Genomic DNA, 72,089 nt, shown 5'->3' on the forward strand with positions numbered 1-72,089 from the left:
TAATACTTTTGTACATGATGAGCAGACCCGGTTGTATTTTACCAACTTAGTCACTTTGTTTCAGGGAGACAGAAGGAATTTTAGTGACAAAAAGATAAAAAAGAAACCCTCACAAGGCAATTCTAAGAAACAAATGAAACAGAAGGTACTTTATATGAAATATATATATATATATATATATATATATATATATATGATATTCTACAAATGTATTTATAAGAATAATTTTCAGGGCGCCTGGGTGGCTCAGTGGGTTAAAGCCTCTGCCTTCGGCTCAGGTCATAATCCCAGAGTCCTGAAATTGAGTCTCACATTGGGCTCTCTGCTCAGTGGGAAGCTTGCTTCCCTTCCTCTCTCTCTGCCTGACTCTCTGCCTACTTGTGATCTCTGTCTGTCAAATAGATAAATAAAAAATATTTTAAAAAAATCTATTTCGACCAACTCTGTGTTGGAATATTTTAAAAAAAAGAATAATTTTCTATTACATTTTTTCTCAAAAATTAATTTGAATTTTACATACATATAAATTTACATATATATCATTTAAGAGAAATACAATTTTGGAGCCAGAAAAAAAAGATGAATACAATTTTGTGACTCTACAAAAGATGACAGATTATTTTTATTTATGGCCAAATGCAGATAATTATAAACTTTTTTTCAGGTGTATACAACTACGGGTGCCCCCAAATGTACAAATTAACAAAAACAAAAATTCCTAAATAGTAAAGCTAATTAAGAACATTATTTTAGGAGGATAGGTGACTTTTTGGAAATAAATGACTTGGGGGGTTGAATGCAGTGATGTTGTTCCAGGTTCTGTGTTGTATTTAATCCAGTTTTCTATATTGACTTCAATTATTCTATTATTATTCTATTACGAAAATTTATATAAATTTATATAACTGTATCATAGAATAAGGAATTGCAAACAGCTTCATATTTAACCAAATCATAAGAGACAGTTATTGGTACTTTTAAGATGTGCCACTTAATGACTTTAAAGCCATCAGTTCACTTAAATATAAACTGGAGCTGAAATTTCAAGGAAATCTTATTTAAATCGGTATCTACTTCAGTTGTTTTTACAAAACAACAGCATTCATTGGATGTTCACTACAGTGTCATAGTCCATATTTGCAACTGGTACATAAAATACGTGAGCAAAGAGCAGCAACAGTCTCCTAGATTTTCCTCAGGATGCACACCCTTTTTTTATTTGGCTCCCTCTACTACAGCATGCTCTGTGATACAGTGATTTCAACTCCATGTTATTTAAAGTACTGACAAGCTTTGTCCACTGTCAAAGATGAATACTAGTTAACGTAGTCAGGGCAGACACCAATCCATAATAACCAGTGCAGCAGAGAAAATGGACCTGCAGGAATCCAACTAAACTCTGATTCCTGAGCAGGTAACTGGCATTTTACAGCAAGAATGATGGAATGGGAGGTGAGAACAGAGCTCTGCAGAGTCAGGGAAGTGAACAGTTACACAAAGCAGGAGGAGAAGAGGATGGTCCCCGTGGAACACATGGGGAGGTTGGGAGATGGACCCTCTCTTTAGGTATTGGTTGAAACACAAAGCAGATAAATGTTATCTTTGGTCTATATCTTTATTTTATCTTGTCTAAGTAAAATTCCAGCAATTTATAACCCATATCTTTAAGGGAGCATCCATGTACTAGTGCTGACATCTTTCAGGTTAAAAGATGAGGGATTATACTCTTTCAGCTCCAAGGCTGACATTTGATTCAGAAAAATAGAATATATAGATTAGAAAGGTTTTCAAAGCTCAACTGAACTATGCATTACACTTAGAGAGTGTTTACTATGTCCCATGAACTGTTTTATGCACTTTATAAAAATGATCTTCTTAGTCATGAGAACCCTATAACACAGATGCTAGAATTATTCCTTATATTACAAATGAAGAAATTGAATCACAGAACACTGCGACTGCCCAATACTAGGTATATGGTTACTGAAGAATATGGGATTCTTCCCTCCTTTGTCCCCCATTGCCCAGTGAGTGCTCTGGAAGAACCACCCTTGGCTGGCTGGAATCTTGGCCCCTCCCCAGTTTCTGGTCCTATTTCATACCACGAAGGAAGAAAGAATGGGGGAAAGGTCAAGTATCAAAGATGAATGAAGAATTATCTAAAAATAACTTGCTATTTCATTTACTGAATATTTATAAGTGCTTCTTAAATGCTAAAAAAGCACATATTTTATCAAGATGTGCCAAAGGGGAAATCATGTAGAGCTCTGGTTCCCACATCTTCATTCTCTCTTTACCACAACTCCTCAACACCATCCCCCTTTTTGAATCCTATTCCCAAACTCACAGATTTGGGCCATTCAGAAATTTTGAGAGGAAGTTACAGTTTTCTATAAAAACATTACATTAAAATGGATTTCAGTTTATGGATGTATCTTGACAACTAATCTGGTAAAATACTTTAGAGAGTCTTCAGTGTATAATGCTTTTATAAACTAATATACAGTCTCTAACTCAAGTCAGTGGATATTTGAAAATCTCAGAGGAGACAACACCCATGGAGAATAGGCAGACACAATTAATCTCTCAAAGTTAGGGGAAAATGATGCTTTCAGATTTCTCACTCACTGCAAGTAATGATCACACATTATAGCCCTCTTATGTATGTCACAGTCTACATAAGAAGTATTACTTGAAAGTGAAAGTTCACAAGAAAAACAAAGACATACAATTGTATTTGCTTTCCCTCTAAAATCCTGACAATAATGACAAGTCATCTCCAAATTAATTTAACATACATATAGGAAGAGGTGTGCATAAGACAGATGGAAATTGTCTAGGCTGGACATGTTAATGAACATGATGATCAATTTTAGAGAATTTGATACATTTGAGTTTCTGCTATTAATTTATTCATTTGGAGTTCCCATCTAGATGAAACAAGTGAGGGCCACCCCTGCCCCCACACACATACATACACACACACTTTCCCTTCGCTACTTCCCAGTACCTTAGGAAGACATTCTTTATTTAATGAAATATTGCTGCAGGCAGTGGTCATATGAGGGCTTTTGAAAATGTGAAACAAAAAACAAGTGTGCAAAACTGTGGTTTTAGAGACTTCAACATCAACTAATTTTCTCTGCTTTTTGGAGGTATTGATATATAATTTCATTGTTAATCTGTATTTAATGTGAAAATTATTTAAAAACATGTAATGATAACAAAAGAATGTATATTTAAATCAATTGTTAACATTTTGACTCCTTACTCTTACTCTTATCTTAAAAGGCCCAAAGACTTATACTTTTGGCATTTAAGATGAAAGCTTTAGGTACTCATGTGCGGACTAAGAGAGAACTTGTGTAAATCCCTTTCTCTATTTACAGGGGTATTTAGCCTTGGCTTCCCCTGCATTAAAAACTGAGGAGCTCAAAAAGCTGGGTGTTTAAATCATCAGTGTAGTCTACTTCTTACCAAGTCCTCTGAAGTAGGTCTAACACCATTCATTATAATGTGCAGACAATTACTACCTATTACCCCATCTTTGGATATCAGACAGGACCCACTTTTTCCTGGGCGGTTTATAGTCAGGCATTTAAATACATGTTTTGTTTTGTTTTTTTAAAGATTTTATTTTATTTATTTGACAGAATCACAAGTAGGGGGAGAGGCAGGCAGAGAGAAAGGGGGAAGCAGGCTCCCTGCTGAGCAGAGAGCCCAACGTGGGGCTCAATCCCAGGACCCTGAGATCATGACCTGAGCCAAAGGCAGAGGCTTAACCCACTGAGCCACCCAGATGCTCCTAAATACTTGGGGTTAAAACCAAAGGCGTTCAGCTTTATCACTTCAACTTCCTTGGTGATTCTACAGCCTAATGGAGTCTTCTTTTTCTTATAAACTTCATATGAACTTTTCCCATAAATCTCCAGGTCCATAATCACACTTCATTTTGTGAACCAGCCTTCACTGTGTCTGCCGTTTCCCATTTGTTTCTTTTCTCTGGAAGAAGGCTCTCCTTTTCATGGATACACAATGCAACCAGAATGCATTATTTATGAGCTTGGATTCCAGGGCTCATAGCCATAATACACCTGTTACAATCTCTGAAATATGAAGATTTTTTTTTAAAGTTGACTTTACTCTTTAAATAGGTACACAGACTAGCTTTGAATGTGCAGCCTTAGAGTTTCATGACCCCGTGAAGGAGAACTCGATCACTCAAGGAAGGACTCTCCAGTGACAGTCTGTCCCTGGGCATCATCCATATGATGTAGCTTTGATAATATACTGCCAAGTGTTGCACATCAGCAAGCACTGGGGCGAGGAGAAAAGTCACTTTAATCAATTATTAGTGTTATGTATCATCACAGTGTCACCAGCTGGCACTCAAGAACACAAACCTGTAGAGAAGAGGTTATATCACCGCTATTTTCATTAGTCGTACCTTTGAATCCAAGGTGAATAAAAGAAAGATTGTTAAGGGATTCCTCAAAAAATGCGGTGATCTCAATGTTTATGCAATGCTGTCAACGTTGTCAGGTAACAAATAGAAATGTTCAATTTTCTCTTTAGAGTTTTAAGCTATTTGAAAATTCTACTCACAAGTTCTATGTGACATTGCTTCCTTCAGAGTACCTTGATTGTGGATCCTGACTACTTTAAAGATTATTTTATAAAACACGTACATACATACACACAGACACACATCTACATAAACACATACACCTATACAAAGACATACACACACACACAAACACAGATGCACACACACCCTTATATAAACACATATACACAAACACACCTACACAAACATACACACATCTATATAAACACATACACACACCTACACATACATGCACACATACACACATACCAACACAAACACACAAACATACCTAAAAACATCCACACACATACATGCACACACACCTAATATACATATGCCTACACATAAACACGCCTAACACAAATATATGCACACACACATACACACACATAACAAACCTACATGCACACACATATACACACACCTAATGTAAACACATGCACACACACATACACACACAAACAGATACACATACGCATACTCACCTACACAAACATATGAACACACATACACACACCTAACACAAACATATGCACACACACAAGCATACATCTACACAAACCTATGTATACACACAGGTACACACACCTAACAAACACATGCACACACACAAACATACACACAACTACACAAATATACACACATATAAATACCTACATACATACACAGTAACACATGCATGAACAAACCCACACACACATATATATGCAGAAGCACTAAAAAAGAGAACTGCCAACTTCTTTCTCTTTCTTTATAAACTTCTATTTATCTACCTTTAACATTTTTTTCAAAAATAACTACAAAATACAAACTCATAAAGCTATATGCCTGTTTCCTCCTTCCTTTCATATTTTTAAAATTTCAATTTAATTCTAGTGAAAAACATCTTGTCTTCTTTTCTTGCAAAACACATCTGTATTCTAGTTATTATAAAATTTTAAGTTTGAAAAGAAGTACTACCAAACAATTGCTTTAAGCTAGCAGTGCTTAAAAAAATATATATTGCTTACAATTAGATGAAGAGGAAGTTGTGGGTTAGAACCACAGGACCAGGCACAGTCAGCCTGTCTCTCTCCTCGTGGGTCTGGTCAGAGGAATTTCTGGCTGTCAACAGTGGCCAAGTCTAACCAAACTTGAACAGGCCCCAATAGGGAATTTCCCTGTTGTTTCAGAGTTCTATGGGAGATCCAAAAATTATAACAGATGATATTTCCCCATAAACTCTAAAGAACAGTGCTAGTTATGCTTCTAGAGTAAACATATGAAACTATCTGAAATCACTTCTTCCTACCACTCTCCAATGTGTGTAGGCATTTCCTGCCTGTCCTTCAAAACCTATCCAAAAGCCACTCCTGAAAGCACAGTTCAAATGTCTGTTTATTTATTTATTTATTTTTGAGGGAGAAAGAGAGAGAGAGGGATGAAAGAGAGAGAGGTGAGCAGGGAAGAGAGGGCAGGGGAGGAGCAGAGGGAGAGGGAGAGAGAATCTTAAGCAGCTCCACATCCAGCCCTATGGCAGCACTCTGGGTGGGACTCTACCTTACCACCCTGAGTTGGTGACCTGAACTGAAATCAAGAGACTGAGCCACCCAGGTGCCCTCAAATGTCTTTTAAACTCCTTAAGTATAGCTAGGGTCTCTCCTAGCATCATGTCTGTAACACTTTGTTGCTATCACTGTTTTATTAAACCACAAAATTCCTTATAATATGACTCTTTTGGTGAATGGTAAGGCCTCAATTCCAAGAACTGCATCCTTCTTATTATGCTCCCATCTCCTACAGTCTAAACAAGGGAAAACCTTCTCTGTTGAATTAAATGGAGCTCACCTTTGATTTGTGTATTAAAAATAGACTTGGAATGTATAGTCAGCCTCCCTAGGATACTTCCAACACATAAGAATATAAACTGACATATGTAATCAAGAGTATTCATAGTTTCATCTACTCATATTTGGCTAAAGACTGACGTTTTCAGCTGCTATCCAGAGGCCATGAATCTGACCTTTGGAGAGGATTTTCCGAGTCTCAGATTCATTCTTAAATCTAGAACTATAGTTCTACTGATTGACATTTCCATTGCATCTAAATGATCCCAAGGCTCATCCTAGAACATTGCTATCTGCCTTAACTTTCCTAAAATGTTGTCAAAAGTATCAGAAATTAAAAAAAAAAAAAAAAAACGTATGAACAAACAGGACTGGAAATATAGAGGAATAGTTTGTAGGTCTAATTTTGTTACTATTAGTGTGATTTTGATTAAGTTAAATTCACTATTCAGGATTCACAGGCACCAAAAAACTAAACTATTTACTGATATCTAAAGCTTATTGTTTGAGGCTCCTGGGTGGCTCAGTCCTTAAGTGTCTGCCTTCAGCTCAGGTCATGATCCCAGAGTCCCAAGATTGAGACCTGCATTGGGCTCTTAGCAGGGAGTCTGCTTCTCCCTCTGCCCCTCCCCTATATTGGGCTCTTTCTGTCTCTCTTTCCCATTCTCTGTCAAATAAATGAATAAAATCTTTTAAAAGTTATTATTTGTTTGTTTGTTATTGCTTAAGCCTCAGTTTTTCCTTCTTCCCTATGAAAACTCAAATAGTTCATCTGAATGTTTTTCAATTTTTTTTCCATGAGACTAAAAATTAATTTGTGAATTCTACCTTAGTTTATTTATTTAACAGACATGCCATAAACTTCCAAGACACGTCCTATTCTAGGCACTATATAGATTTTAACAAAGTATGTTAAAATTTGCTTTAAGTCTTTACTGCTCCATTTTACCAAGTAGAAATTATTTTATTGATAACTACAGATCTTTTACATATCACTCATGATCTCTTTTCAAAATTATAACTATAGTTAGCAATTTTTTAAATTAAATATAACATATAGTGTACCTGGGTGGCTCAGTGGGTTAAAGCCTCCACCTTTGGCTAAGGCCATGATCTCAGGGTGCTGGGATTGAGTCCTGCATCAGGTTCTCAGCTCAGCAGAGAACCTGCTTCCCCCTCTCTCTCTCTGTCTGCCTCTCTGCCTACCTGTGATCTCTGTCAAATAAACAAATAAAATCTTAAAAAAATATATAATATATAATATAAAATAATTTTATATAACATGTAACATAAACCATGTAATAAATATTTTATATATAATATATGAAAATATGGTGGGAATATTAGACATTATAATGAACAAAAGTAGTGAAAAAACAAAATCTATAATCTTATAACCTAGAGGTATATGATATATATAGGATTTTGCATGTTATATTTATATATTATATATATTATACAAAGTATATATATTACACAAATGAAACTGAATCCACTTCTTATTTTAGAGCCTATTTTTTTTAATATTTCATTTATTTATTTGAGAGAGAGTGCACAGAAGCAGCGGTCGGGGCGGGGGAGAAACAGACTCCCTGCTGAGCAGGGAACCTGATGAGAGACTAAATTCTGGGACCCCAGGATCATGACCTGAGCTGAAGGCAGACACTTAAAGACTGAGACACCCAGGTTCCCTATAGCCTATTTTTTTTGATGAAATATTGTGAGATTATTTGTAAATCAATAAATAATCATCTAAAACAATAGATCTGTCCAGCAATAAAAGAAATCCATGTACTTCTTGTAAACATGAAGCAGCATTTATTTTTTTTCATATTTAGATGAGGAGATGTAATGGTTACAGGAAAGTGAAGTAACAGTGGTTTTAGGGACTGTTAGGAGTCACGAAGTGGGAATTTAATCTTGTTTGATGATGGAGCTGTTAGTCCGTGATTATAGACAGTGAGGAACTTGTTCTTGGCAGAGCTCTGCTCTCCTGTCTCATATCCTCCTCCTGCCCGGGTCTCGACACAGGCATGTCCCCTGCGCTACCACGGTTCTGTTCTGGGCCCAGCAGCCACTGAATGTGCAGGGTATAGCTTTGATCTACTGAAAAGCTCGGGCTCTCCCTGGGGATTAGGCTGTCAGTCAGAGTAGAGACAGTATACCACTTGTCAGAAACTCTGCTCTAGTAACACACAAAAAAGATTAAAAATAATAAGACTCAGTACATCTTCACACTGAACCTGTCTCTATTTTTTAGTGTCACTTCTTGTCACTTACTGTTTGTAACAACTCTCATTCCTAGCAAGTCAAAGCTGTATATTTGAGCAACTATTTGATTGTTCTGCCAGAAGTGGCCTGGTCAGTCTATTAAAGAATTAGTGGCTGAGTGTCACCTTGATTGGTATAACAGAGAGCAGAGAAATTGACTAGCCATCACACATGCTTAAATTATGTGCCTATACAATGCAACTGATAGTATAAAACTGATATTTCCTACTAAAATTTAATGTCTTTTGAACTACTTGTCACTTTGCCATCATTAAAATTAAAACATCTGATTTTGGTTTCTAGATTCAGATTATCCCCAGCTGTGTAAATTTATAAATCTAGAGTCATTGCACTATCCTTTTACACTAAAATGCTTACAGAAAATAAAATTTAATGGATATAATGGCTTTGATTTTAATCTCAGTTCTTTGCTTTTGACTCTTTATATGTTAACATGTTAATTACTCTAATTTTAGTTCTCCAGACATTTTTTTTCAAAAATTTTTATTTTATGTCTGTTTTATATCGGACACTATTGCAGAAGCTGATGAAAATCACAATGAACAAAAAGGGAAGTCCCTTGTCTTCACTTGAGTTTTTATTCCAGTAAGCAGAGATACAGTAAATAGCAAACCAAAAAATGAAAAACATCATTACATGTTATTATCATGCTATGATGGAAATCAAGAAAAAATAAGAGAGTCCCATAAGAAACTGAGAGCATAGTCAAATTAAATAGACTCCACAATAGAATAATCCAAACAAAATCATGTGTTTGTTTCCTTGCTCATTTGTTTTATTTCTAAGAAAAGGCGATTTAGAGATATTTGAGCTTAGCAGAAAGACAGGAAAGGTAAGAACTAAGAAGAGCTGAGTTATAACCAACCCTAGACCAGAGAAGACAGGAGGTGGGAAGAGAGACTGGAGACCACAGGGTACCAGGCTGTGTCATAAGCATACATCCAGCCCAAGAAAATGTCACAGGGATGGAAGTGAGGTGATGGCTTCCCTGGATCAGCTCTCACCTTTCATTCTGACCTCCTGCCAGAGCTCTTCACTTATTGAAGCCAACCAGAACCTAGGAAAATGGAGGCCTGTTGACATATTCTGTACATGTGAATCTCCCTGACAAGAAGGCAAAGTGGACGACAGTAAGATCTGCAGGGGTGAAGGGAAGAAATTCAGAAAGCAAAGAAATCCAAAAAGACACAGCAATGTGTCCACATTGCTGTTTGTTCTCCAGGTCTCCAGGAAAGAGTAGAGATCAGGGCTAAATGAGAAAGTGTTGATGGAGGGATGCTATTTAAAAATCATGATGGAATCCTGTACCCAAGGAAAGAGTGCAGGATGAGAAAACCTCCCCACTTGGTGACTGCCAAAACTGTAAATGGAAAGACACGAACCTCATGAGACCAGACTGACAATTAGCAGAGAAACCTCACATATTCTCCCATCTATCTTATAAGCATCATTCTCCAACTTCTTCACGTTTCAGTTCCCAAAAGGAATATGGGAGACACTGTATGTGCACAATTTTTAGCACACTGAATCAGCTTTCAAATCATTGTATAAAAGCTTTCAAATCAAATCACTGTACAACATTAAGTGAAGGCACTATTTAACAAACTTAAGTACAGAGATTATTTTCTATAATAAAAAATATGAATACAGAAAAACTATGGGCACTATCTGGTGAGGTGATACACTGTTAGGATTTATAGATATGCTCCTGAAGTCCCAAGTATGGGAGTTACATTTCGGGATTTGGAGTGCAGTAGAAGATATAACCCAAAGGAAGAAACTTGTGACATGCCCCTTTCCCTTCACTGGGTATCATCAGAGTCTCATGATAAGTGAATTCACAGGGTACAGTAGAAACTCAGAAAATAATGTTTTTTTGAAATGGGGAGTGGGCTAGAACATTTCACTTTGATTTAATGGGTAGTGAGAAGTTTGGAATATTTTGGACAAAGAATTAAAACGATCATTTGTGTATATAATGTGATTATGTGTTGGAAAGATAAATCTGTTTATAGTATCCATGAGAACTGGAGAGTCCTGAAGATGAAGGCAGATAGGCAAACTAAAAATTATGAAAACAGCCTGTGATATAAGTAATGGAACTTGGTTATAACAAACTGCAAATCCTTAATGAATCTTACTATTCTGGCCTCATTGCAGATCTTGATCTGAATTTCTAAGATTTTAAATACCATCTTTATATATCAAATTCACTTACACCATCCACCTTCTGCTAGTAACAAACTTGGAAATGAACCTATTTCTTTTTAATTTCCTCTTAGCTATCTTTTAAGAATTTCTAATTTATCCAAATGAGAATATTAATGCCTATTATCCCTCTAGCCCCACTCCAGTCTTATCCAAACTCCTCAAAATGGACATGCAATTCCATTTGTTCATTTTGTCTTTTCACTTGTTCATCTGGAAAATATTTTTGAGATGTACCTTAAATCTCACTTCCTCCATAAGCGTGCCCTAAACTTCTCTGGCATCAAAAAAAGACTTCTTCTTTATACTCTCATACACATTTATACATAACTTAATTGCTATGCTTCTGCTTTTTAAAATTGTTTTCCCTATCCCATTTTCCCTGCTATTCTGAGAGCTCTATTATGAAAACAAGTCTATTTAATGTGTATATAGCTTCTATCACATTTCCTGGGCACATACCATGTGCCTAACAAATGCTTGTTAAAATATATCTTTAAGTAGTGCTCAGACTTATGTTTTATTGTTTATTTTTAATATTTGTCTTTCTATAGATTTATCTTTTTATTAGAAAATGCATCAAGCTAAAATTAGAATCATTTTTGTCATCGAATAGCGGTAACAGTGACACTAAGCATTTGTGGTATGAAGACATAAACTGCATCTATTTGTGGTAAATTTCCCAAATTGTGTGCATAGTATCTCAAAGAAAATAATACTCCTCCTGGAGTCATAGCCTGACCAGCCCCATAAAGCTTAAAAAAATGTTATACTTATCCATGACTAATATGCAACTTAATATTAGATTGCAGCCCATATGTGATTTGCATTTTCCCCTTTGGAAAATTGAGGTTCTTTGTATGGATTGTGTGTGACATGTTTTGAATGAAAACTATATAACATTCTTAGTTTATCTCCATATCTGTAACCAAAATAGATTATTTGTTAAAATGGCATTGGAACTGATGGTATATGTTTCCCTAATCAGTAAAAAAATTAGAAAAATGTGACAGGAGGAATGTGTTTTAGAATTTATTAACAAGCCATCACTTTCTCTGAAGTCCTATTAAAATTTTTCCTTTTCACATGGCACTTGGGTGGCTCAGTGTGTTAAGCCTCTGCCTTTGGTTCAGGTCATGATCTCAGGGTCCTCAGATCGAGCCCCACATTGGGCTCTCTTCTCAGCAAGGATCCTACTTCCCCCACTCTCTGCCTGCCTCTTTGCCTACTTGTGATTTCTGTCAAATAAATAAATAAAATCTTTAATTTTTTTTTCCTTTTCACATTAAACATATGGGTTTTGTGATAGTTGATGTTATTAAGTCCTTGAATAGTATGAGGCAAACTGAAAAAAAAAAAATGGTCTGATCATACTCTGAGAGCAATAAAATGAACATAAGTTTAAGAAGGCATTCTTCATCAAACTAGAAAAAATTGCCTGTTTGTCAGGATAATATTCTTTTAACTGAATATTTAAACTGCATTATATTTTTCATTAATTTTGCCTGAAAAAATTACATATAGATTTATATCTAATTTGCTTAAAAGAATTTATTTATCCATCCATGCTAATCTCCTGGACACTGGAAATCTCAGATTTTTGGATATTATATATAAAAATAAATTTTTAAATCAAAAAGTAGCAAGGACTACTAAGGAACAAATTTAGCTAGACAGTTTTTCTTCAAAATTCTTGATTCAAAGGCACTTAGGGGCACAGTCAGTTTTGGTTTTAGGTCAGGTGATCTCAGGAACTTGAGATCAAGCCCCGAGTCTGGCCCCACATGCAGCAGGGAGTCTGCTTGAGATTCTCTCTCCTTCTCCCTCTACCTCTCCTGCTTGTGCTGTGTTTCAAAAAAATAAACACTTAAAAAGATTATTGACTCAACCTCATATGTTCTCAAGTGAGGTGTCTGATTACATTCTGGCTATGCCAGAAAACCTTACTGATTATAAATATTCTTGTTGCAGGACATGAAGAAGAAAGAAGTCAACATGAAATATTACTTATAATTAGAATTATAGGTTGAAAACCTGGAACCAACCATGACCTATCTTATTCTATAACGCCCATAACTATGATTGCTCCTGTTAATCGGAACCATACAGATTGTATCACTATTTTATGACTTAATGCCTTGCATGCTTTCTTGACACTGTTTTACTCAGTTTGAGCCCTTTGAAAGATAACTCTCACATGGATGGCTTTCAGTATCCATGCTCTCCACCCATTTTCTAAAAATTATAGTATGAATTGAAATAATTGTATTTATATTAGTTAGCTATCATATTAAGTTCATATCAAAGACTTCATCAATGCAATATTGGAGAAAGTTTTTCTTCAAGTAAGAAATGATAAAATATTAAATATAAGACCATTATAGTTACACAGATAGTTACGTTATTTAGTAGACATAACTATTTTATTTATACTTTGCCTAAGAGATAGTATCAAATATAGATTACATTGCAGAGAACTTTCTTTGCTAAGTATTTCTTGTTGTGAACTCATATTTACTTCTCAAATTGCCTTGTACTCCATGGATATATGCTCTTCAAAGTGATAATATATACTTAAAATGATAAATTTTTCTGTATGACTGAACTTATTAATTATTATATTTCAAAAAAGATGCAACCTGACTTCCATTATGTTGCAAATGAGATAAATATTGTTGGACCAACTAATGGCTGTATAAAATAATTTGTATTAACATGTGGTGCATTTAAAACAAAACCACAATAGAATCTTAAACAACTACAACATCCACAGCAAAATCACAGTTCTTTAGATGAAATAAATAATAAAGATCATTCTAACATTTCAGAGACTCTAAACTGAAATAAAACAAAATAAACAGGGGCACCTGGGTGGTTCAGTTGGTTGAGCATCTGACTCTTACCTTCAGTTCACAGGGTCATGAAATTGAACCCCACATCTGGCTCTCTGGTCAGAGGGGAGTCTGCTTTAAGATTTTCTTTCCCTCCGGGCGCCTGGGTGGCTCAGAGGATTAAAGCCTCTGCCTTTGGCTCAGGTCATGACCTCAGGGTGCTGGGATCAAGCCCCGCATGGGGCTCTCTGCTCAGCAGGGAGCCTGCTTCTTCCCCTCCTATCTCTACCTGTCTCTCTGCCTACTTGTGATCTCTATCTGTCAAATAAATAAATAAAATCTTAAAAAAAAAAAAAAGATTTTCTTTCCCTCTCCCCTAACCCCTCACCTTGCATATATGTTCTTTCTCAAATAAATAAATAAATAAATAAAATATAATGAATATCTTAATAAACATATTATAAATAAATAAATAATAAATAAATCTTCAAACAAACAAAAGAGCACTAAATCTTATATGAAATGCAGAGTATATGACTCTGTTGAAAATAACTGTAATTTCAAGAGTACATGTAATGGTTCTATCATTGGAAAATCATTACAAAAAATATCTTTTCTGTAATGAACAAAATTGAGATGATCCCTCTACAAATCCCCATTTAGCCTCTGAACTCAGAGATAAAAGAGAAACAAAGACTATCAAACATTCAGAACAAAGGCAATTAGTGCTCTATGTGGTATTAATTCAATTAATATTTGTTAAACTATTAGGCATGACATATGTGTTACTGGGCTTGACAATATAACCAAGACAAACATGATCCCTGCTCTCATAAGATTTAACTTTTTGGCAAGGATGATTAAGAAATTACAAATAATGGGTGCCTGGGTGGCTCAGTGTGTTAAGCCTCTGCCTTCGGCTCAGGTCATGATCTCAGGGTCCCAGGATGGAGTCCCGCATCAGGCTCTCTGCTCGGCAGGGAGCCTGCTTCCTCCTCTTTCTCTTTCTGCCTGCCTCTCTGCCTACTTGTGATCTCTCTTTGTCAAATAAATAAATAAAATCCTTTAAAAAAAGAAATTACAAATAACGACACAATTAACAAATTATCTATGTAAAAATAAAGAAATGTCATGTACTATAAAAATTGTCAACATTTTTTATAAAAGTTCAACAAGTCATAAATCCTTATAAAATGTCAATAAGATTCATCTTTATTAAATATGAGATGACAAAGATGACAAAGAAACTGTCTCTAAGATCCTTTTCATCTTCTAATGCCACACATCCCACTGTACGCTGTTTTCTATATTATGTGAGGTCTCTGACAATATTTTATAAACAAATACACACACACATTTTGCCCATCATCAATGAATAGGAATGTGATCACTGTATCCTAACTGTTCCACTTCATCTTCTCTATAATGAGAATCCACATGGGTTCTAAATTTAAGAATTGTATTCAGTGTGACAGTATAACTATTACTTGCTTAATCACAGAACCAAAGAAAAGCAATAATTCTATAAAACTACTTTGAACTTAATCCATTATTGTTGCTTTATTGAGTTTTAAGAAACTGAACTTCCACAGAAATATTTATAGTTCCTAGACAAAGAAAAGCCCAGTTAAAACAGGTTTGAATTTGTCAGGTTTAATATAAGATCATGTTTTTCATAACTTTCTAGCTATAAAAAGCAGCTTGAAAGCAAAAGGAAATCTTAGCTTTGCCAGAGAATGGAATAAATTAAATACTGGAAGGGTTAGCATAGAATTGTTGATGGGAACTTTCATAAATTCCAAAGGAATACCAAAAGGACAGCTTTGTTTGCATATAATATTAGAAATGGAAGGAGCAGTAGGGAGCATTAAATCCAGTTGCATTGCTTTGGATAAAAGGAGAGGTAACTTAACTTATTTAGGCTTACTGCCTGGGATTAAAAAGATTTCTTGTGATTTCAATTGAGTATCAGCAGCGCTAAATGACCACCTTCCACTAGGGCATACATTTTCCCCTTAATATAGACTCTTTTATTAAAATGATATTTTGGTTTCCAGTAAGAATTAAAAAATACGTTAAAAAGCAGCAATTTGTATTTAATTACCATTTGCAAGATAATTAAATTATCAGGTAACAGTGCACTAGGGTTTGTAATTACATGAATTTCTACAGTATATTATATATGTAAATCAATATAGAGGAGATAATGTCTAGGAGACTATGAAAAGTCTTAGATCATAGAAAGAACTGAAGAATGTAATTAACAAATCCAGTGGAAGAGCAAGCCAGTCATAAAGGGGATTGGTTTGCTGATAGAATATGAAAAATAAATGCCATTTGGAATATTTTTATTCATACACACATCCATACTAACTGAATACTAACTTTGCACCTATGACTACACTAACTGCAGAGGACACACATGATGCATAAAATGGAGTCTCTGCTGTCAAGAACATAGAAAGATGGAAATACTAAAGAAAAATAATTATGCAAATCTTTAAATGAACCTATAAATATGCAGTGACAGAAATGTACACAAAGCATTAGGGTAGGCTGAAGATTGGATGGAATTATGGAAATCTTTCTCAAGAACTGATACAAATGCTGAATTTTAGACAGCAGAGTTTTGCGGAAGTGTGTAAGAAGAGGAATTCACAGTCCGGAGGAGCAAAACTAGTAAAGCAATAAGAGGTGGCACAGTGTTTTAGTAAACCTTTCTTCATCAGCTTCAAAATTTCTCAGAGAGGCTGGGTAGAAGTTACTTGTGTCCTTGGATTTTAGAAGGTGGTACGTCCCTCACTTCAGTGACAAGTCAGGACCATTGGCAGTGGTGCAGTTATGACCAGTTTCAGTTAGCAAACAGATCATAATTTACTCAGAAGCAACTCATTACAATGGTGATGACTGAAAAGCAAACTAAAGTTCACCTTAGTATCAAAGTAGTAAGTGAGCATGGCAAAATAAGTCATTCTATATTAGAAACATACTGAAATATAATTAAAAACACTATGTGGGAGCACCTGGTCAGCTCAGACAGAATCGTGTGTCTCTTGATCTCGGATTATGAATACAAGCCCCATGTGGGGTTCAGACTTCACTTAAAAATAAAATCTTAAAAAAAAAAAAAAAAAGGAAAAGAAAAAGAAAAAGAAAAAAAAAACACTATGTAAACATAATCATACAAATTTTTCATACAATTCACTCATTTATTTTTAAAAAGAATGAGTCTACAACTATTATTTAAATATTATATATTCCACACCTTTTTTCAATAACAATTCAAAATAGCAATTTTGCTGAATTGCTTCATTTAAAAGTTCTTTTCCTACCACATAAAACTTCACACATACAAGGAAACACAAGCATGAACAACTAAAGTTGGTCCCACTGAGTGAATAGTCTGCTGTTCTACTTTTCTTCACAGCATTTTTTTTAAATGCCTCCTTAGTTCTTATTATTAAATTTCAAGATGTTTTAAAATTTACAAAAATTCTTCAATTAACATATGTGTTTATGTCATGTTAAATAATTGTTTTGCACAATTACAAATTATTTAGTTCAAACAGAAAGTGGAATTTTGTGAACCACTAACTCATCGTGGAAATTTAGTCATAAAATTGCTGGTGGGTTTCCAGGAACAAGGTAGAACGAACACTGTTTTATTTACACAGTTTGCTCCATCATTAGACTTTGTTGATGAGGGAGTGGTATTGGGACAGGAAATAAAGATTACAAATACCAAGAGAAGATAGCATAGTTCATACTGGATTACAAAGATGCATTTTTGGTACAAAGATACCATTTATTCCTTTCTAAGTTTCCAACTATTTCTTTCTGTGTGGAAATAGGATCATCAATCAATGTAAGCAGGTTATGCTGTGTATTTCTCCCTTTTTTCTAATATTTACAGGTCTTAGAAAAACTCCTATCTTCATGAAATTTATAAATTGCTAATGGCATGTTCTTTCTAAGAGGTTAACATATAACTGTGTTCATTAAACTATATGAAACTTATATATATTATATATATATTAAACTATATGAAAACTTAAGATTAGGAGTGATTCCATATATAAGGGAATTAATATCTAGGAATATACACACACAAATACACATACACAAACACACACATATGCACATTTAACTTTCACATAAACATCCAATCAATTATTTAACTCTTGCTCTTTGCTAAACTATATAAGTAAGCTAGAATCCACAACTCTGGAATGTGTCTCAAGCAAAAAGAATTCAGAACTGAACATCTCATTAAGATACTAGAGCATCTTGTCAATAGATGAGAGTTTCTTTTCAATAGAATAATGTAATGGTCTCCTATTTTGTTTCATGATCTCTAGAACTTTGCCTACCATGATGGTTAGATTATTTAAGAAATGTCTCACCAGGGATGTGAGCTAATTAAATGACCAACTCTTGGTTTTAACTCAGGTCATGATCCAGGGTCATGATCTCATAGTCATGGGATCAAGCCCTTTTTGGGCTCCACACTTAGTGGGGAGTCTACTTGAGATTCCTTCTCCCTCAGCCCCTCCCCCTGCTTGCAAGCTCTCTCAAATAAATAAATCTTTGGAGAAAAAAAAAAAAGTAATGTCTTATCAGAGAGATGCTCATTTTTTTTAAAAGGATATCTTTTCTGGCTAAAATGGCACTGTAAAAAATTCATATCAGATATAGGCTTTAGCAGGCGGATCCATGTTTCCTGGGAGGAAAGAACTTGGGATCCAATACTATTCAAGTCCAACTTCTCAATGATATGCAGTTTTCTTCGTGCATTTATTAAAAGTTAGTCAGAGAGTCAACTGTTGAGACCAAGATAAATAAAGATGTTTGTATTAAAGATGTTTGTCCTTTAATAACAACTACAAATCTAATCATAGTGGCATGTTGGTTAAAAATTTTGGAAGTTTTTCCTAGAATGAAATAGCTAATTATTTCTATTTTAGCAATTATTTTATATTTTAGCAATTATTTCTATTTCTATTTATGTTATTATGTTAATTGTTATTATAATTATGTTATTATAATATTGTGTTATTATGTTATTATATTCCACATAATCTATCCAGCCCTCTTATTATAGAATTGTGTGTACCTGTAAAGGCATTTCAAATAGTCCAAAAACAACAAAAATTCCGATAATATTGCACTTTGTACTGTGGAATAATGTTTACACATTGCTTATCACAGAATACAGAAAATGTTTTCCTATAATTACATTATGAAGGACATACTGGCAGTGAGTGCTCTGTAATGAGAGTGTCTGCTCTATATTTAGAAATTCATCCTTGATAGAAAAGATATTGTTCTCTGAGGAAATCTGAAACAAATGTTCCAGTTTTTAAGCTCACTAAATATTCTCAAGTGATGTCAACTCTGTTTTCCATGAGTCTTGCCAAATCCCTCCCAGCACAGTTAGAGAGAAAGATATCTGTCTCTCTGGGATGACAATCACATAATATTGCTACCTAGGAATAAGACAATGAGATTTATATGTTTAGAGGAACTGTAGCACAAGTAAAGACTTGACAGGAATTTAAAGTAAAATGCACGGTTATATTTCTGTCCTGATCTCAGCTACGGTTCTACAGAACAAAACAGTACTTTGTGGAAATACTTATATGATTCTATTTGTCCTTGAGAATTTTCCACAGTGGGTCTTCCCCTTTTAATTATGTTTTAGGAGAAATATTATATACATCATATAAAATTACAGTTCTCATAAATAAATGCAAGATTTTGAATGTATATAGATTGCCTTAAATTTTTTTTTCATAAAAAATGTTAAGAAAATTCCTCTAAGTGAAGCTATCATGTAATAAATAAAAGCTGGTCAGAGGAAAGATAAAAGCTTATCAAACAAACAAGTACATGTTCCATGGCCCCACCACTAAAAATAATACAGAGTCTGTATGAAATATGTAACTATCACACTGCATAAAGAAGACCCCTCCCAGCATTTCAGAATGCTTTATGATCATCTGTCACTGTTTCCATACAGAATTCTCAGCCATCCACTAAAAATGGGAATTTTAACTGACTCACATTCAAACTTGAAACTAATTCCTTTACTAGTAGATATTTCAACTGAAAAGTAATGTTTTATTTGTGTAGTTCAATGACTGTATAACACACTTCACAAAAAATATCTGCTCTGTAAAATGAAGAAATGAATGTGCCAGGCAATGCTTATAGTCTCGGTTCTGGACACCTGTCAATCATCTCCTACTTTGAAGATGGTAAATTAAGGAACTTGGATTCCCCTGACACTAAGAAAAGTGGGCTTTTCATTTATGAAACAAAGTTAGTTAATTTTCATAAGCAGTAAAATTTGATGAGCTATGAAAATAAAACAATGCAAATTATGTTCTTAATTCTTTCAGGATCAAGAATAACTTCTGGTTTAATTATAATCACCTTACATAAGGGTTTTTGGGTCCCTTATGTCCTGTTTGTAAATTGGGGGAGAAGATACATGTCAAATTATCCTTAAATTTCTCAATATTTCCCAAATCTTTAATTATATGACTTGTTTTATCATGTTGAACATATTAAAGTGTGAATCTATAATACTCACATTTCTTGATTAATACTATACATCTTACCTTCTGTATACTTATCATTATTATTATTATTATTTTAAAGATTTTATTTATTTATTTGACAGAGAGAGAGATCACAAGTAGGCAGAGAGTCAGGCAGAGAGAAAAGGGGAAGCAGGCTCCCTGCTGAGCAGAGAGCCCAATGCAGGGCTCAATCCCAGGACACTGAGATCATGACCTGAGCTGAAGGCAGTGGCTTAATCCACTGAGCAACCCAGGCGCCCCTGTATACTTATTATTTATCAAACATTCTCATATTCCAATTACTGAGCCAGCTGCTTTACATGTATAAATTCATTCATTCATTGTATACATTTGCTGTTATCCCTAATCTATATTCCTACAAAGTACAATTCTGAGAAAGCTTCAAGACAATCTCTGTTTTCAAGAGATACAAGTATAGTTTACTACTTGAAAATTAACAGTAGAATTTTGAATCAAGCCAAGTCAGGTTTATTCTAGAAAAACAGTCTCTTAGCATATATATATAAAATATGAATATATATTAATATAAAAATATTAATATATTATATATTACTATACCAAAATATAATCAGCATATAATATACCTTCATACATAAACACTCTCTTATATATATTTATATAAGATGTGTATATAGATACTAGATTCCCATAACATATATAATATATAATTTATAATATATAAGCTGAGAGTATTTATATATATATATATGTACTAGCTTTCTATACATAATTTTGATGTATTTATTAATGTAGATCTTCGTCCTCCAAGTATTATGTGATATGTATATTATACAATGGGTGGTCCATCTCATATGAAAATAATGTTACTAGCTCAGCATTATAGTATCATATTTTGAGCTTTTTTTTTTTAAGATTTTTATTTATTTATTTGACATACAGGGATCACAAGTAGGCAGAGAGGCAGGGAGAGAGAAAGGGGAAAGCAGGCTCCCCGCTGGGCAGAGAGCCTGATGCGGGGCTCGATTCCAGGACTCTGTGATCATGACCTGAGCCGAAGTCAGAGGCTTAACCCACTGAGCCACCCAGGTGCCCCATTGAGCTTGTTTTTTAATACAGGCAATAAAGTTGGACTACACTATTCACAACCTCTACCATGTTCATCTCCCAGGTGTATTTTCACTATGAGAACTTTATATTCTTTTATAATATCCTGAGTTTCTCAATCTCATTTATGGATACTTAGTAAGAGAAAATAGGTAGGACTCTATCAAATGAGGTGAGAGACAAGATCTTTGAATAGCTTTTTTATATTTCACTGAAACCTAGTACATAATGAATTTCAACAAGTTCTTTTAAGATTTTATTTATTTATTTGACAGAGAGAGACACAGCAAGAGAGGAAATACAAGCAGGGGGAGTGGGAAAGGGAGAAACAAGCTTCCTACTGAGCAGGGAGACCAATGCCGACTCAATCCCAGGATTGAGGATTGGGATCATGACCTGAGCCAAAGGCAGATGCTTAGCAACTAAGCCACCCAGATGCCCCAAACCAGTTCTTTTCTTAAATGAATCAAATTAGGGTAGGACATATCATCTGCAATTATTCTCGAGGCATGTAACTTTCACATTAAAATCGAAATTCTTCATTTCTCATTCCAAGTCTTGGACTACCCCTTCCCTCCCATGACTGATCCATTGTTCCAGGTCTTATTTCCTTAGAACGGAATCTTTCCACTCTGACCTACAGTATCTATTCTCTAGGCAATGGTCTTCCCTTATTCCTTCTCTATCCAATAAAAAAAGAATAATAAAAAGTGTGGGCATTTTCATTCTACAGCACAATTAAAAAGAGTTATATAAACATGAACATTGGCATCAGAAAAAAAAAGAGAAATGATTCATGCAGTATGGATGAAATAGAACTTTTAGCTTAATGTCTAGTTGAGTAAAGGCTATTAACAGAATGCTATCTGAAAATATTTTTACAGGATATATCCCCAATTAATCACCTCTGATATTTCATTGCACTTTACACAGTTTGGAGATTATTTTGAAACACTCTTTGGATTACTGCCTAAAAGCTGACCATAACTCGCATTTTATCTGTGACAATGTGGCATTAAGAAATTTCAGGAAATCACCACTTATCATCACCAATTTTCTTGAAAGATCAGTGCTGTGGGACACAGTGAAGTGCGAACACCTTACAATTACTTTCAGGTAACTCCAACACGTGCTGTGGAATGGTCTTTTTCCATGAGCACAGAGAGATTCAGTAATAAGTAAGATGTAACCTCTGCTATAAAAAAAACAGAGTCTAATGGTAGAGACTGAAATATGCACAATTATCTTTAACAGAAGACAAAGTGTGTGACTGTGCAAGGGAGAGGAGGTCACCAGACTCTCCAAGAGTCAGAGTAATGATGGAAGTGACACAGGTGGGCTCCACAATTGATGAGTATTTCAGCAGGTAAACAAGAAGAGATTCCATAATTAAAGACATAATAAATAAGATTAAGTTACTGTGTAAGTGCAATATGTTGCAGGAGATAAGAAGGTAAGAAAAAACTGTGTGAGAATGGAGTGTGTTGTGTGTGGCAGTCAGGTTAACTTGAGTCCAAATCTGGGAAGTCCTGTATGTCACACAGAGGAATTTGAAGAGTTACCAATATCATCACTGAGCAGGGCTATAGACATGGTACACTTTTATTTAACTTTTCTCAGAGGAGAACACAATATACTTGTCCACAAAGTTTTGCTGTTCATAATACAAAAGCTTAATTGAAACTCATAGAAAAAATATGCACACTAACAACTTAGATTTGTTAGTGTTTATAAGAATTCTTATCCACTTTACAATGATATTTCATTGTTCACATATCTAGTATTTTAAAACATGTCACAAAGAACCTTATCTAGTCTGCACATCTCTTAATTCACAAATGCAAATTTTAGCTTAGATATTAAAATATTTAATAAATGCAAATCATAGATTTTAATCAATTATATCTAATTTTTAACAATTAAATATTTATCTTTCTTTTTAAAATTTTATTTTAAATGTATTTATAGGGGCACCTGGGTGGCTCAGTGGGTTGAAGCCTCTACCTTCAGCTCAGGTCATGATCCCAGGATCCTGGGATCAAGCCCCAAATTGGGATCTCTGCTCAGTGGGGAGCCTGCCTCCTCCTCTCTCTCTGCCTGCCTCTCTTCCTACTTGTGATCTCTGTCTGTCAAATAATAAATAAATAAATAAATAAATAAATAAATCTTTGAATGGATTTATATTAGCCTGTCACACAGAATATTACTTTTTTGGCGGGTACCTTTGTTTTTTCTCCTCTGATTAACTCCTTTGTCTTTTTAAATTGCTCAGCTGCAATTAAATACTTTTAAAAACCTAGTATTTATCCTTTCATACTTTTCTCCATGCATATATAACACAGAAACACGTGTATTTATGCATATCCACTTTTACATACACCTGGCCTTGTCTCATGAATGTGTATGATATTAAACACAATTTTAGGACAAAGCCTTAAAAGGTAGAGTAGTAGGAAGATTCTGCGCTCACCTTGTTCCACAGACCACACTGAGGCACCAGCAACACTGATGCAGTTAACCCTGAACATGACCTGAAGGAAGACTTCGCAGAGCAGATCTTCCACAGCTAGTCAAAGAAAGAAGCCCACATCGAAAAGGGTCTGAGAGGTGGAGGGATGGTTGGGAACCAACTCCCAGTACAACTAACCACAAATGGGACAGACTTCACAAGGCAGAGAAGCGAGAGAATCAAACCCTCATGGAGCACTGGAGGAGCATCTTAGAACAGTGCTGAAAAGACAACGTCTTATAACGTGTGACTTTGAAAACCAATGGGCCTTAACTCTGTGTACTTCAAAAATCAGCAGGTGTGATTCAGCAAAAGCTAGAGGGCAAAAGGAAACCAATTCCCTGCCCTTGAAGAGTCAGAAAAGTAAGTATGCCTGAGACACAGTATAGAAGCAGCAGTATACGAAGAGCACAAGGCATACATGAAGATTTACTGACTCATCTTCCATCATCTTCCAGAAGAGCAAGGATCTCTATGAGATTTCTTCTGGAAGGAGACCACTGAGATGTGCCATTTTTCTGCCCCTCACCCAGCATAGATAGCTGGGCACTTGTTGGAACCAGCAGTAAGGCTCTCCATTGACCTTGCTAGCACCACGTGCATTGCCCCGCCAGCCCTCTGCAGAGGAGCCCCACCCAACATGCCCAACTTGGCAGCTGTCTAAAACAGTTTCTGCACCACCACTCTTGGCAGGCAGCCCCCGCCAGGACTGGCACCACTCCAAAGTGACTCCTGCTCTGAACAAAGGGGGAGCTAAGCCCACCCACTAGCACACCCACAGTTCCTGGAGTTGGGCTTCTTGTTGGCTGTGCAGGGAGCAAGCTCTGCCCTTTGGGGTACCTGCACCTGTGGCAGAGATGTGAATTAGAGATAACGAGGGTGGGTACCAGCTCCGCCCACCAACAAGCCAATAGGAGCTGCAGCCGGACCTCTCGAGAGCATGGAGTGCAAACCCTGCCCAATGCAAGGAAGTAGGCAAAACCACAACAATCAGAAAAGAAAGAGAAATAAAAAGCATCAAATTGGTAAGGAAGAAGTAAAACTGTCACTGTTTGCAGGTGATGTGATATTATACATAGAAAACCTCAAAGACTCCATCAAAAACTATTGGAACCAATACATTAACTCAGTGAAGCTGAAGGATACAAAATTAATATACAGATCTCTGTTGTGTTTCCATATATTCATAATGAATTAGCAGAAAGAGAAATTAAGAAACAATCTCATTTATGATAAATATACCTAACCAAATAAACAGTAATAAATAAATTAATAATAATACCTAACCAAATAAATGAATATACCTAACCAAATAACCTTACCTATAAGTAAACCTAACCAAAGAGATGAAAGACTTGTACTCTGAAAATATAAAACACTGAGGAAAGAAATTAAAAATGACAAATGGAAAGATATTTCATGCTCATGCAAAGCAATCTACACATTTAATGCAAACCTTATCAAAATACCACAGGATTTTTTCACAGAACTAGAACAAATAATCCTAATATTTGTATAATATTTATATAAAACCACAGAAAGCCCCAAACAGCCAAAGCAATCTTGTAAAAGAAGAAAACTAGAGGTATCACAATCCCAGATCTCAAGATGTACTTCAAAGCTGTAATAATCAAAACAGTATGGTACTGGCACAAAATCAGACACACGGACCAATGGAACAGAACAGAGAGCCCAGAAATAAACCCATGCTTTGCTTTTATGGTCAATTAATCTATGATAAAGATGGCAAGAATACACAATGACTAAGACAGTGTCTTCAATAAATGGTGCTGGGAAAATTGGACAGCTACATGCAAAAGAATGAAACTAGAGCACTTTCTTTGACCATAAACAAAAATAAAACCAAAATGGATTAAAGAGCCAAATGTGAGACTTGAAACCATAAAACTTATAAAAGAAAACATAGGCAGTGATCTCTTGGACATCAGCCTCAACTACATATTTATGACTATGCTTCCTCAGGTAAGGGCAACAAAAGCAAATATTAACTGGGACTACATCAAAATAAAAAAAAAAAGAAAAAAACTTTTGTGCAGCAAAGAAAACAACAACAAAATAAAAAGGCAACCTATTAAGTGGGAGAGGATATCTGTAGATTGTATATTTGATATTAGTTTACTATCCAAAATATACAAATGTTTCTGTAACTCAACACCAAAAAATCCAAACAATCTGATTAAAATGGGCAGAGGACACGAATAGTTTCTCAAAGAAGACTAACAGATGGCTAACAGACATACAAAAAGATGTCCAACATTACTAATCATCAGGAAAATATAAATCAAAACCATAATAGATATCAGTTCACATTAGTCAGAATGGAGAGCATCAAAAAGACATGAAATAGGGGTGCCTGGGTGGCTCAGTTGGTTAAGTGTCTGCCTTTGGATCAGGTCATGATCTCAGGGTCCTGGGATGGAGCCCCACATCAGGCTCCCTGCTCCGTGGGGAGCCTGCTTCTCCCACTCCCTCTGCCTGCAGCTCTGCCCGCTTGTATTCTCTCCTTCTCTGTCAAATAAATAAATAAAATCTTAAAAAAAAAGACATGAAATAACAAGTATGGGTGAGGATGCAGAGAACCCTTGCACTCTGTTCATGGGAATGTAAACTGATGCATTTAGAATGGAAAGCATTATAAAATATATTAAAAAATTAAAAATAACAATACCATATAATTCAGCAATTCCACTAATGGGTATTTGCCTAAATAAAATGAAACCACTAATTTGAAAACATACATGCACCCTTATGTTCATTGTAGCATTATTACCATATCCTAGGTACAGTAACAATGTAAGTGTCCATTGATAGATAAATGATAAATTATGATATATATCTAGATAGATGATAGATGACAGATAGATAATGGACTATTACTCAGTCATAAAAAATGTTTGCCATTTGCAACAATGTGTATACAACTAAACGGTATAGTATTTAATATCAAGTGAAATAAGTCAGATTTAAAGAGACAAATACCAGGGTGGTTGGGTTACGGACATTGGGGAGGGCATGTGCTATAGTGAGTGCTGTGAAGTGTGTAAGCCTGATGATTCACAGACCTGTACCCCTGGGGTTAATAATATATTATATGTTAATAAAGAAAGAGACAAATACCATATGATTTCACTTATATGTGTAATCCAAACAAACAAACAAAATCAAGTATATTCATAAATACAGAGAACAAACTACACATTAGCAAAGGAGAGGTGGATGGTGGGATGGGCAAAATGGGTAAAGAGGATTAAGGGGGACAGATTTCTAGTTATAAAATAAGTAAGTTACAGCGATGAAGAGTAGGCATAGAGGATATAGTCAATAATATTGTAATAATGTATGGTAATATAACTACACTTACTGTGGTGAGCATAGCATAATGTATAGAATTATTGAATCACTATTGTCATACAACTGAAATTAATGAAACAATTGGTGTCAACACTTCAATACTAAAAACTTTAAAATAAATTAAACAACCAATAAAAAAATCCTTGTAACATCAATTTTCAAAAAAGACCAAAAGAGAAAGAAATGTCAATAGTTGCCAAGAATTTATCCAAGCATCATTTCTCCTTCCTTCCCATGATCCATGCATAGATCATCACGTAGTCCTCCCTTGTTGCTTTTTGGTGTCACAGAAAGTAACAACTCAAGTTCTTCTTAAAATTAAATGAAGTATTTTCATTAAGTGAAATTATTTTTAAGAATATATATAGGGGTGACTGGGTGGCTAACACTCACTCAGTTAATATCTGACTCTTCATTTTGGCTCAGGTCATGTTCTCAGGGTAGTGAGATGGAGCTCCACATGGGGCTCCACGCTGAGAACAGAGTCTGCTCAAGATTTTCTCTCTACTTCTCCCTCTGCTCTCCCCACCTTCCTCTCTCTTTCTAAAAAAAAAAAAAAAAAAAAAAAAAATTATATATATATATAAAGATATGTATTATATATATAAGCATTTAAGAGAATTATATAATCAATGATCACAAGAATCATTCTACAGTCTTCTCCCTGCTTATCTATAGATTAACACTCAAACAGTGAGAAATCTGGCTCTCCCCATCTACCACCCATTATTTAATTGTTCAGTCCTCGTATGCATGTATAGCAGTATGGGAATTGTTGACCTGTACTCCATGGGACAATAATTCACTAATTCATTATATTAAAAATGTTTATTAACATAGATTTAGTTAATTAAATACCATGTATATGAGAATGAGATAATAAGATAATGAATAATACATAATGATTTATAAGAATGGCCCTATCTCATAGAATACTATGAACTATGGACAAAATATAAAATACAAAAACATCCACCTAAGAGATCTGAAGACTGAAGACTAATTGGCAGATTTTGGAAGACAGTTTTGAAGTCAAAACTGAAAGTTTCTGATTTTTTGTCGTTTTGCCTTATAGTGGGCAGCAGTTTTGTCATAAAGCAGGGCAACTAAAGGTAAAAACAACAACAATAACAACAAACCCCAAAAAACCTCATGTTTTTTCCAGTCTAAGGAACTAGAGACAGAGCCCGGGGAAAACACTGGTATTAATCTGGAGGGCAATGGGACAGAAATTTAGTAACTAGTGTACATTGCCTGAATATGGCTTTTTGCCTTTAGTTTTATAGATGTCAGTCATATCCAAAACCACTTAGGTCAGTAACTTTTCCCCCAAACCCCTCGTTAATGTTGCTTCACTATTTGTAATATATTTAGTTTTGTCACGTTCTTCATTCATTTAAGCCTAGGATTGCCTCTACCTTCAAAATTTTATTTTGATTGCATACATTAATTGTGACTCTCTATGCATAAATTTCAGTTGGTTTTTCATAAATGCATAGTGTCATGTATCAAAAATTACAGAATCATATAGAATAAACCAGCCTAAAAATTCCATGTGCTTCACTTAATTAATCTCTCCTCTCTTCCTTAATAAACTACTGGAAACCACTGCTCACTCTTCTGTCTCCATAGCTTTGTCTTTTCCATATTGTCATATAATTGCTATCATACAGTATGTATCCTTCTCAGATAGGCTGTTTTCACTTAGAAATAGTGTGAAATTAAGATTCATCCATTTCATTTTGATCCCCAATAGCTCATTTATTTTTATCACAGAACAATGTTCCATTGTATGAATGTCCTACACCTTGTTTATTCATTCTCCTACTGAAGACAATCTTGATTGCTTTCAGGTTTTGGTGATTATAAACAAAACTATTATAAACATCTGCATGCAGGTTTTTGTATGAACATAACATGTATGAACATACCTAGAATATCTTTAATGATAATCATATGGAAGAATGTTCTTCAGCTTTGGCAGAAACTGCCAAAATGTAATACAAAGAGGTTTTTTCAGTTTTCATTCCTACCAGCAACAAGTGAGAATTCTTGTGGCTACACAGACTTACCAGCAATTTGTATTATCAGATTTTTTCTTCCATTTCAGCCATTCTAATAGATGTCCAATGGTACTTCATTGTCTTAACTTTTCAATTTTCTAGTGACAAATGATGTTGAGGATCTTTTCATATGCTTATTTGCCATCTGCATATCATTTTTAGTTAATTAGACGTCTTTTCCTATCTTTTGCCCATTTTTAAACTGAGTTAATCTGTTTTCTTATTGTTTCATTTTACAAGTTTTTTGTATACTTTGGATATAAATTCTTTACCAGATATATGTTTGAAAATATTATCTCCTAGTCTTTTGCTTTTCTTTTCACCCTCTTAACAGTATGTTACACAAAATAAATTTCTAAAAATTCTAATAAAGTACAACTTTGTTTCTTTTTCACCGACTATGCTTCTGTTGTTATGTATTATTTTAGCCCACCTTCGTTCTCTCTTTTTTTAAAAGGTTTTATTTATTTATTCGACAGAGACCACAAGTAGGCAGAGAGGCAGGCAGAGAGAGAGGAGGAAGCAGGCTCCCTGCTGAGCAGAGTCTGATGTGGGGCTCAATCCCAGGACCCTGGGATCATGACCTGAGCCAAAGGCAGAGGCTTTAACCCACTTTAACCCAGGCACCCTCCCAACTTATTTCTAAATTACTCAAACTTCTTCGTCATTTTTTAAAAATCAGAACTTCCATGGAGACATATATTTGTCACAAATTTCATTGCCACTGTTGATTTTCACTTGTTTCTTATTTCTTTCTTCAGGAAGACTTCTCTACAAGTTTATTGAGCAAGATTCAGGAAGTAGTAAAGTTTCTCTGTCTTTTTCTTTCTGTTTGTTTTTTCAAAATGCCTTTATTTTATCCTTATAAAGGAACGGTGGCTTATATCAGTACAGGTTTCCAGGTGAGCTGCTACTCTTCTTGGCATTATTCTAATGTCTTTGTTTTCTAACAATTCATAATTGTGTCTTCCAAGTAGGTTTTTTTTTTTTTTTTCCTGACTTTGGCTAAGATAATACTTTGTCTCTGATAATCTGCAGATTGTGTATTGGTGGAATATTATTTTTTTTAATTATCAGAAGAATGTCAGAATTTTCTCTTCTATTGAATTTAAGGATTTATTTCTTTCAATTTCATTTATTTCTTTCAATTTGTGAAAATTCTCAAACTTCACCTATTTGAATATTACCTTTTCTTCATTTTTTTAAATTTGTCCTTCTATAATTTTTATCACAGGCATACTGAACATTCTCTTCAAAATTTTCTATCTCTTTAGCATTTAAACTGTATTCCTATTTCTTACATCAAATATACTTCACAGTTTAGTAATTTCCTTTTATGTTATATTATCTGATGTTTGACTATCCATTAAAATTTCCATTTAAATTACCATATTAGTTGTTTTTTTTTAAGATATATTTATTTGACCAGAGAGAGAGAGAGGGAGCGAGCACACAAACAGGGGGAATGGCAGACAGAGGGAGAGGGAGAAGCAGGCTTCCTGCTGAGCGGGAGCCTGATGAGGGACTCAGATCTAGGACCCTGAGATTATGATCTGAGTCGAAGGCAGACGCTTAACTTACTGGCCACCCAGGTGCCCCAAATGACCATCTTAGTATATGTATATGTATAATCAGTTTGGAACACTGTTATATTACTTTGTAAATACAAAGATGCACGTACCCTAAAATAAGCAATTCTAAAAATGCAGATAAAACCGCACTGAGCTTATTTTTGTGAGAAAAGTAACAGAGAAATCTATCCATTAACACTACATTATAAAAATAACAGAATGAAAAATAAACTAGAACAACATGCAACAAAAATGTTGAATGACAAATATATAACCTTGAGCAAAAAAGAAATTGAGTCACACAGAAATAAACTATGTTTCTATTAATATAAAAATAAAAAGGAGAGGTATGTAGGGATAAATTCTGATGTACCAAAACATTTAATGTGTAAATTATTAATAGAAACTTTGTAAGGGTGGTTAGGCTCTGGAAGGAAAGAAATGAAAACCTGTGGAGGCATATTCAGGAGAGTTCAGTGATACTGGTAATGTTCTGCTTTTTACTCTTGCTTGGGGGTTGGTTGTCAGTATTTCTTAATGGGTATCAGTTTGTGCATGTGTGTTATATATGTAATATGTGTATGTGTCCATATATTTATCTTTAGGTGAGGGAGGGCAGATGGGTGAGGACACATGTAACTTTATCTTAGGAGGTGTGTATCATTTGAAATATGAATTATCAGCTAGAACTATGTAAGTGATAAGCTCAGCAGCTGTTGAAACGTAGAGCATGCTCTTTACAGATATTGCTTCACTGCCTTCTGCTCAGTTTTAATGTCACTTATTAATATTTCAACTTTAATTGACTGTAGTACCCCTGTTAGTTAAAAAAATGGAAGAGGGCCAAGTTTATTAAATCAGTACGCTTAATTTAATGGTCAATTTAAAACCACTTTTTAACTTTACAATGGCTCTACATATTTCTTTGGAGCTAGATGCATATCTTGATGAGATTTTTATTTAAATATAACTCCATAACTTGCTACATTAAAAAAAATCTATTCTGAGTAGCTGAGGATGTTCTGCAGTAACCCAGGCTTTTACTATATATATACCAGAAGTAATAAATCCAGCTCACCTTAAATGGTACACTCTGAATTTTCCTTCTGAGGGGAAATGACAACCACACATTAAAATAATGAGTGAAGCCCACCTGCTGCATCCCATCTACAAAGCTGCCCTTTGGGCCTGGTCAGAGAGAGACCCAGGGCCACAGAGCTCCACTCAAGAGCACCCATGCTTATGTAGACATGTGTGAGGAACATGCACACTGATGACTAAACAACTAATGAAAATATTACTGTGAGCACTGAGCTAGAGACATTCATGACCACAAATAAGCTTTGTCTTCTGAGCAGTGTTTGTAAAAAAAAAAAAAAAAAAAAAAAAATCAGTTTTATTCGTTTAAATAAAATTCACTTTATTCATTTAAATTTTCCCTTTCCTATTCTAACTTGAGATAGAAAAGTTCTTCTTTGCATATTTTTGTAGGACAATTAGTTTTAAGAAGACCTGAAGGAATAATACAGACAACACTTGTTTTCCCTGTGACCACTCAGTAATGAAAACAGTTTCAGAAGATGTATTCCCTTTACAAGAATGAAAAATTGTTTTTATTTCTCCAAATTATCATTTACTGCTAACAAACACACTAATTTGTGAAATTCCCTTTTGGAAAATATCTGTTTTAAAGTTTTCAGAAAGTTTAAGGTTCAATCCACTGAGAAGGAAAACTTCACTTTAGAAGTGAAGACCCAAATTTTAGATAGGTTATTTTTCACTATCGTTGGTAAATTATCTCATAATTACATCATGATCTGTTTCTCTACTTTAGTAAGGCAGAAATTATTTTAATTCAGCAAATCACACAAAGTCATAAGAAATGCATAATTCACTATAAATATTGAGTCAGATCATGGTGTACACTATTTGATTAATACCTCTGAGCTTTGGATGCTATGTAAAGCCCTCTCTGATTTCTTTTGTTTAAGCTCTCACATAGCTCACAAACCTGGGATCCTTTGCCAAAGTCCTGGCCTAGTGCAAAGACACACTGCCTACTTGATTACTTGTGGATGACCACAATGATAAAGTTTTCTGTTAAGTCTCTACTATGTTTATTATTATTACTCTTGTATTTTATTACAATGACTTTTCCTCTCAGTATTTCAGCATATAAAGCCCAGGCTTGGAGATTCCTATATATAAAGAGATTTCTGTTATAGATTCTAATATCAAAGTATACTTGCAGAAGTCCAAATCTGAATAACTGTGACTAATTATCAGCCCTGTAAAAATCCAATGCTTTCCAGTATCCTTGCAACCAACTTTTTGACATATGAACTATTAATATCATAGATGTTAGTAATAATAAATAAAAGTAGTAGATCTCCTGGTAAATCTTTTATACTATATATAAACTAGTAATAGATCTTTTTTCTATATAGGTCTTAATTTTTTCTACATAAATATATCAAATAATAGTCTTTTCAGAGTTAAAAGATAATTTATGCCTTTAAATCCAGTAGAATTTACTTAATTTTTAATACAGAAGTGAGTCCAGTTCAAGCCCAAACTAATAAAAGCATAATATTTTAAAATACAAAGTTATCTACTGAAATGGTCCATTAGCACTGACCAAGATATTATTATTACCTATCTCTTTTAGTGGGGATTGTTAGTTGCTTTTGTTGAGCTGTGATTTAAATACAGAGAAATACACAGACAATTTAATGAGTTTTAACAAATGTAAACAAAATCAAGATGCAGAACAGGAAGTTCACACATGAGAAATCAATAATTTGTGAGGAGTCACTTTGAAATTATGTAAATCTGTATCCTTATCAAATTTTCATACACTCCTTTTAGAACTCATTGATAATTTCCTAATCCCACCATTCATTTATATTTATTGTTTATAATTTTACTGTAGGTAGAGATTTCCCTTTGCCCGATGGTTTACTTAGGCATTTAGTCATTTACACCAAGTTGAACTAATGAATTCCTGATTCATTTAATGGTTTATAATTCATTACTGCGATTATTTATGTAATTAATGTAATTTTGGGTATAGCTCTATTTAAATCTATTATCTTCTCTCTTTATTTTTTTAGAGATTTTATTTATTTATGTGACAGAGAGAGAGACAGTGAGAGCAGGATCACAAGTGGGGGTGGTGGGAGAGGGAGAAGTAGACTCCCCACTGAGCAGGGAGCCCAACGTGGGGCTTGATCCCAGGACTCCAGGATCATGACTGGAGCTGAAGGTAGATGCTTAATGACAGAGACACCAAGGAGCCCCTCTTTCTTATTTTTTTTTAAATGCTTCTCATTTACGTGGTATTTTCCCTCCTTTTATTAATTGTGTAAATTTAATACTACATTTTAATTCTTCTATTAACTTTCCAATAAAATTCTGAATATGTTTAGTGATCACACTAGGATCACCTTAACATATCACTCAATCTACCTGGAATGTATCTTGTACCATTTCATTTATAATGTGAGACATTTACAAGAATCTAATTCCAAGGATGCCAGCATGGCTCAGACAGTTATGTGTCTGCTTTTGGCTCAGGTTATGATCTCAGGGTCCTGGGTTCGATTTCTGCATCAGGCTCTCTGCTTAGCCAGAAGCCTGCTTCTCCCTCTATCTGCTCTGCCTCCTGCTCCCTCTGCTTGTACTCTCTCTCTCTGGCAAATAAATAAAATCTTGAAAAAAAATCTAATCCAATTTCTGCCTCACATCCTCTGTCTTAAGGGTGACATACACGTTAATTTTACATATGTTATTATGTTTAAAACACAATATTGTTTTTACTTATCATAGCAGAATTTTTGGTGACATTTGTATTCATTTTGCCCATGGTTTGCTGAGCTTCCTGATTCTACAGCATGACTATTTCACCCAATTTAGAAAATACATGTGTGTGATGTCCTTATTCCTCTTACTTTTTCTCACATTCTTCTGAAAATCCAGTTACACAGATATTTATACTGTTTCATATTGTTAACTGCTCACTCATTAAGATTCTGTTCATTGCTTCCTGGTTAAGATGGTGGAGAAGTAGCCTGCCGGCTGAGATGACATCAGGTAGCAGGAGACCAGCTAGACAGCTTATCAAACCATTCCGAACACCTACAAATCCAACAGTAGATCAAAGAGAAGAAGAGCAGCAATTCTAGAAACAGAAAATTGACCACTTCCTGAAAGGTAGGACTGGTGGAGAAGTGAATCCAAAGTGATGGGAAGGAAGATAGACTGTGGGGGGAGGGGCCAGATCCTGGAAAGCGACAGAGCAATGGAGCACAAAATCAGAACTTTTAAAAGTCTGCTCCACTGAGGGACGTCACTCCAGAAGCTAAACTGGGGCGAAGCCCATGAGGGGACAGCGTGGCCCCAGGTCCCGTGGGGTCACAGAAGGATTGGGGGTGTCTGAGTGTCACAGAGCTCGCAGGTATTAGAGCAGGGAAGCTGACTACAGAGACATAGCCGAGGAGTGAGCTCTCAACTTGGGTTACCTTGAACTGTAATCCTTGGCACAGGCCACTGCTCTGTGAGTGGGGTCCCCACAAGATCTGGGGAGACCCCCTTAGAAGAGCTCAGAGATGTGTGGGGTTCTGAGACTCCAGGTAGAGCTGTGTGCCAGAGACAGAGAGATGCTTGGTCACAGGCTGGGTGAGCTTGGAGCACAGTCGGAGGCCAGGGAGATGGGAGTGATTGAGCACTTTTTTCTGAGGGTACATTGAGGAGTGAGGCCACAAGGTCTTTGCTCCTCCAGGCCGGAGATAGGGATGAGCCATTTTCATTCCTGTCCTCTGGAACTCTACGAAAAGCCTTCAGGGAAGAAAAACTCCTGAAAGTGAACCCCAGCGGATTACTGAGCCTGGCCCTTGGTAAGGGCCATGCAATTCCGTCTCGGGCAAAGACACTTGAGAATCACTACAGCAGGCCCCTCCCCCAGAAGATCAACAAGAAATCCAGCAAAGACCAAATTCACTTACCAAGGAGAACAGCGGAATTCTAGAGGAGTAGAAAGTGAAGCATGGAATTCATGGCTTTCTTCCCATGATTCTTTAGTCTTGCAAAGTTAATTAATTATTTTTAATTTTATTTTTTTTCTTCTGCTATTTTTTTAACTTTCACCCTTTCCTCTTTTAACGTTTTTTAACTAGTTTATCTTAACAATACCTTTTATTAAAAAAATCTTTTTTGAAACTTCAATTTTATAGTCATATTTTATCCTTCTTTGTATCTAAATTTATTTTTTGTATACACATAGGGCTTTTTCTTCTAAAAAATTTCAGGTATCACTTCCTCTAATAGATCAAAATATCCCCTAAATCTAGCACCATGCTTGTTCTAGTTTTCAGCCAGAGCAAATTCTCTCCACTTTCTTTTTCTTTATTCTCCCAACCAACTTACCTTACCAACTCCTATTTTAGAAATTTAAAAATATTTTTTTCATCTTTATAGTCATATTCCATACCTTCACTGTGTTTACCCTTATATATGTTTTCCATTCTTTAAAACGTTGGGAAGTAGTTTCTTCTAGAGACCAAAATACTTCCAAAATTAAGTGGGTGACCCTGTTCTAGTCACCAGTCTAATATATATATATATTTTTTTTCTTTTTTATATTTTTTCTTTATTGGTTTTCTTTTTTAAATTTTTTTTTTCTGAACTTTGCTTTAACCCCTTTCTTTCTCCCCTCCCCCATGATTTGGGGTCTCTTTTGATTTGGTTAAAGCACGTTTTCCTGGGGTCTTTCCACCCTTTTAGTATTTTATTTGCTCCTTCCTATATTCTTACCTGGACAAAATGACAAGGGAGAAAAACTCACCACAAAAAAAAGGAACAAGAGGCAGTACCAAAGGCTAGGGACCTCATCATACGGACAATGGTAATATGTCAGATCTAGAGTTCAGAATGATGATTCTCAAGGTTCTAGCCAGGCTCAAAAAAGGCACAGAAGATATTAGAGAAATATAGTCTGCAGAAAAAAAAGCCTTTTCTGGAGAAATAGAAGAACTAATCTAACCAAGTTGAAATTTTATAAAAAAGCTATTAATGAGGTGCAATAAAAAATGGAGGCTCTTACTGCTCAGATAAATGAGGCAGCAAAAGATGGACCATGAGGGGAGAATTTGAGAGATAAGTGATACCATAAGATGAAACAACATTAGAATAAATGGGATTCCAGAAGAAGAAGAAAGAGAGAGGGGAGCAGAAGGTATATTGGAAAGAATTATTGTAGAGAATTTCCCTAATATGGCAAAAGAAACAAGCACCAAAATCCAGGAGGTGGAGAGATTCCCCCTCAAAATCAGTAAGAATAAATCCACATCCCCTCATCTAATAGTAAAATCTACAAATCTTAGCGATAAAGAGAAAATCCTGAAAGCAGCCTGGAACAAGAAGTCTATAACATACAATGGTTAAAATATTAGATTGGCAGTGGACTTATGCACAGAGACCTGGTAGGCCAGAAAGAACTGGCATGATATATTCAGAGCACTAAACAAGAAAAACATGCAGCCAAGAATACTATATATTCAGCTAGGCTATCATTGAAATTAGAAGGAGAGATCAAAAGTTTCAAGGACAAACAAAAACTGAAAGAATTTGCAAACACCAAACCAGCACTACAGGAAATATTGAAAGGGGTCCTCTAAGCAAGAGAGACCTTAAAAGTAGTAGATAAAAAAGGAACCGAGACAATATACAGTAACAGTCATCTTACAGGCAATACAATGGCACTAAATTCATATCTCTCAATAGTTACCCTGAATGTAAGTGGGATAAATGCCCCAATCAAAAGACAAAGGGTACCAGAATGGATAAAAAACCAAAACCCATCTATATGTTGCCTACAAGAAACTCATTTTAAACCTGAAGACACCTCCAGATTTAAAGTGAGGGGGTGGAAAACAACGATGTTAATTTACGACGCTAATTACAATGCTAATGGACATCAAAAGAAATCTGGGGTGGCAATCCTTATATCAGATCAATTAGATTTTAAGCCAAAGACTATAATAAGAGATGAGGAAGGACACTATATGATACTCAAAGGATCTGTCCAACAGGAAGATCTAACAATTTTAAATATCTATGCCTCTAACATGGGGCAGCCAACTATATAAACCAATTAATAACAATATCAAAGAAACATTGACAATAATACAATAATAGTAGGGGACTTTAACACTCCCTCACTGAAATGGACAGATACTCAAGCAAAAGATCAACAAGGAAATAAAGGCCTTAAATGACACACTGGACCAGATGGATATCACAGATATATTCAGAACATTCCATCCCAAAGCAACAGAATACACATTATTCTCTAGAGCACATGGAACATTCTCCAGAATAGATCACATCCTGGGTCATAAATCAGGTCTCAACTGGTATCAAAAGACTGGGATCATTTCCTGCATATTCTCAGACCACAATGCTCTGAAGCTAGAACTCAATCACAAGAGGAAATTTGGAAAGAACCCAAATACATGGAGACTAAAATTCATTCTAAAGAAAGAATGGGTCAACCAGGAAATTAAAGAAGAATTGAAAAAAAAAATCACAGAAACAAATGCTAATGAAAGCACAGTGGTTCAAAATCTGTTGGACACAGTAAAGGCAGTCCTGAGAGGAAAATATATAGTGACACAAGCCTTTCTCAAGAAACAAGTAAGCTCTCAAATATACAACCTAACCCTACACCTAAAGGAGCTGGAGGAAGAAAAACAAAGAAAGCCTAAACCCAGCAGGAGAAGAGAAATAATAAAGATCAGAGCAGAAATCAATGAAATAGAAAGGAAAAAAAAAACCACAATAGAACAAATTAACGAAACTAGGAGGTGGTTCTTTGAAAGAATTAATAAGATTTATAAACCTCTGGCCAGAGTTATCAAAAAGAAAAGAGAAAGGACCCAAATAAATAAAATCATGAATGAAAGAGGAGACATTACAACCAACACCAAAGAAATACAAACAATTATAAGAACATACTATAAGCAACACTATGCCAACAAATTTGACAACCTGGAAGAAATGGATGCATTCCTAGAGACATATAAACTACCACAACTGAAGCAGGAAGAAACAGAAGACCTGAACAGACTCATAACCAGTAAGGAGATTGAAACAGTCATCAAAAATCTCCAAATGAACAAAAGCCCACAGCCAGATGGCTTCCAAGGGGAATTCTACCAAACATTTAAAGAAGAATTAATTCCTATTCTCCTGAAACTGTTTAAAAAATATAAATGGAAGGAAAACTTCCAGACTCATTTTATGAGGCCAGCATCACCTTGAACTCAAATACAGACAAGGATCCCATCAAAAAAGAGAATTACAGTCCAATATCCTTGCTGAACACAGATGCGAAAATTCTCACCAAAATACTAGCCAATAGGATCCAACAGTACATTAAAAGGATTATTCACCACGACCAAGTGGCATTTATTCCAGAGCTTCCAGATTGGTTCAACACCCAGAAATCAATCAATGTGATACAATACACTAATAGAGAACAAGAACTATGTGATACTCTCAATAGATGCTGGAAAAGCATTAGACAACGTACAGCATCTCTTCCTGATCAAAACTCTTCAAAGTGTAGGGATAGAGAGCACATACCTCAATATTATCAAAGGCATCTATGAAAAACCCACCACAAATATCATTCTCAATGGAGAAAAACTGAGAGCTTTTCTGCGAGGGTCAGGAACATGGCAGGGATGTCCATCATCACCATTGCTATTCAACATAGTACTTGAAGTCCTAGCCTCAACAATCAGACAAAAAAAAAAAAAAAGAAACTAAAGGCATCCAAATCAGCAAAGAAGAAGTCAAACTATCACTCTTCGCAGATGATATGATACTGTATGTGGAAAACCCAAAAGACTCCACTCCACATCTGCTAGAACTTGTACAGGAATTCAGTGAAGTGTCAGGATATAAAATCAATGCACAGAAATCAGTTTCATTTCTTAACACCAACAACAAGACAGAAATAAGAGAAATTATGGAGTTAATCACATTTACAATTGCACCCCAAACCACAAGATACCTAGGAATAAACTTAACCAAAGAGGCAAAGAATCTATACTCAGAAAACTATGAAGTACTCATGAAAGAAATTGAGGAAGACACAAAGAAATGGAAAAATGTTCCATGCTCATGGATTGGAACAACAAATATTGTGAAAATGTCTATGCTACCTAAAGCAATATACATTTAATGCAATACCTATTAAAATCCCATCCATTTTTTTTCAAAGAAATGGAACAAATAATCCTAAAATTTATATGGAACCAGAAAAGACCTCGAATAGCCAAAGGAATATTGAAACAGAAAGCCAAAGTTGGTGGCATCACAGTTCCAGACTTCAAGATCCATTACAAAGCTGTCATCATCAAGACTGTATGGTACTAGCTCAAAAACATACACATAGATCAATGGAACAGAATAGAGGGACCAGAAATAGACCCTCAGCTCTATAGTTAACTAATCTTTGACAAAGCAGGAAATAAATGTCCAATGTTAAAAAGACAGTCTCTTCAACAAATGGTGTTTTGGGACTTCATCAAAATCAAAAGCTTCTGCAAAGCAAAGGAAACAGTCAACAAAACAGAGAGGCAGCCCATGGAATGGGAGAAGATATTTGCAAATGACAGTACAGACAAAAGGTTGATATCCAGGATCTATAAAGAACTCCTCAAACTCAACACACACAAAACAGACAATCATATAAAAAAAAAATGGGCAGAAGATATGAACAGACACTTCTCCAGTGAAGACATACAAATGGTTATCAGACACATGAAAAAATGTTCATCACCATTAGCCATCAGGAAGATTCAAATTAAAACCACATTGAGATACCACCTTACACCAGTTAGAATGTCCAAAATTAGCAAGACAGGAAACAACATATGTTGGAGACGATGTGGAGAAAGGGGAGCCCTCTTACACTGTTGGTGAGAATGCAAGTTGGTGCAGCCACTTTGTAGAACAGTGTGGAGATTTCTCAAGAAATTAAAAATAAAGCTTCCCTATGACCCTGCAATTACACTACTTGCTATTTACCCCAAGGGCCATCTGTACCCCAATGTGAAAAGAAGGGCCATCTGTACCCCAATGTTTACAGCAGCAATGGCCACGGTCACCAAACTGTGGAAAGAACTAAGATGCCCTTCAACAGACAAATGGATAAGGAAGATGTGGTCCATATACACTATGGAGTATGATGCCTCCATCAGAAAGGATGAATACCCAACTTTTGTAGCAACATGGATGGGACTGGAAGAGATTATGCTGAGTGAAATAAGTCAAGCAGAAACCATATCATATGGTTTCACTCATTTGTGGAGCATAACAGATAGCATGGAGGACAAGGGGAGATGGAGAGGAGAAGAGAGTTGAGGGAAACTGGAAAGGGAGGCGAACCATGAGAGACTATGCACTCTGAAAAACAACCTCAGGGTCTTGAAGGGGTGGGGGGTGGGAGGTTGGGGGAACAAGGTGGTGGCTATTAGGAAGGTCACAGATTGCATGGAGCACTGGGTGTGGTGCAAAAACAATGAATACTGTTATGCTGAAAAGAAATAAAAAAAAAATAAAGGGCAGAGGACATGAACAAACATTTCTGCAAAGAAGACATCCAGATGGCCAGCGGACACATGAAAAAGTGCTCAACATCACTCAGCATCAGAGAAGTACAAATCAAAACCTCAATGAGATACTACCTCACAACAATCAGGATGGCTAAAATTAAGAAGTCAGGAAATGACAGATGCTGGCGAGGATGTGTAGAAAGGGGAACACTCATACACTGTTGGTGGGAATGCAAGCTGGTGCAACCACTCCGGAAAACAGTATGGAGAATCCTTAAAAAGTTGAAAATAGAGGTACTCTGTCACCCAGCAATTGCCCTACTGGATATTTACCCTAAAGATACAAACGTAGTGATCTGAGGGGGCATGTGCACCTGAATGTTTATGGCAGCAATGTCCACAACAGGCAAACTATGGAAAGAGCTTAGATGTCCATCAACAGATGAATGGAGATATATATACACCTTTGTGTGTGTATATATACATACACACAATGGAATACTATGCAGCCTACAAAAGAAATGAAATCTTGCCATTTGGGACAATGTGGATAGAACTAGAGGGTATTATGCTTAGCAAAATAAGTCAATTGGAGAAAGACAAGTATCATATGATCTCCCTGATATGAGAATGTGGAGATGCAACATGGGGGCGTTGGGGGGTAGGAAAAGAATAAATGAAAGAAGATGGGATTGGTAGGGAAACAAACCATTAGAGACTTTTAATGTCACAAAACAAACTAAGGGTGGCCAGGGGAGGGTGGTAGAGAGAGGATCATGGGGTTATGGACATTGGGGAGGGTATGTGCTATAGTGAGTGCTATGAAGTGTGTAAACCTGGAGATTCACAGACCCGTACCCCTGGGGCTAATAATACATTATATGTTTGTAAAAAAATTTAAAAAAGAAGGTTTTGTTCACTTTTTCCTTCTGTTCTTTAGATGGGTTAATTTCTAAGACTATATTTAGAGGCCCCTTCTTCTATGATGTACCCAGATATAACCCATGAGTCTTCACATTTCAGGTAATATAAGTTTAGTCCTAATGTTTCCATTTTTTAATGGTTTCTCTTTTCCTGCTGAAATTCTCTATCCATTCACTCATTATTTAAGCTTTTTCTTAAATCCTTAAGCATATTGATAATAGTTGCTTTAACATCTTTGCTAATTTCCACATTCAGGAAATCTCAAAATTTGCTTTATTGACTGTTGACTTTTCTTTAAATATTGATCATATCTTTATGGTTCTTCACAGCAATTTTTAGTTTGTGTTTGTTATTGTGGATGATAAATTGGGACATGTCTGTCCTATCCTCATTTAAAGATGTTCAATCTTGTTCCAGCAGGCACTTCCATTTTTCACAAGTTTATGTTTTGTTAGAGAAGGTCTATTTTGTTTTTATTCCTGTTTTTCAAGTTATGGTTTTCAATTCTAAGACATGGCTTTTCTGCAATGCTCAGAATGTTGAATGCCCAGAATACCCCTACCTGTTGGTTGGCTAGAACCCCAGCATCTGCTTCTATAAAACCTCTCACATAGCTGTTCATCTGTCAGCCCTGCACCAGTCACTTTCTGCTACAACACAGAATTTCCATGGATTATTTATAGCCCCATCCTTTCACAAGCCCCAGAAGGGAAAAAGGCATATACATTTTTGTGTCCCATCTGTGAGTACCTTTCTTATTTCTAGGGCAATGGCATAAGTATTTCTGGGAACTAAGAATGTGACACACATGTAAGTCTATTGGAGAGCTGTGTGCAAGCAAAGATGTGAGAAGGCTGTATGTGTTCACCTCTGGATGAACTTGAGGCTCTGGACTCTTGGAAAGGGAAGGATAAGATGAAGATGTGGACTAGCACTAGAAATTAATGGTTTGTAAAAATATAGGAATAATTTATTCAAGAAAAATGGTTAAGCCAAGGCAAGAGCAAACAGAATACTCAGCTTGGATGGATGTTGCAAACACATCCCACCACGTACACATACTAGTTGGCAGACATTGGGAGACCTGCTGGATGCAGATATTAATGAAATCCCTGTCCATTCATTGCTGACCACTAAGCTAATGGTGGGAAGAATTCAGCAAATCTGTGTGACAAGGGATACAGATTTAACAGAATTAGTTCAGGGAAGACATTAAACAAAACAGATCAACAACTACAACAACAAATGAAACTGCAACAACAAAATATAAGGATGGGGAGAATCTGTTTTCTAGAACTGCCACATTATATTGTATGAGATGTCATGTCCTCAGTAAAAAAAAAAAAAAAAAAAAAAAAAAAAAGTGAGAAAAGAAACAAGAAAGTATGGTGCACACAGAAAATAAAACATTAAACAAATGGTCCCTAAGGAAACACAGCTATTGGTCTAATGAGGCAAAAATTGTTAAATTGGCAATTTTCAATATTTTCAAAGATACAGTAAACAATTTATAAAGAACTAAAGGAAAGTAAAAGATGCTGTCTCACTAAAGAGAGAATAATTGATAAAGAGATAGAAATTATAGAAAAAAAACAAAAATTATGAAGTTGAAAAGTATAACAGTCACTGTAAAAAGTTCACAGAATATCTGAGCTGGCAGAAGAATGCTTCTGCTTGTCTGAAAGGGAAAATTGTGATTTTCCAGTGTGAGAAACAGAAATAAAAGGGAGGAAAGAATAGTCTCCCCAGCAAACGGTGCTGAGACATCTTGTCATCCACATTGAAAAGAATGAAGTTGGATCGTTATCTGATAGCATATACAAAATTAACTAGCATTGAATCAATTACCTAAATGTAAGAGCTCAATCTTAAAACTATTAAAACTTATAAATCTTCATGACCTTGGATCAGGTAATGATTCTTAGACATGGCACCTTTAGGCCCGGCAGTAAAAGAAAAACAAGTGAAACTGGACTTCACCAGAATAAAAACTTTTGTACTTCAAGTGGCACTATAAAATATATGAAAAGATAACCCACAAAATGGGGGAAATATTCATAAATCATAAACCTGATAAGAATCTATTTATTATTTAGAAAATAGAACTCTCAGGGGCGCCTGGGTGGCTCAGTTGGTTGAGCGACTGCCTTCGGCTCAGGTCACGATCCTGGAGTCCTGGGATCAAGTCCCACATCAGACTCCCTGCTTAGCAGGGAGTCTGCTTCTCCTGCTGATCTCTCTCCTCTCATGCTTGCTCTCTCTCTCTCTCTCAAATAAATAAATAAAATCATAAAAAAAAGAAAATAGAACTCTCAAAATTCATACATAAATGACAACCCAATTAAAAAATAAAGAATGGGAATATGAGCAAAGGTTTTAAATAAACACTTCTTCAGAGAAAATACACAAACTGCCAGTAAGCCCAAGAAAAAGTGGTTTACATCATCAGTCATAAAAAAACATAATTCAAAACCACAGTGAGATCCATTAGGATGGCTACAATAAAAAGGACAGACAATAACAAATATTAGAAGGATATAGAGAACTTGGAACCCTCAGACACTGCTGATGCAAATGTAAAATGATGTAGCTGCTTTGAAAAACAGGTCACCAGTTTCTCATTGAGTTAATGTTTGGCCCAGTGATCCTTCTTCTAGATGCATATTGAAGAGAATTGAAAACACAGGTGGACACAAAACTTGTACATGGTATTCACAGCGGCATTGGTCCAAAATCCAAAGTGTGGAAATAACCTAAACATCCATCAACTGTGTTGATAAGACTTGGTATTATCCATACAGTGGAAAACACAATAAGAAAATGAAACACTGATCCAGGGTACGACATGGATAAACTCTAGACACATTGTGACAGGTGTAAGAATCCAGAAACTAGATGTCATATAATGTATGATTCAAATTATATAAAAGATTCAGAATAGGTAAATCCACAGAAACAGAAAGAAGGTTGGTAGTCGACAAGGATGGGAGGTGGGGGATACTGTGAGCCACTAACAGGTCCCGCGTTTCTTTTCGGAGTGGTGAATATGTTCTGTAATTAGAGAGCAGTGATGATTGTATACCTTATAAATAACTAAAAACCACTGAATTTTCTGCTTTAAAAGGGTAAATTTTATAATACGTAAAGAATATTTTAATAATAAATAAAACTTTAAAAAAGGATAATAGTCAGTAATCCCCTTTAAACTTGATTTCATTTCTCTAGCAACTAGTATACTCTAACACCTGATTCTAGCCCTACAGGAACGCAGCATAAAAATAAAACTGCTTTAAGAGACTTATGTAGAAGGAGTAATAAGAAGAGAAGTGCCCTGAGCCTACTTTCATGTGGATTTAGGAAAAACAACATGCCCTTACGTAGAAGAAGAAAAATTCCTCCTCTATCCCTCAAGATCTTCTAGATGGACTAAGAATTAAATTTAAATAAAACAAATTCACAGGATGAGAAAAAGCAAAGTTTTATTATTGGAGGTCCAATAATAAAATTGAGACCCAAAGAAATACTTTTTATAAAAGGAGACAATAAATTTGTTGAGGAATTGACAGGACAAAGAAAACAATGTTTGGGAGATTTAATTATAAAGAATTCTAAATGGAATTTAAACCGAGTTAGTAGATTAGTAAAAAAGGAACTAGGTTTGTTTCCACAGCATTCATGGCTTTATAGATTTAAGGATACCTTTTTTCTTCTTAGTATAGGGAGTGTACCTTTCACATGGAAGATTTATTTCCTGCTTTCAGGGGACAAAAGAGGGTCTGTAATAGTTTCAGTTCAAAATAATCAATATGCCACTGTGGTACGTTTTGGAAAGCCTGCCCTTGGCTCCTATGCTTACCATATAAAAGAAAAAGAGAATGTTAAACATATTTTAAGTCCTGATGGTGTCAGAATTCTAATCCCCAAATGTTCCTTCCTAAGTGTTTTACAGGGAAAGAAATAGAAATTCAAAGAAAACTTCAGGAAGTGAAAACACTAGACTCTAAGTGAATGATCATTAGGATTTCTATAGAATCCTTTCTGAATGGAATTAATAGACTGATAGACAAATTCACATCTAATTTTAGTACTTTTCTAAATCATCACATTCACTTTAAAAAATCTGAAACCAGGGTAGAAGGCAAGTAAGGACATTGCATACATTTTTTAAAAGGTCAAAATATAAAGTGTTTCTTAGGTTTTCGGAAACTGCATATTGTAGGAAAAAAAAACCCATGTGGTAAACTAGTGTACAGAGACCATTACATCCTTAACATGCAACAGCTTATGGAGTTGTCAGCTTTTAAGTCAGGTTGTGACAACTATTTCTTCTGAGTAAGAGGTCAATCCAAGAATGCAGTTTGCAGACCCATTTAACTTTAAACTGTATTTTGTTTAGATTTTAAGGAATATTGTGGTGAGAATAGCCAAAAAACTACTCTTTTTTCCTCTCCAAGATATTTTGCTGAAAAGACTTTAAAATCTTTAACAATAATAGATGAAGAGAAAAATGACAGTACACTGTGGATGTGCACGTGTGTGCATGCAGGTGCACATGCACATACACACATGAAAATGCATACCTACGTGTACACACAATATACATTAAGCATGTAGATAGGCAGAGTACAAAACTAATCACCCTGAAGAAATAAATTTAAAGCAATCAATACTACTTCAAAATAAAAGGAACTTATGTTACTTTGTAAAACACCATTAAGCAACTAACTGTATGTCAAACACTTAAACCTTACTAATTCTGTCTTAATACGAATAATATTTTTGAGTACTCAGCTGGATTTTTCATAACATTGTTATCAGAATAGAGCAGATGTTGAGTGCCAAGGATCATGAATGACTCAAATTACTAGCATTTGTAATTTGTGAAAGCAAAAAAGCATCAGAATTCATATTTTTATAATGGGCATGGTATTTATAACATAATAAAAACAAATGTACAAAATTTGATATATTTAATTCAGGTGTATATCTTGCTAGTAGAAAACTAGGTACATATTATCGAATTTACTATTCTTGATATTTCTATTAAATTATTCCCAAAGATAGTATGTTAAATTTGTTATTTTTATACCAAAAGAAAAAAAAAAAGGTTTACCTATGCAATTGTGAAGAAGCAAGACAGTCATGTAAATTACCAGAAATGAATAGTTTTAAAAAAATAAAATAATAAGAGGATATATTTCCATTGAGTACTTTGGGATAGTTATTTAAATTGTCTTCACTTGTGTGTGTGTGTGTGTGTGTGTGTGTGTGTGTGTGTGTGTGTGTGAGAGAGAGAGAGAGAGATTCCATTAAAAAAAGTAATTGTTCTATACCCTAAATATTTTTTGCATGGTTTATTTAATAATTTCTAGTAGAGACACTGTTTTCCTAAATTATTTCTTTCAATGATAAACATGTATTTTAAGGAGCATAGAAGTAAACACATCATTTATTTATTTATTTATTTATTTATTTATTATTTATTTTTTTAGACACAATTTTTTCTACACCTTGCTATATATGTAAAGTACAGAAACAAATTATTCCTTTTCTAATATTTAGTTAATTTTGAAAAAATTATGTGTTGATAAACGTAAGTTTTTATATGAAGGTGATCTGGTTTTATTTGCTCAATCAAAAAAAGTAGTGTTAGAAACAAGAATATAAAATAAAGAAAAAGTGACTCAGTAAAATAAGGTGTGAGTATTGATTGTTTAAGAAATAACACATACTTATAAAATGGACTTTTAAAATACCTATTTTAACTTGCTATAAGTAGAACATCCATAGTATTGGGCTTTTGTCCATCTTCATAGCAATTCTACAGAGCTGATTATCAACCATCTTTAAATACAACAGCATCTCATTTCCAAGGCACATTTCTCAACTTAAGGTCAAGAGACCATGTGCATCAGCCCAAGTCTGGCAAAGGAGAATCTTTGTTTTGGGGACACTAAAGTGTGTATGTTTACCAGCCCTTTATTCCACCCCAATTATTCTGTAAGTATGAGGAAACTGAGAAGAGAACCCAGTGTTTACTGATTTAGTTTAAATGGTAAACACAGTGCATCCTTTATCTCTCACTATCATGAGTACTATTATTACTTTATACATTAGTCCTACTTTATCCTAGAAAAAAGAGGTTCAGAGAATCTGAGATTCTGTGATTTGTAAGAGGAAGGTAAACATTCAAAATTCTACAAATAATCTACAACAGACAGTATTTTCTAACTGATCAATACTTAGAGTAATTTTCAGAATGAGAAGCATAAGAATGACCAAATTAATTTTGTCTCACCACCTGGAATCACATGTTCCTAATGAAGGTAAAATCCACAAATGTCCTTTTTTAAAAAATGTTGAATACATTATAATGTGTTTTTTAAAATTTTGTTGTTAGAAAATCAATTAGGAATATAATTTTCCAGAAAATTGAGAAACACAAAACATTGAAATAAATTCTAAAATGCTAAAAACAAAGTATCAGCCATTGTCATAGGATAACACAGGCAGTGCACTCAGAAGCAGCATTCATCCAGGAGGCATCTAAGCATCTAAAATGCTAAAAACAAAGTCTCAGCCATTGTCATAGGATAACACAGGCAGTGCAACACAGGTGCAACACTCAGAAGCAGCATTCATCCAGGAGGCACCTAAGCAATATATTGCAAAATGACAGCTGAATAAAAGTGTCTAGCAAGAGAAACCAAAAGTATCACAAAGTTACTTCGTGATACATGCATATTCACTTAGATTATTTTTTCTCACTGGCAATAATTCTTGGATAAGACTAACAAGAAAAGCTAGAATAAACATTCTACCAAGTTGTGTCTGTTGGTCTCACTGAGGCACATCCCTTGGTGTATCAAATGCATTTTATTAAGGACATACTAATTTAAAAGGCTTCATGTTTAGCTACCCAAAAAAGAGATTTAGAAAGACTTTGTTGTTGCTCTATAGAATTTACAATAATAAAAGATTAACAACTGTGGAAATTGAATCACACATTTCAAAATAACATAACACAGCTTCGAAGAGCTTCTTTGTATTACTAAAAAAAAATAAAGCACCATATTTATAGGCCAAATTCAATATATTAGATACATCTAAGATTTGTTTGATAGAATCTTATTTTTTTAATGAAATATTTTCATCTGTGCCAAATGTAACTTAAAAATTTGTTTTCTGGATCTTCCTACATGTTCAAGCAAGTGATAAGGTTTTTTCTTTGGTCTTTTAATTAATTCAGCTCTGATTTTAGTTCCATCAAAAATTAAACACCTGTACCATATAACTGTGCACTGATACATTGTGAAAATTTCCAGGTTAGCTACACAACTCCCATTAAAGTTACTAGTTACTAGTTACTTTTATTTTTAACTCGTTCCCATTATTCTGGTTCATTTTTTTTTATATATATAGATAATTTTTAACCTATTTACTATCACAGTGAGATGTCCAGTACATCAAATTCCATGATAACCTTCTAATCTGAATTTTTTGATACATACACCTGTGTTTTTCTTTTGCATTTCTATTTTTTAATTTTTTAAGCTGTAGTTTAGTTTAATCTAGTTTATTCTTTTTTTATTTTTTATTTTTATTTTATTTTTTTTTAAATTTATTTTTTATTTTCAGCATAACAGTATTCATTATTTTTCACCACACCCAGTGCTCCATGCAATTCGTGCCCTTTATAATACCCACCACCTAGTACCCCAACCTCCCACCCCCCACCCCTTCAAAACCCTCAGATTGTTTTTCAGAGTCCATAGTCTCTCATGGTTCACCTCCCCTTCCAATTTCCCCCAACTCCCTTCTCCTCTCTAACTCCCCATGTCCTCCATGCTATTTGTTATGCTCCACAAATAAGTGAAACCATATGATAATTGACTCTCTCTGCTTGACTTATTTCACTCAGCATAATAATCTCTTCCAGTCCCGTTATTCTTTTTTTATTTTTATTTTCTAATATTCATATAGAGTTAAACGTCAAGGTAATCCCCTTTCCCCAATCAATGCTACCCCTATAGGTAATCCAATTTTTAATCCCCTTTATCTTAGGAAAGTTGAGTCCTTTAACAAAAATATCAAGATACATCCAGGAAGAATCAAAACAACCTTCCTCGCCCACACTGAGAATTTATAACCACTCTCCCATCTTTTTCTTCTGCCAGTGTTTCCTGTGTATTTGTATTTGTCCTGATAGTATATAAATCTTATACTTGGGCTTCTTTTTGACAAGGTTCTTCCTTTTTTCCATATATATATATATATATATTTTTTTTTTTTCTCTTGTCATATACTTTCATCAGTTTTTTTCTTTGTCTGTTTTTGTTTTTATACTTCATATATCTTACCTTCAGTCCCATTTGGCCTGAACCTTCTCATTTATCTTCCCTTTTTTTCCTCTCTCTCTCTCTCTCTCTCTCTCTCTCGCGTGCGCGCTCTTTTTTTCTTTTGCTTTTCTTTTTTCTCTCATCTGGGTGGGGAATCCTGATTGCTCAGAAGCATTCCAGGGTGCACCTTGACTGCACCACGGTCGATACATCCAGTTACATCCATTCAGTCATCTCTCACCAAAATGACCAGGAGGAAGAATGCCCAACAGAAGAAAAATACAGAGGATTGGCCTCTGCAACAGAGCTAACGGCTATCAACATAGACAATATGTCGGAAAGAGAATTCAGGCTAACAATTATCCAGGCAATAGCTAGGTTGGAGAAAGTCCATGGATGACCAAGCAGAATTGATTAGGGCAGAACTGAAAGCCACCAGGGATGATGTTCACAGTGTTAGGGCAGAACTGAAAGCCACCAGGGCTGAGGTTCACAATGCTCTCAATGAGTTCCAATCTAATATAAATTCTCTGAAAGCTAGGGTAACTGAGACAGAAGATAGAATTAGTGATCTGGAGGACAAACAGATAGAAAGGATCAAGAGGAAGTCTGGAACAAACAGCTTAGAAGCCACAAAAACAGAATCAGGAAAATAAATGATGCCATGAAATGTTCCAACATCAGAATTATTGGAATCCCTGAAGGGGAGGAGAAAGAAAGAAGTCTAGAAGATATAGTGGAACAAGTTCTTCATGAAAAATTTCTCAATCTCACGAATGGAACCAGCATTCATGTACTAGAGGCCAAAAGGTCTCCACCCAAGATTATAGATTCCAAAAAAAAATCAAGGCACCTGATAGTCAAATTGAGGAATCATAGTTGTAGATATAATCTCTTGAAAGCTGCTAGGACAAAGAGGCTCCTTACTTACAGAGAAAAGCCCATCAGAAAAATGTCAGACCTGTCCACAGAGACCTGGCAAGCCAGAAAGGGCTAGCAAGATATATTCAAGGCACTAAATGAGAATAAAATGAGGCCAAGAATACTTTATCTAGCAAGACTGGCATTCAAAATGGATGGAGAGATAAAGAGTTTCCAAGACTGGCAAGGCTTAAAAGACTATGCAATCACCAAGCTGACACTGCAGGAAATATTAAGGGGGGTTCTAAAAAGAGGAAAAATCCTAAGAATAGCATTGCACAGAAATATAGAGATAATCTACAGAAAGAAAGACTTCAAAGGTAATACGATGTCAATAAAAACGTTTCTATCAATAATCACTCTCAATGTGAATGGCCTAAATGCGCCCATAAAATGGCACAGGGTTGCAGATTGGATAAACTGACAGGACCCGTCCATATGTTGTCCACAAGAGACCCATTTTGAACCTAAAGATACACCCAGACTGAAAGTGAAGGGATAGAGAAGCATCTTTCATGCCGGTGGGCCTCAAAAGAAGGCCAGAGTAGCGATTCTCATATCAGATAATTAGATTTTAAACTAAAGACTGTAGTCAGAGATACAGAAGGACACTACATAATTCTTTAAGGGACTATCCACCAAGATAATCTAACAATTGTAAATATCTATGCCCTAATATGGGAGCAGCCAATTACATAAGAAAACTATTAATCAAGATAAAGAGTCATATTGATATGAATACATTAATAGTAGGACATCTTAACATGCCTCTCTCAGAAACAGACAGATCATCAAAGCAGAAAATCATAAAGAAACAAGAGCATTGAATGACACATTGGACCAGATGGACCTCATAGATATATACAGAACATTCCATCAAAAACAACAGAATACTCCTTCTTTTCAAATGCACATGGAACCTTCTCCAGAACAGACCACATACTGGGTGACAAATCAGGACTCAACCGAAACCAAAAGACTGAGATTATTCCATGCACATTCTCAGATCACAATGCTTTGAAACTGAAGCTCAAGCACAAGGAAAAGTTCAGAAGGAACTCAAACACCTGGAAGTTAAAGACCACCTTGCTTAAGAATGCTTGGATCAACCAGGAGATCAAAGAAGAACTGAAACAATTCATGGAAAATAATGAGAATGAAGACACTTCGGTCCAAAACCTATGGGATATAGCAAAGGCAGTCCTAAGGGGGAAATACATAGCCATCCAAGCCTCCCTCAAAAAAATTGAAAAATCCAGAATACACCAGCTGTCTCTACACCTTAAAGAACTGGATAATCAACAACAAATCAAACCAACTCCACACGTAAGAAGGGAAATAATCAAGATTAGAGCAGAGATCAATGAGGTAGAAACCAGAGATACAGCAGAACGTATCAATGAAACTAGAAGCTAGTTTTTTGAAAGAACCAATAAGATTGATAAACCATTGGCCACACTAATCCAAAAAAAAAAAAAAAAAAAAAGAGAGAGAGAAAGCCCAAATTAATAAAATTATGATTGAAAAGGGAGAGATCACAACTAATACCAAGGAAGTAGAAACAATCATCAGAAGTTATTATCAACAGTTATATGCCAATAAGCTAAGTCACCTAGATGAAATGGATGCATTCCTGGAAAACTATAAACCTCCAAAATTGAACCAGGAAGAAATTGATAAACTGAATAGACCGATATCTAATAATGAGATTGAAGCAGTGATCAAAAACCTTCCAAAAAAACAAGAGCCCAGGACCTGATGGATTCCTTGGGGAATTCTACCAGGCTTTCAAAGAAGAAATAAAACCTATTCTCCTGAAGCTGTTTCAGAAAATTGAAGCAGAAAAAAGCCTTCCAGACTCTTTCAGTGAAGCCAGAATTACCCTGATCCCCAAATCAGGCAAAGACCCCATCAAAAAGGAGAATTTCAGACCAATATCACTGATGAATATGGGTGCTAAGATTTTCAACAAGATCCTAGCAAACAGGACCCAACAACGCATTAAAAATATTATCCACCATGACCAGGTGGGATTCATCGCTTGGTTACAAGGATGGTTCAAGATTTGCAAATCAATCAATGTGATAGAACTAATCAATAAGAGAAGAGAGAAGAACCACATGGTCCTCTCAATTGATGCAGAAAAAGCATTTGACAAAATCCAGCATCCGTTCCTGATTAAAACACTTCAAAGTATAGGGACAGAGAGAACATTCCTCAATTTCATAAAATCTATCTATGAAAGACCCACAGCAAATATCATCCTCAGTGGGAAAAAGCTTGCAGCCTTCTCGTTGAGATCAGGAACATGACAAGGATGCCCACTCTCACCACTCTTGTTCAACATAGTATTAGAAGTCCTAGCAACAGCAATCAGACAACAAAGAGAAATAAAAGGTATCCAAATTGGCAATGAAAAAGTCAAACTCTCTCTCTTCTCAAAGGACATGATTCTTTATATGGAAAATCCAAAAGACTCCACCCCCAAACTACTGGAACTCATACAGCAATTCAGTAACATGGCAGGATACAAAGTTAATGTACAGAAATCAGTGGCTTTCTTATACACTAACAATGAAAATACAGAAAGGGAAATTAGAGAATCGATTCCATTTACTATAGCACCAAGAACCATAAGATACCTGGGAATAAACCTAACCAAAGAGGTAAAGGATCTGTACTCGAGGAACTACAGAACACTAATGAAAGAAATTGAAGAAGACACACACACAAAAAAATGGAAGACCATTCCATGCTCTTGGATCGGAAGAATAAACATTGTTAAAATGTCTCCACTGCCTAGAGCAATCTATACTTTTAAGGCCATTCCATTCAAAATTCCACCAGTATTTTTCAAAGAGCTGGAGTAAATAATCCTAAAATTTGTATGGAACCAGAAGAGACCCCGAATCACTACGGAAATGTTGAAAAACAAAAACAAAACTGGGGGAATCACGTTACCTGATTTCAAGCTTTACTACAAAGCTATGATCAGCAAGACAGCATGGTACTAGCATAAAAACAGACACATAGACCAGTGGAACAGAGTAGAGAGCCCAGATATGGACCCTCAACTCTATGGCCAAATAATCTTCAACAAACAGCAAAAAATATACAGTGGAACCATAGTTAGAGAGGAGAAGGGAGTTGGGGGAAATTGGAAGGGGAGGTGAACCATGAGAGACTATGGACTCTGAAAAACAATCTGAGGGTTTTGAAGGGGTGGGGGGTGGGAGGTTGGGGTACTAGGTGGTGGGTATTATAAAGGGCACGGATTGCATGGAGCACTGGGTGTGGTGAAAAATAATGAATACTGTTATGCTGAAAATAAAAAATAAATTAAAAAAAAATAAAAATAAAAGTACAGATAAATAAAAAAAAAATAAAATAAAAAAAAAATATACAGTGGAAAAAAGACAGTCTCTTCAATAAATGGTGCTGGGAAAACAGGACAGCTCTATGTAGAAGAATGAAACTCGACCATTCTCTTACACTGTACACAAAGATAAACTCAAAGTGGATAAAAGACCTCAACATGAGACAGGAATCCACCAGAATCCCAGAGGAGAACATAGGCAGTAACCTCTTCAATATCAGCCACAGCAACTTCTTTCAAGATATGTCTATAAAGGCAAAGGAAACGAAAGTGAAAATGAACTTTTGGGACTTCTTCAAGATCAAAAACTTCTGCACAGCAAAGGAAACAGTCAACAAAACAGAGAGGCAACCCACGGAATGGGAGAAGATATTTGTAAATGACAGTACAGACAAAAGGATGATATCCAGGATCTATAAAGAACTCCTCAAACTCAACACGTGCAAAACAGGCAATCATATTTTAAAAAATGGGCAGAAGATATAAACATTTTTTTTGATGGCACTTCTCCAATGAAGACATAGAAATGGCTGTCAGACACATGAAAAAATGTTCATCATCACTAGCCATCAGGGAGATTAAAATTAAAACCACATTGAGATACCACCTTACACCAGTTGGAATGTCCAAAATTAGCAAGACAGGAAACAACATGTGTTGGAGAGGATGTGGAGAAAGGGGAACCCTCTTACACTGTTGGTGAGAATACAAGTTGGTGCAGCCACTTTGTAGAACAGTGTGGAGATTTCTCAAGAAATTAAAAATAGAGCTTCCCTATGATCCTTGCAATTGCACTACTGGGTATTTACCCCAAAGATACAGATGTAATGAAAAGAAGGGCCATCTGTACCCCAATGTTTATAGTGGCAATGGCCACGGTCACCAAACTGTGGAAAGAACCAAGATGCCCTTCAACAGACAAATGGATAAGAAAGATGTGGTCCATATACACTATGGAGTATGATGCCTCCATCAGAAAGGATAATACCCAACTTTTGTAGCAACATGGATGGGACTGGAAGAGATTATGCTGAGTGAAAATAGTCAAACAGAGAGAGTCAATGATCATATGGTTTCACTTATTTGTGGAGCATAAGGAATAACATGGAGGATAAGGGGAGAGATGGAGGGGAAAAGGGAGTTGAGGGAAATTGGAAGGGGAGGTGAACCATGAGAGACTATGGACTCTGAAAAACAATCTGAGGGTTTTGAAGGGGCGGGAGTTGGGAGGTTGGGGGAACCAGATGGTGGGTATTAGGGAGGGCACGGATTGCATGGAGCACTGGGTGTGGTGCAAAAACAATTAATCCTGTTACGCTGAAAAGAAATAAAAAAATTAAAGAAAAAGGAATTTATGTGATCTGACATAAACTGTCTATATTAGGAGAGTTTACCCAAAGGTGGTCATTAAAAAAAAATCTAACTATTTTAATCTACAATTAATTATTTCTCCCTAATCTCTCAAGGAACTTTTCTCCTTTATGTTGCTACTGTCATCTGATACAATTTAGATAATTACTGACCCAATATTCTTATGAATTTGCAGGAAGAAAATAAGCACTTAAAAAATGTCATTAATTTTAGTGAGTCACTTGGGGCAGAGTTAGAAAATTACTGCCATGAGTTGGACTGCATAGTGCCCTTGTGATCTAAAACAGTTAATGCAATTTTCTTACTTAAAATTTAATTAACACTGGGAGTTAGCACATTGAGAATTTTTGTGGCATATTTTCAGTTATTAACAAATAGTCTGGGTCTCTCTTCTGCTTAAGCAACTCATTCAAGAGTGATATATTTAGATACTGACTGGGTCTTTTCTCTATTTCTAACTAGGTGAGTTTCAACCCTGAATAATTAATAGCAGAGTGCACATTAAAGAATAAAAATTTGGCAGAAAGATACAGTAACGATGTCAATAAATTTGAAACTTAAAGTAGACCAAGGATAATCTCCCCTCTGCTCACATGTCACTATATTTTCCTACCTCACTTCCTCGGATATGATTAGCAGTCAACGGTTATTTAGAATCAATATACAACACGTAAATGATCCATGCATTGTTGAAACTAAATGTTCCCATCTTATGCTATTCATAACACTTTAGCTCTAGCTCTTGTGACTGTGATCACTTTCTATCATATATTTCATCTTCTGTATCCTTGTGCAGACTTGGTTTAAGCTACCAAAAGGACAGACTCATTATATCATCAGATTCTCTAAAAAATCTGAAATTTTGATTTTATATGATACCATATAAAATGATGGAAAGCTCCCCACTTAATTTTGTAAAGGCAGAATTAATTGATTATCTAATACTGATAAATATACTACAAAGAAAGGAGAGTAATAAAGTTTTTAAATACAAACACAAAAATTCTAAATAAGTTAGATTCTAAAAACTAAGTGTATATGTAAATAATTTATAACCAAATTTGATTTATTCCAACAATGAAATCAAAGCAAATTTATCAACATAAACATTATGTCATAAATATTTGAATGCAAAATATGACCATAAGAATATATATTGGAAATGTTAAATACTTGTAGTTACTACCAGTAAAATTCCAAGTGAAATAATTTTATATGATAAAATTTTTATTGAAAAACAGCAAATATTATACTTTGCATAATATTTATTTATAATTTTATTTTGTATATTTGTATTTTGTATATTTGTATTTGTATATTTGTAAATTTGTATTATACTTTGTATAATATTATAACATATTATACTTTGCAATTGACATTACAAAACCATTTCAATTAAAATCAAAGAATTAGATGGGATGCTTAAATTATAATTCAATATTGACTGAAAGGTTATACAAAATAATATTCAAATAATTTGAGGAAGCTCTCACATCATTCCTTTTTTTTTTTTTTTCCCCAGACAGTGTGTGCACACTTATAAGCAGCAGGGGAAGGGCAGAGCTCCATACTAAGCATGGAACCCTAGGCAGGGCTCAATCTCACAAACCTGAGATCACAACCTGAGCCCAAGAGGCAGTCACCCAAATAACTGAGCCACCCAGTGCCCCTTATATCATTTCTAATACAAAGAGCACAGAGAATTTTATCATGTTATAAAAATAATCTTTTCTTCGTCCAAAGTACTTGACAGTTTTATATTCATAAATCTTAAGTCTGACCCATACCTAATATTTTCCCTTTTAAAAAGGCCCCTGCTCAAGGAATTCAGGTGCAAAAGTATATGTTGACTAAATGTAATAATATTTCTGTTATGCTGTGATACTGGTTATAAAATATTTCTAAAATTTAGCAGACTCCCAAATAAGGAGTTTTAAAACAAAATTATGAAAGTTCTTATAAAAATATCCCCCTTTTTTGTAAAAAAAAATATTGGGCACAAATAAAATATTGCAGTGATTCTTGAGATGTATTAGCAAGATACCTTTAAAAAACTATCAACTACACATTATTTTACATTGTGGGCTCATTACAGATGTCCTCAGGTAAGCTACTGGCATCTCCCAACACAAACTATATATGGTTGAAACAAGAACTCATCCTTTAGAAAATTTATGAATATGTGGAAAAGTCTCTACTTACACATGCCTCTTCCAACCTGTAAGTTTATTTCTTTAATTTAAAATCCATTAATTAACATTTAGTATATCATTAGTTTCAGGGGTAGAGTTCAGTTATTCCTCAGTTGCCTATAACATGCAGTGTTCATTTAATCATGTGCTCTCCTTAATGCCCATCATCCAACTACCATATCCCCCACTCCCATCCAGCAACCTTCAGTTGTTTCCTATTCCTTCAGTTTGTTTCCTATGATTAAGAGTCTAATGGATTGTCTTCCTGACTACATATTGCATTATTTTTTCCTCCCTTCCCCTATGATCCTCTGTTTTGTTTATTAAATTCCACATATGAGTGAAATCAGATGATAACTGTCTTCTTTACATCTGTTGATGGACATCTGGGCTCTTTCCATAGTTTCACTATTGTGGACATTGTTGCTATAAACAATGGGGTGCAGGTGCCCCTTTGAATTACTGTATTTATATCTCTTGGGTAAATACCTAGTAGAGCAATTGTGGGGACATAGGGAAGCACTATACTTAACTTTTCGAGGAACTTAAATAGTTTTTTTCAGAGTGGCTATACCAGCTTACATTCCCATCAAATGTGTAAGATGATTCCCCTTTCTCCGCAACATCTTTCATTTTCCCAAGTTGTTAATTTTAGCCATTCTAACTGGTGTGAGGTAGCATTTCCTTGTAGTTATGATTTATATTTCTTTAATGTTGACCCTTTTTTCATTCTTACTTATGAGTTACTTAAGTATGAGTTACTTGAGTGTCTGTTGGTCATTTGTATGTCTTCTTTGAAGAACCATCTGTTCATGACTTATGTCCAATTTTGATTGAATTATCTGTTCTTTGAGTGTTCCCTTTGATAAGTTCTTTATAGATTTTGGATACTAGCCCTTTATCTGATAAGACATTTGCAAATATCTTCTCCCATTTTGTAAGTTGTCTTTTGGTTTTGTTGACTGTTTCCTTTGCTGTGCAAAAGCTTTTTATCTTGATGAAGTCCTAAGGTCTCATTTTTGCATTTGTTTCCCTTGCCTTTGGGGACATGCGTAGCAAGACATTGCTGAGGCTGAGGTCAAAGAAGTTGCTGCCTATCTTCTCCTCTAGGATTTTGATGGTTTCCTGTCTCACATTTAGGTTTTTCATCCATTTTTGAGTCTATTCTTGTATATGATGTAAGAAAATGTCCCAGTTTCATTCTTTTGCAAGTGGCTGTACAATTGTCCCAACACCATTAATTGAAGAGACTATCTTTATTCCACTGAATATTCTTTCTTGATTTATCAAAGATTAGTTCACAGAAGACTTGAGGGTCCATTTCTGGGCTCTCTATTCTGTTCCACTGATCTATGTGTCTGGTTTTGCGGCAGTACCATACTTGATGATCACACCTTTGCAATAGAGCTTGAAGACCAGATTTGTGATGCCTCCAACTTTGGTTTTCTTTTTCAACATTCTTCTGGTTATTTGGGTCCTTTTTGGTTCCAACAAATTTTAGGATTGTTTGTCCAGATCTCTGAAAAAGGTTGATGGTGTTTTGATAGAGATTGCATTTAATGTGTAGATTGCTCTAGGTAGCACAGACATTTTAACCATATTTGTTCTTCTTATCCATGAGCACAGAATGTTTTTCCATTTCTTTGTGTCTTCCTCAATTTCTTTAATTAGCATTCTATAGTTTTCAGAGTAAAGATTCTTTTCATTTTTTGTTAGGTTTATTCCTAGATATAGATTTTAGTGCAACTATAAATGGGATTGATTCCTTAATTTCTATCGTTTCTGTCTCATTGTTTGTATATAGAAATGCAACTGATTTCTGTGCATTGGTTTTATATCCAATGACTTGATGAACTCCTTTATGAATTCTAGCAATTTGGGGGTGGAGTCTTTTGGGTTTTCCACATTGAGTATCATGTCATGTCTGAAGAGTGAGAGTTTGACATCTTCTTTGCCAATTCAGATGCCTTTCATTTCTTTTTGTTTTCTGACTGCTGAGGCCAGGACTTCCAGGACTGTGTTGAACAACAATGATGACAGTGAACATTCCTGCCATGCTCCTGACCTTAGGGGAAATGCTGTCACTTTTTCCCCATTGAGAATGATATTCGCCATGGGCTTTTTTTCCATATGGCTTTTAGGATATTGAGTTATATTCCATGTGTCCTTACCTGGTAGAGAGTTTTTATCAAGAAAAGATGTTTTACTTTGTCAACTGCTTTTTCTCCAACTACTTAGAGGTTCATGTGTTTTTGTCATTTCTTTTATTAATGTGATATATCATAGTGATCGATTTGTGGATGTTGAACCACCCTTGTAGCCCAGGAATAAATCTTACTTGGTCATGGTGAATAATCCTTTTAATGTATTGTATTATATCTGATTTCAGCATTTGAATATATAATTATTTAAATGTTAAAATAAAACAATTAAAAAGAAAAAAGGATAAGTTAAAACTGCATGCTTTGGCCAATTTACAGCAAATTATAGTTTGGTCAAACATGAAATATCAATGAATAAATAAAGCAGGGGTTAACATTTAGCAGACTTCAGGTAAAATGTAATATTTTGACATACTTTATTGGACTAGGAAAATATTTTGAAAAACTTCATTAGTTTGCTAGAGCTGCCATCATGAAATACCACAGACTGGGAGGCTTAAACAGCAAAATGCATTTTTCTCATAGTCTGGTTTTGTTTCATCTAAGGTCTCTCTCAGTGTCTCACAGATGGTCGCCTTCTTGCCATGTCCTAACATGGTCGTCTCTCGGTCTGTGTACTGTCTGTTGCCTAAGTTCCTCTATATGGATACTAGTTATCTGGATTTGGGCCCACCCACCATGCCTCAATTTTCTTTATCTCTTTAAAAGCCATATCTAAAAATATTGTTACATTTTGAGCTACTAGAGGTTAGATGTGTTGTGTGCTTCAGAAGACACAGCTAAACCTAGAACAGAAACCAACACTTAGAAATTAAAGGGATTCCAAGTACAATTTAAAATGTTTGTGGGACGCCTGGGTGGCTCAGTTGGTTAAGCAGCTGCCTTCGGCTCAGGTCGTGATCCCAGTGTCCTGGGATCGAGTCCCATATCGGGCTTCTTTGCTCCGCGGGAAGCCTGCTTCTCCTTCTGACTCTGCCTGCCACTCTGTCTTCCTGTGCTCACTCTCGCTCTCTCTCTCTGACAAATAAATAAATAAAATCTTTAAAAAAAATAAAAATAAAATGTTTGTGTTATTTCTAGAGTCCACAGTTAGTTATGGGAACTACTGGTAGTACCCGAGGAATGAGTTCCTGCTGCAAATGCACATGCACACATGGACTCAAACTCTAACTCTAACTCTCATACACCAGGCACAGAGACACACATGCACACGGCACACACACAGATGCACACACACACACGCAGCCGTGGAGTGTCCTCTTGACTCCTTCAGTAAATGCCTAAATGTGTCATTTAGCTTGGGAGGTCTGGAATATGGGAATCTGTAAGTTTTGGATAGAGAAAGGGAGAACAGAGTGAAGAGAAAAACCCTGAAAGGGAAAGCACGAGGGCTCCACAAATGGACAAACTTCTTAACACTTTCATAAGCAATACTCTGTCAAGAAACAGCATCTACTTGGTTTGACATTTACAGAGAGCAGACAGTGTCTCTCTCAAAAGGGCTTAAAAACATTCTGTCAACAATGAATAGTCTATTATTTTAATCCTTCTTTGTTTTTCTGTGTTTGTTCAGAGTTGACATTTATTCCTGGCTTACCCCTTTGGATTTACCAAGTATACCAATGGCATGAGTTGTGGTGCACTGCTTTATTGAGAGCATTTCTATGCACACAAATGATCCTCCTCAATATAAACCATTAAAAAAGGTTGTAACAATGTCACTGCAGTTTGATCATTATAATATTTTACTAGATAGGGAATGTCAGTTATTTATTAGCACAAGAGTAACAAAAGAAGAAAAAAGATAAAAATATGGCAAATATTTCCTTCAATGCAAAATAAAAGTCTTAAATCCCGCATAATGCAAAATGGAGAAGTGATAGGAAATATGAAGAGGTAGAGGGCACTTCTATTTTATACTGGAGCCAGGTGTTGCGATTACATAGTTGCTTCTTACTATTTACTTGCCCAGATTTACTTAGAGAAATAAATATTCACTAATCAGTTTACTAAAAGACAAACAGCCTGGAAAGAATTCACAAATGCCATTGTAAATAACACAAAGCACTTTTATTTCATTAAATAAAATATTTATAAAGTAAAAAATTTAAAAATATATATATATAATAGTTTATAGTTTTGTTTTTTAATTAATTTTTTATTTTTTATAAACATATATGTTTATAAAAAATAGTTTATAGTTTTAACAGTGTTTTCATTTATAGTATACCAACTGGTTTTTATTCTCATAAATTTATGAGAAAAATCTAACTATAAATGTGTTTTCTGAATAGATATATATTTGACTTCACCAATTTGCTTCAGTGTTTCCCAGTAGTTAATTCTGACTTCACAGAGTAGGTGTTTAGGACATTGGTTGTCCAATCTCTGTGAGCTTTACACACACACACACACACACACACACAAACACTCATTAAGAAACAATAAGATTCGATGAAATAGTGGCTAAGTTTCCTTCGGTTTTATATTTTATGACTTCATAATGTTTATAATTTTGCTTTTTTAACTAAATGAACTTGTTCATATAGAGCATTATCAAATCAATAAAGCCTAGGAAGATAACAAATACAAGTCAAGACAACTCTGATTAGAGTAATAAACAGATGGGGTAAATCTGTAAATCTGTTCTTGCAGCTATGGTCCCCCAAAAGAGATAACCTGCCATCATAAATTATCTTTGAGATAAAACAAGTTTGTAAAGATATGGTTTCCAGAAAAGTGGAAAGTAATTTTCTTTAAAATAAATATTTTAAACATCTGTTTTTCTTTTTTCTCAAGAGATACTAGAAGTCATAAAACTAAAACGTATTGCTGTTATGGAGATACATCTTTTTTCATAACCTTAAACCCATAATTCAACTATTGAGTCTTTCTTTGGCTTTAGAAATTAAGCAATGGGTAATGACAATATATGAGAAAATTATCTCTGTTTGGATAAAAGCTTTTGCAGAAGAGACAGAAAGATGAGGGAGAGAGAAAGAATTTTTAAAAAATAGATTCTGTGATTGTATCTGTGTATATGTATAAAAAATATATTTGTTTTGGAAAACATCAAACAATATTGATATAATCAGATTTAACTTTTATAGCACACTTCAGGGCCTTTAAAGACCGTGCTGCGTGCAATTCAAAGCATAATCTTAGGTTATTTATTTACAAGAGAAATAATCCTCACTATGTTTGAAGGACAGTAATCAATATTACAGATATATTCACAGTAAGACTGGATTATTAAGTAAAACTTGAAACTCATTCAAAACACTTTGTCTCGAGAACAGGTGGATGGGCAGGGACTTTTTATCCCAAACTAGGTTCTAATGTGGCCTTTAACTTTTCTTGAATTTGAGCTTTGGCCAATTGATAACCTGTTAAAACATTAACCTCTTTATCTCTAAAATATAGATAGTGTCACCAATAGTATCCAGTCTTTGAGAAGATTAATGGTTTCCTGGTTAGTAATGCATGCTAAAGGAAACTATTACTACCATCATTTCTGTTAGCATCACCACCAGGGAAAGTACATGGAACTTACACTGAACAGATTTATACCTGATATCATGACAAGAACAAATTGCAAAACTTTCATTATATGATAATGATTCATCCTATTTATGCTGGATAGCTGCCCTGATTTTTTGGGTTTTGGTCGTGGTGGTGGTTGTATCATTCCTTCTCAAAAGTTTTAGACTTACTGCCTTTAAGCTTCTTCAAAATTATTTTGAAAGTAAAATCTGGTCACATTTTTAATTCAATATATTTATATTTTTTCTCAGTATAAGCCAACCTGGCCACCTGTTTCCCCACAGTAAACAAGAAGGCTTTGGGACGTTCTGATGTGCCCTCTTCAGGCTCTCCTTGGAACTGGCTCTTCTCTTTAACTTGTGTTTGGGGTAAATACAGATTCCTCTTTGCTGTGATTTGTGGGGACTTTGGGAGAGTCAAGAAGTAATATTTGTGACTATATTTTCTTGAAAAGGGATAAAAGACGATCTTCCAAATGTCACCTGTATAAGAGAATGATTTCTGTCTTTTACTTTGCTTAGCACATCCAAAATCCATATGTCGTATAGGGAACAAGAATGCTACATGATCCCTCCAATTCTAAAACAAATGTTAAATTTAATTTTCAACTTGGTAACTACCTTACCAGAATTAACATTGGTATATTTTGAGTGAAGTTGACGATCTCCATTAAAAACACGTTAGATTGGGTTATCAATGCTCATTTTATTTATTTTTTTTTAAGATTTTATTTATTTATTTGACAGACAGAGATCACAAGTAGGCAGAGAGGCAGGCAGAGAGAGAGGAGGAAGCAGGCTCCCCGCTGAGCAGAGAGCCCGATGCGGGACTCGATCCCAGGACCCTGAGATCATGACCTGAGCCGAAGGCAGAGGCTTAAACCACTGAGCCACCCAGGCGCCCCTCAATGCTCATTTTAAAGCAAAGTGGTTCCCTAAAGAGATAACATTTAGCATTTAACGTGTTGGTAAATGCCAGAATGTGGGGTGCCTTTAAACTGACATGATATGATGTCAAGATTATAATAGTCTTACCCTGTGTGCTTAAACTGAATTCTTTAAGCAAATTCAAAGGCAAGATTTTGCTTATATAGTGACCATTCCTAACTGAATGCCGTTTTTTTTTTAGAGGCAGTATCTGTCCCTTTTTATTTTTAAATAACATGAGATATTGATTTTACAAAGTGAAAACAAAGATACTGGGGTAGAGTAAGAAACTATTTTTAAAAATAGAGAATAATTTAGAAAATTTTAAGTGATGCATTTGGGCAAGCGAAGGATGAATTATGTTTATTATATATGGTGCCTCCTAAGAATGAAGATTTCTCAATTGTTAAAATCAAAGCAAGTGGTGGAAGATTTGAAGTCAGTGTTAATAGAAACACTGAATTCAAAGGTATTTTTCAAAAAAGATTTTTATTTATTTATTTATTTGGCAGACAGAGATCACAGGTAGGTAGAGAGGCAAGCAGAGAGAGGGGGAAGCAGACTCCCTGCTGAGTGGAGAGCCCGATGCGGGGCTGGATCCCAGGACCCTGAGATCATGACCTGAGCTGAAGGCAGAGGCCCCAACCCACTGAACCACCCAGGGGCCCTCAAACGTATTTTGACAGACATTATTTTCTTGGAATCATTGGCAGAGGTATTACCTGCATCCTGCATTTACACAAATTACTCTAAAAGAGTTCACTAGTAATAAGTATAATTTACTGTTCTTAAAGTTGAACTTTAATGTTCAACTTTGCTGTTGAAATCTTCCCAAGAGTAAAAACACATATCAGTTTTACTTCAGAAAGTGTTCTATTTTATTTGCTTTAATGTGATTAGGCTCGAAATCAAATGCTAATATTTTAAATAAAATGTTCCTCACCTACTCTCATGTAACCATGACCCTCCAAGATATTTAACATATAATTGGCAATTAGTAAAAACAAAAATTACTGATAAATACTTTGTCTTAAATTTATCTCTAGAGGTACATTTTGGTATTATGGAATATCCTTGCATTTGAGATTCAATTCATTGTATTTTGAGCAAAGTATGTTTGTTAATATAAACTAAGGCAGATTGGCAGCTTTTAGAGCAACTTTATGATATTTTTATAAAATTATGTATAGTAAAAATTTCTATTTAAGAGTTTGAAAAATTTGTAAGATATCACTATATTTATTTAAATATGACACTATCAATAAAACTTTTATTTTTTCAATTATGTTATGAGCTCTATTTTACTGTCATAAAAATCTTAGAAAAATAACAAATTGTGCTTAATGAGTTATTTCTAACCTCCTTTTTAACCTTGCATCTTACCAACATGTGGTTTTTATAATTATTAATTTATAATAATATAATTATAATTGATAACAAAATTGATATTAAATTATTAATTTCTGTATTTTTATGAATAAAAAATCTTAAAGGCAATCTGATTTGTTTTAAAGACTAGTAGAACATTGAAGTATTTTCCTCTAGATGGACAATTTGTAGATATTTTAGCTATGAATGTTTACATGTTTATTTTTAGCAAACATTTGCAATCATGTCTTTTTTCCCTGAAAGTATTATTGCCTTTCACTTTGTAGAAATACACTCTCAGTCATTAGAAAATTTGGAGATATAAAATGTCCATGCTACCTAGAGAAATCTACACATTCAATGCAATCTCTATCAAAATATCATGAACATTTTTCACAGCGCTGGAACAAATAATCCTAAAATTTACATAGAACCAGAAAAGACCCTGAATAGCCAGAGGAATGTTGAAAAAGAAAACCAAAGTTGGTGGCATCACAAGTCCAGACTTCAAGCTCTATTACAAAGCTGCAATCATCAAGACAGTATGGTACCGGCACAAAAACAGACACACAGATTAATGGAACAAGACAGAGAGCCCAGAAAAAGACCCTCAACTCTATGGTCAACTAATCTTCAACAAAGCAGAAAAGAATGTCCAATGGAAAAGAGACAGTCTCTTCAACAGACGACGTTGGGAAAATTGGACAGCCACATGCAGAAGAATGAAACTGGACCATTTTCTTATACCACACACAATAATAGACTCAAAATGGATGAAATACCTCAATGTGAGACAAGAATCCATCAAAATCCTTGAGGAGAACATAGGCAGCAAGCTCTTCAACCTCAGCTGCAGCAACTTCTTCCTAGAAACATCACCCAAGGCAAAGGAAGCAAGGGCAAAAATGAACTATTGGGACTTCATCTACTTCTGCACAGCAAAGGAAATAGTCAACAAAACCAAAAGACAACTGCCAGAATGGGAGACTATATTCACAAATGACATATCAGATAAAGGGCTAGTATCCAAAATCTATAAAGAACTTACCAAGCTCAACACCCAAAACATAAACAATCCAATCAAGAAATGGGAAGAGGACATGAACAGACATTTATGCAAAGACAACACCCAAATGGCCAAAAGACACATGAAAAAGTGCTCAACATCACTCGGCATCAGGGAAATACAAATCAAATCCAGAATGAGATACCACCTCACAACAATCAGAATGGCTAAAATTAACAGGAAATAACAGGTGTGGCGAGGATGCAGAGAAAGGGGAACCCTCCTACGCTGTTGGTGGGAATGCAAGCTGGTGCAGCTTGCATCAGCAATAGCACTACTAGGTATTTACCCTAAAGATGCAAATGTAGTGATCCAAAGGGGTACATGTACTCAAATGTTTAAAGCAGCAATGTCCACAATAGTCAAACTATGGAAAGAACCTGGATGTCCATCAACAGATGAATGGATAAAGAAGATGTGGGGTATATATATATGCAATGGAATACTATGCAGCCATCAAAAGAAATGAAATCTTGCATTTGCAATGATGTGGATGGAACTAGAGGGTATTATGCTGAGCGAAATAAGTCAATCAGAGAAAGACAATTATCATATGATCTCTATGATATGAGGAATTGCGAGGCAATGTAGGGGGTTTGGGGGGTAGGGAAGGAAAAAATGAAACAAGATGGGATGCAGAGGGAAACACACCATGAGAGATTCTTAATTTCACAAAACAAACTGAGGGTGGCTGGGGGGTGGAGGGGTAGGGAAAGGGTGGTTGGGTTATGGACAATGAAGAGGATATGTGCTATGGTGAGTGTTGTGAAATGTGTTAGCCTGATGATTCACAGACCTATACCCCAGGGGAAATAATACATTATATGGTAATAAAAATAACTTTTAAAAAATGTCAAAAATATCTATCTGCAGAACTCAAAGGCGGGTCAATGTTTGCACTGCCCCCAAATATTTAAAGTACGGTATGAAACACTATGGAGCCTAGTATGCAATTTAGTTTTTTATTGTGGTAAAGTATATATAACATAAAATTGCCACATCAACCATTTTCAGTGTGCACTTGAGTGGCGCCAAGTACATGCACAATACTGTACAGCCATCATGACTATGTTGTTCTAGAATTTGGTAATCATCCCAAAAGAAACTCTGTACCCATTAAATAATAATTTCTTGTTCTCCCTAGCCCCTGGTAATCTCCACTCTGACTATGCTATATGTCTGCATAAATCTGTTTATTCTAAGTACCTTGTATAAATGCAATAATATAATATTTGCCCTTTACTGTCTGGGTTGTTTCATTTAGTACAATATGTTGTCAAGATTCATCCATATTATAGTATGTATCAGAATTTCATTCCTTTTTACAGATGAATGATATGATCTCCCTGCCATATTTTGTTTATTTATCATCTGTCAGTGGACATTTGGATTGTTTCCAAATTCTGGTTATTGTGAACAATGCTACTATGAGTACTAGTGTACGGTCTGAATTCATGTTTTCAATTTTTTGGGTACACACCTAAAAGTAGAGTTATTGAATCATATGGTAATTTTATTGTTACTTTTGGAAGAACCAGCACACTGTTTTCCAGAGTGACTGCACTATTTCACATTCTCACCAGCAATGCACTGGTGGTTTAATTTCCTGAATTCTCACCAACATTTGCTATTTTTCTTTTTTTCATAGTAGTCATCAATGGATGTGAAGTGGTATCTCATGGTAGTTTTGATTTGCATTTTCCTAATGACCAGTGATACTGAGCATATTTTATTATGCTTGCTGGCAATTTGTTATCTTCTTTAGAGAAATTCTATTAAAGTCTTTTTCCTATTTTTGAATTGTGACATTTGATTTTTGAGATGAGTTTTGATAGCTGTTGAGGTTTAAGAGTTCTTTATATATTCTGGACACTAACCCCTTATCATATTTTTTTATTGGCATATTCTGATTCTATGGGTTGTCTTTTCACTCTGTTGATAATGTCCTTTGGTGCACAAAAGTCTTTTTTTTTTTTTTAAATGAAGTCCAGTAAGTTTAATTTTTTCTTTTGTTGTCTGTGCTTTTGTGACATATACTGTTATATATTTTGATATGTGTGCACTTTACTTGTCTTTCTCTGAACTGGCTTGGGCAGTTAAATTCTAGAAACAGATAAGAGGGCACTGGACCACTTCTGCCTTAAACTGTGTGCTCCTACAGAAAGGCCTCTCCATACACCTCATAATAATGAAAACTGAGCTTCAAGAAACTATGAGAGAGGAGAGGGGTGTGGCGATTTCAAAGGCACATGTAATTTCCTGTGAGGTTGTAGCATATGAGAGAGACATCCATATCGAAGACCACTGTTATCTTCACTGTTCTACGGAAAATGAAATACTTGTATTCTATTATTACACTGGACTCTCCAGGTGAAGACAGATAAATGTCAGTAATGTGTAAAATGATCATTCTGCCAACATCTTCACTATGAAATGGTGCATTAAGGTTTGTTGGTTAGCGGCTAAAATTTATAAACTTTTAATTTCTCTGCTTTGGCCTTGTCATCTGAGCATAAGGAATGTCAAAGAGTATCAGAAATAAAAAGGAAATGTCAAAGAGTATCAGAATAAAAAGTCAAAGAGCATATATGTCAAAGAGTCATGTATATGTCAAAGAGTATCAGAAATAAAAAGAGGAAATGAGAGGAAAAAAATCTAAATTATTTATTAAATGAATTTTTTGTATGTATTTATTGTTAGACTTTAAAAATGGACAGAAATGGACACAAACAAACCATACACACACATACACACGTGCCAACATAGTAATGCATGGTGGGAAATACTAATTATAAAATTATGTCTATTATCATTCTTGTCCTGTAGTAGTTTCAGTGGGAAGTCAACTAATAATCAGAAATAGGGTTTATGAAAACAGAGAGAGATGAGCGATTATTTGACCCTAATGGCCCATCTCAGCAAACCCCCATTCTATTCTACGAATATATTTGTAAGACCCAGCAGATACTCATGCACAAAAGCTTGTGGAATATTTCTTTAGATAGTACCACTTATTCTGGAAGGAAATACAGTGTTCTGTTCTGATTTTATACCCCTTGCCAATGAGTGCCAGTACTAATCCTTCAGCCTCTTCTAGGTTTGTATAAGGATTTCCACAAATCTCAAACTGGCTTAAGAGTTTTATCCAGTTTGTCTTTCTCATTTTATCAAACCTACAAACCTCATATTGCATGAACAAGTTTTAGAGAGGTTCTCCAAGGCCTTCTACAAGATACCATCACTACAGGTGAACCAGCTATGGACTAGTTAGTTTGATGGGCATAATTCTTATAAGTCTTTGTGCTGTAGAGAAACCTTAGCACATATTTCAAACAAAGAGAAACTTTTTGAAACCCAACAGTCTAAGTTTAATGCCTCATTTTCTATTAAAAAAAATTATGCTATATACTTTGGCTAAAGGCTTTCTGGTAAACCCCTATCATAGGTTATACTATATTTTGCTGTAAGAGATCATTAAAAAAATGCAATTTTGGGATAGAGTTTTAATTTAAAAAGTGAAAATAATCATTTTTCTTGGAAGGAAAAATATGCATTTGGATAGTTGAAATCATCACAAAAATCTATTCAAAGACTTTAAATACCATTTAGCAAAAGAGCACATCTGTATTTATAAAGTGAACTTGTATATGATTCAATACACGTTATGAATATTTTATAATAAAAGGTCGAGTAAGAAGGGATAGTGCATTAATCAAGAATATTTTACTTTCTAAATGGCTGTCAGATAGGCTGACTAACATCGTATGTACATATTACATGCTCCAAGCTGTTTCAAGAGTAATAGAATACTTCTACTACTGAATTCTTTAGTGCATAATAAATGTTATAAACATACTGAGAATCAAAATTATCTGAAGCTGCCTGCCCATTTCAATGTAGTTTTCAAAAATTTTACTAACTTTTCAATATTTTATGAACAGAAGGCTCTGCAAGCTATTGACTTATCACCCATTCTTGTCTCTCATAAGCTCAGTATCAGAGTAATAAAAGCAGCCAGCATGACTGATAATTTTGCAGTAAGATTATTTCACAACTATACTGATAGACTATTTTTTCCCAATATGACCAAAGTCTCATTAAAAACAAAACAAAACAAAAACCTTTATGTTGTAAGCTGGTTTTGTGGGTCTACACAGGAGACAACATGCAATATGATTGTTAGAGTAAGAGTTTGAAAGGTAACCTCTTATGATAAACATGAATTTTTCCTTCAGATTTTAATTTCACCTTGTTTCATTTATTCTTCTCGTACCCACTTAAGCCCCCATGTTGCTTCACATATTGTGTTTTTAGAGTTTAACGCAATA

The sequence above is a fragment of the Mustela nivalis genome (assembly GCF_964662115.1).
Source record: "Mustela nivalis genome assembly, chromosome: 2".
NCBI lineage: Eukaryota > Metazoa > Chordata > Mammalia > Carnivora > Mustelidae > Mustela > Mustela nivalis.